The sequence below is a fragment of the Pan paniscus genome, chromosome 6 (assembly GCF_029289425.2).
Source record: "Pan paniscus chromosome 6, NHGRI_mPanPan1-v2.0_pri, whole genome shotgun sequence".
Taxonomy (NCBI): domain Eukaryota; kingdom Metazoa; phylum Chordata; class Mammalia; order Primates; family Hominidae; genus Pan; species Pan paniscus.
In genome coordinates this window covers 124,533,384-124,605,472 of record NC_073255.2, presented here as the reverse complement: position 1 = coordinate 124,605,472, position 72,089 = coordinate 124,533,384, and positions in this window count along the sequence as shown.

Genomic DNA, 72,089 nt, shown 5'->3' with positions numbered 1-72,089 from the left:
ACAGATAGCGATGTAGGTATTTCCATGTTTATAGACATAGCGGTGTAGATATTTCCATGTTTATGTAGATGGCGTTGTAGATATTTCCATGTTTATACCAATAGCGGTGTTGGTATTTACACGTTTATACAGATAGCGATGTAGATATTTCCATGTTTATGCAGCTCGCGGTGCAGATATTTATATCTTTATACAGATGGCATTGTAGATATTTCCTTATTCACATGTTGGCGGGGTAGATGTTTCCATGTTTATACAGATGGCGGATTAGTTAGTTCCATGTTTATGGAGATGGCAGTGTAGATATTTTCATGTTTATAGAGATGGCGGTGAAGATATTTCCATGTTTATAGAGATAGCAGCGTAAATATTTACATGTTTATACAGATGGCTGTGTAGATATTTCCATGTGTATACAGATGGCTTTGTAGATATTTCCATGTTTATACAGATGACTCTATAGGTATTTCCATGTTTTTACAGATGTCAGTGCAGATATTTCCATGTTTATACAGATAGCGGTGTAGATAATTCCATGTTTTCACAGATGGTGGTGTAGATATTTCCGTGTTTATACACATGGCGGAGTAGAAACTTCCATCTTTATGGAGATGGCAGTGTAGATATTTTCATGTTTATAGAGATGGCGGTGTAGATATTTACATATTTGTAGAGATAGCGGTGTAGGTATTTCCATCTTTCTACAGATGGCAGTGTAGATATTTCCATGTTTATACAGATGGCGGTGTAGATATTTCCATATTTATACATATGTCTTGTAGATATTTCCATGTGTATACAGATGATATTGAAGGTATTTCCATCTTTATACAGATGGTAGTGTAGATATTTCCATGTTTATTCAGATGACTGTGTAGATATATCTATGTTTTTACAGATTGCAGTGTAGATATTTCAATGTTCATAGAGATGGCGCTGTAGATATTTCTATGTTTATACAGAAAGCAGTGGAGATATTTCCATGTTTATAGAGACAGCAGTGGAGATATTTCCATGTTTATACACATAGCGGTGCACATATTGCCATGTTTATAGAGACAGCAGTGTAGGTATTTCCATGTTTATTTAGATAGCGGTGCAGATATTTCCATGTTTATACAGATGCCTATGCAGTTATCTCCATATTTATACAGAGGGCTGTGTATATATTTCTATGTTTACACAGATGGCAGTGTAGATATTTCCAGGTTCCTACACATGACTGTGTAGGTATTTCCATGTTTATACAGATGGATTTTTAGATATTTCCATGTCTACAGAGATAGCGGTGCAGATATTTCCATGTTTATACAGATCGTGGTGTAGATATTTCCATGTTTATACAGATTGTGGTGTAGATATTTCCATGTTTATACAGATACCGGTGTAGATATTTCCATGTTTATACAGACCGCAGTGTAGATATTTCCATGTTTATAGAGATAGCAGTGAAGATATTTCCAAGTTTGTACAGATGGCGGTGTTGATGTTTCCATATATACACAGATTTCCGTGTAGGTATTTCCATGTGTATACAGATGGCATTGAAGATATTTCCATGTTTATACAGATGGTGGTGTAGATATTTCCATGTTTACACAGATGTCTATATAGGTATTTCCATGTTTATACAGATGGCGGTGTAGATATTTCCATGCTTATAGAGATAGCGGTGTAGATATTTCCACATTTATACAGATAACGGTGTAGAAATTTCCATGATTATACAGATAGCGGTGTAAATATTTCCATGTTTATACAGATCACGGCGTAGATATTTCCTTGTTTATACAATTAGCGGTGTAGTTATTTCCATGTTTATACAGATCTTGGTGTAGATATTTCCATGTTTATACAGATACCGGTGTAGATATATCCATGTTTATACAGATGGCTGTGTAGATATTTCCATGTTTATACAGATGACTTTGTAGGTATTTCCATGTTTATACAGATGGCCGTGTAGATATTTCAATGTTTATAGAGATAGCTGTGTAGATATTTCCATGTTTATACAGATAGCGGTGTAGATATTTCCATGTTTATACAGATCGCGGTGTAGATATTTCCATGTTTATACAGATCGCGGTATAGATATTTCCATGTTTATACAGATAGAGGTGTAGATATTTCCATGTTTATACAGATAGCGGTGTAGATATTTCCTTGTTTATAGAGATAGCGGTGTAGGTATTTCCATGTTTATAGACATAGCGGTGTAGATATTTCCATGTTTATATAGATGGCGTTGTAGATATTTCCATGTTTATACCAATAGCGGTGTTGGTATTTCCACGTTTATACAGATAGCGATGTAGATATTTCCATGTTTATGCAGCTCGCGGTGCAGATATTTATATCTTTATACAGATGGCATTGTAGATATTTCCTTATTCACATGATGGTGGTGTAGATGTTTCCATGTTTATACAGATGGCGGTGTAGTTAGTTCCATGTTTATGGAGATGGCAGTGTAGATATTTTCATGTTTATAGAGATGGCGGTGAAGATATTTCCATGTTTATAGAGATAGCAGCGTAAATATTTACATGTTTATACAGATGGCTGTGCAGATATTTCCATGTGTATACAGATGGCATTGTAGATATTTCCATGTTTATACAGATGACTGTATAGTTATTTCCATGTTTTTACAGATGGCAGTGCAGATATTTCCATGTTTACAGAGATAGCGGTGTAGATATTTCCATGTTTGTACAGATGGCGGTGTTGATATTTCCATCTATACACAGATGGCCGTGTAGATATCTCCATGTTTATACAGATGACTGTATAGTTATTTCCATGTTTTTACAGATGGCAGTGCAGATATTTCCATGTTTACAGAGATCGCGGTGTAGATATTTCCATGTTTATACAGATAGCGGTGTAGATATTTCCATGTTTACAGAGATAGCGGTGTAGTTATTTCCATGTTCATAGACATAGCAATGTACATATTACCATGTTTATATAGATGGCGTTGTAGATATTTCCATGTTTATACCGATAGCGTTGTTGGTATTTCCACGTTTATACAGATAGGGATGTAGATATTTCCATGTTTATACAGCTCACAGTGCAGATATTTATATCTTTATATAGATGGCATTGTAGATATTTCCTTATTCACACAGATGACGGTGTAGATGTTTCCATGTTTATACAGATGGCGGAGTAGTTAGTTCCATGTTTATGGAGATGGCAGTGTAGATATTTTCATGTTTATAGAGATGACGGTGCAGATATTTCCATGCTTATAGAGATAGCAGTGTGGATATTTACATGTTTATACAGATGACTGTATAGGTATTTCCATGTTTTTACAGATGGCAGTGCAGATATTTCCATGTTTATAGAGATAGCGGTGTAGATATTTCCATGTTTGTACAGATGGCGGTGTTGATATTTCCATCTATACACAGATGGCCGTGTAGATATTTCCATGTTTATACAGATGGCGGCGTAGATATTTCCATGGACATGCAGATGGCGGTGTAGATATTTCCATGTTTATACAGATAGCGGTGTAGATATTTCCATGTTTACACAGATGGTGGTGTAGATATTTCCGTGTTTATACACATGGCGGAGTATATACTTCCATCTTTATGGAGATGGCAGTGTAGATATTTTCATCTTTATGGAGATGGCGGTGTAGATATTTCCATATTTATAGAGATAGCGGTGTAGTTATTTCCATGTATATACAGATGGCCATGTAGATATTTCCATATTTATACAGATGTCTGTGTAGATATTTCCATGAGTATACAGATGGTATTGTAGGTATTTCCATGTTTATACAGATGGTGGTGTAGATATTTCCATGTTTATTCAGATGACTGTGTAGATATTTCCATGTTTTTACAGATGGCACTGTAGATTTGTCAATGTTTATAGAAATGGCACTGTAGATATTTCCATGTTTATACAGATGACTTTGTAGGTATTTCCATGTTTATACAGATGGCGGTGTAGATATTACCATGTTTATAGAGATAGCTGTGTAGATATTTCCATGTTTATAAAGATAGCGGTGTAGATATTTCCATGTTTATACAGATCGCTGTGTAGATATTTCCATGTTAATACAGATCGCGGTGTAGATATTTCCATGTTTATAAAGATAGCGGTGTAGATATTTCCATGTTTGTATAGATAGCGGTGTAGATATTTCCATATTCTTACAGATATCGGTGTAGATATTTCCACGTTTACAGAGACTGCGGTGTAGATATTTCCATCTTTCTACAGATGGCATGGTAGATATTTCCATGTTTATACAGATCGCGGTGAAGGTATTTCCATGTTTATACAGATCACAGTGTAGATATTTCCATGTTTATACAGATCACGGTGAAGATATTTCCATGTTTATACAGATAGCAGTGTAGATATTTCCATGTTTATACAGATAGCGGTGTAGATATTTCCATGTTTATAGAGAGAGCTGTGTAGGTATTTCCATGTTTATAGACATAGCGGTGTAGATATTTCCAGGTTTATATATATTGCGTTGTAGATATTTCCATGTTTATACCGATAGCGGTGTTGGTATTTCCACGTTTATACAGATAGCGGTGTAGATATTTCCATCTTTTTACAGATATCGGAATAGATATTTCCATGTTTACACAGATTGCGGTGTAGATATTTCCATCTTTCTACAGATGGCATTGTAGGTATTTCCAAGTTTATACAGATGGCGGTGTAGATATTTCCATGTTTATATAGATGGAGGTGTAGATATTACCATGTTTATACAGATAGCGGTGTAGATATTTCCATGTTCATACAGATCGCGGTGAAGATATTTCCATGTTTATACAGATTGCGGTGTAGATATTCCATGTTTATACAGATCGCAGTGTAGATATTTCCGTGTTTATACAGATAGCAGTGTAGATATTTCCTTGTTTATACAGATAGCGGTGTAGATATTTCCGTGTTTATAGAGATAGCGATGCAGGTATTTCCATGTTTGTAGACATAGCGGTGTAGATATTTCCATGTTTATATAGATGGTGTTGTAGATATTTCCATGTTTTTACCGATAGCGGTGTTGGTATTTCCACGTTTGTACAGATAGCGATGTAGATATTTCCATGTTTATACACCTCGCGGTGCAGATATTTCTATCTTTATACAGATGGCATTGTAGATATTTCTTTAGTCACACAGATGGCGGTGTAGATGTTTCCATGTTTATACAGATGGCGAAGTAGTTAGTTCCATGTTCATGGAGATGGCAGTGTAGATATTTTAAGGTTTATAGAGATGGCGGTGTAGATATTTCCATGCTTATAGAGATAGCAGTGTAGATATTTACATGTTTATACAGATGGCTGTGTAGATATTTCCATGTGTATACAGATGGCATTGTAGATATTTCCGTGTTTATACAGATGACTGTATAGGTATTTCCATGTTTTTACAAATGGCAGTGCAGATTTTTCCATGTTTATAGAGATACCGATGTAGATATTTCCATGTTTGTACAGATGGCGGTGTTGATATTTCCATCTATACACAGTTGGCCGTGTAGATATTTCCATGTTTATACCGATGGCGGCATAGATATTTCCATGGACATGCAGAAGGCGGTGTAGATATTTCCATGTTTATACAGATAGCGGTGTAGATATTTCCATGTTTACACAGATGGTGGTGTAGATATTTCCGTGTTTATACACATGGCGGAGTAGATATTTCCATCTTTATGGAGATGGCAGTGTATATATTTTCATGTTTATAGAGGTGGCGGTGTAGATATTTCCATATTTATTGAGATAGCCGTGTACATATTTCCATCTTCCTACAGATGGCAGTGTAGATATTTCCATGTTTATACAGATGGCCGTGTAGATATTTCCATATTTATAAAGATGTCTGTGTAGATATTTCCATGTGTATACAGATGCTGTTGTAGATATTTCCATGTATATACAGATGGTGGTGTAGATATTTCCATGTTTATTCAGATGACTGTGTAGATATTTCCATGTTTTTACAGATGGCAGTGTAGATATTTCAATGTTTATAGAGATGGCGCTGTAGATATTTCCATGTTTAAACACATAACGGTGGAGATATTTCCATGTTTATACTGACAGCAGTGGAGATATTTCCATGTTTATACACATAGCGGTGTACATATTTCCATGTTTATAGAGACAGCGGTGTAGGTATTTCCATGTTTATACTGATAGCGGTGCATATATTTCCAGGTTTACACAGATGCCTATGCAGATATGTCCATATTTATACAGAGGGCTGTGTAGATATTTCTATGTTTATACAGATGGCAGTGTAGGTATTTAAAAGTTCTTACACATGACTGTGTAGGTATTTCCATGTTTATACAGATGTCTTTGTACATATTTCCATGTTTATAGAGATAGCGGTGTATATATTTCCATGTTTATACAGATAATGGTGTAGATATTTCCATGTTTATACAGATAACGGTGTAGATATTACCATGTTTATACAGACCGCCGTGTAGATATTTCCATGTTTATAGAGATAGAAGTCTAGATAATTCCATGTTTGTACAGATGGCGGTGTTGATGTTTCCATCTATACACAGATTGCCGTGTAGGTATTTCCATGTGTATACAGATGGCATTGTAGATATTTCCATGTTTATAAAGATGGTGGTGTAGATATTTCCATGTTTACACAGATGATTGTATAGGTATTTCCATGTTTATACAGAAGGCGGTGTATATATTTCCATGTTTATATAGATAGCGGTGTAGATATTTCCATGTATATACACATGGCTGTGTAGATATTTCCGTGTTTATGCAGATGGCGGTGTAGATATTTCCATGTTTATACAGATAATTTAGTAAATATTTCCATGTATATACAGATGGCAGTGTAGATATTCCATGTTTATAGAGATCGCGGTGAAGATATTTCCATGTTTATACAGATTGCGGTGTAGATATTCCATGTTTATACAGATCGCGGTGTAGATATTTCCGTGTTTATACAGATAGCAGTGTAGATATTTCCTTGTTTATACAGATAGCGGTGTAGATATTTCCGTGTTTATAGAGATAGCGGTGTAGGTATTTCCATGTTTGTAGACATAGCGGTGTAGATATTTCCATATTTATATAGATGGTGTTGTAGATATTTCCATGTTTTTACCGATAGCGGTGTTGGTATTTCCACGTTTGTACAGATAGCGATGTAGATATTTCCATGTTTATACAGATCACGGCGTAGATATTTCCTTGTTTATACAATTAGCTGTGTAGTTATTTCCATGTTTATACAGATCTTGGTGTAGATATTTCCATGTTTATACAGATACCGGTGTAGATATATCCATGTTTATACAGATGGCTGTGTAGATATTTCCATGTTTATACAGATGACTTTGTAGGTATTTCCATGTTTATACAGATGGCCGTGTAGATATTTCAATGTTTATAGAGATAGCTGTGTAGATAGTTCCATGTTTATACAGATAGCGGTGTAGATATTTCCATGTTTATACAGATCGCGGTGTAGATATTTCCATGTTTATACAGATCGCGGTATAGATATTTCCATGTTTATACAGATAGCGGTGTAGATATTTCCATGTTTATACAGATAGCGGTGTAGATATTTCCTTGTTTATAGAGATAGCGGTGTAGGTATTTCCATGTTTATAGACATAGCGGTGTAGATATTTCCATGTTTATATAGATGGCGTTGTAGATATTTCCATGTTTATACCAATAGCGGTGTTGGTATTTCCACGTTTATACAGATAGCGATGTAGATATTTCCATGTTTATGCAGCTCGCGGTGCAGATATTTATATCTTTATACAGATGGCATTGTAGATATTTCCTTATTCACATGATGGCGGTGTAGATGTTTCCATGTTTATACAGATGGCGGTGTAGTTAGTTCCATGTTTATGGAGATGGCAGTGTAGATATTTTCATGTTTATAGAGATGGCGGTGAAGATATTTCCATGTTTATAGAGATAGCAGCGTAAATATTTACATGTTTATACAGATGGCTGTGCAGATATTTCCATGTGTATACAGATGGCATTGTAGATATTTCCATGTTTATACAGATGACTGTATAGTTATTTCCATGTTTTTACAGATGGCAGTGCAGATATTTCCATGTTTACAGAGATAGCGGTGTAGATATTTCCATGTTTGTACAGATGGCGGTGTTGATATTTCCATCTATACACAGATGGCCGTGTAGATATCTCCATGTTTATACAGATGACTGTATAGTTATTTCCATGTTTTTACAGATGGCAGTGCAGATATTTCCATGTTTACAGAGATCGCGGTGTAGATATTTCCATGTTTATACAGATAGCGGTGTAGATATTTCCATGTTTACAGAGATAGCGGTGTAGTTATTTCCATGTTCATAGACATAGCAATGTACATATTACCATGTTTATATAGATGGCGTTGTAGATATTTCCATGTTTATACCGATAGCGTTGTTGGTATTTCCACGTTTATACAGATAGGGATGTAGATATTTCCATGTTTATACAGCTCACAGTGCAGATATTTATATCTTTATATAGATGGCATTGTAGATATTTCCTTATTCACACAGATGACGGTGTAGATGTTTCCATGTTTATACAGATGGCGGAGTAGTTAGTTCCATGTTTATGGAGATGGCAGTGTAGATATTTTCATGTTTATAGAGATGACGGTGCAGATATTTCCATGCTTATAGAGATAGCAGTGTGGATATTTACATGTTTATACAGATGACTGTATAGGTATTTCCATGTTTTTACAGATGGCAGTGCAGATATTTCCATGTTTATAGAGATAGCGGTGTAGATATTTCCATGTTTGTACAGATGGCGGTGTTGATATTTCCATCTATACACAGATGGCCGTGTAGATATTTCCATGTTTATACAGATGGCGGCGTAGATATTTCCATGGACATGCAGATGGCGGTGTAGATATTTCCATGTTTATACAGATAGCGGTGTAGATATTTCCATGTTTACACAGATGGTGGTGTAGATATTTCCGTGTTTATACACATGGCGGAGTATATACTTCCATCTTTATGGAGATGGCAGTGTAGATATTTTCATCTTTATGGAGATGGCGGTGTAGATATTTCCATATTTATAGAGATAGCGGTGTAGTTATTTCCATGTATATACAGATGGCCATGTAGATATTTCCATATTTATACAGATGTCTGTGTAGATATTTCCATGAGTATACAGATGGTATTGTAGGTATTTCCATGTTTATACAGATGGTGGTGTAGATATTTCCATGTTTATTCAGATGACTGTGTAGATATTTCCATGTTTTTACAGATGGCACTGTAGATTTGTCAATGTTTATAGAAATGGCACTGTAGATATTTCCATGTTTATACAGATGACTTTGTAGGTATTTCCATGTTTATACAGATGGCGGTGTAGATATTACCATGTTTATAGAGATAGCTGTGTAGATATTTCCATGTTTATAAAGATAGCGGTGTAGATATTTCCATGTTTATACAGATCGCTGTGTAGATATTTCCATGTTAATACAGATCGCGGTGTAGATATTTCCATGTTTATAAAGATAGCGGTGTAGATATTTCCATGTTTGTATAGATAGCGGTGTAGATATTTCCATATTCTTACAGATATCGGTGTAGATATTTCCACGTTTACAGAGACTGCGGTGTAGATATTTCCATCTTTCTACAGATGGCATGGTAGATATTTCCATGTTTATACAGATCGCGGTGAAGGTATTTCCATGTTTATACAGATCACAGTGTAGATATTTCCATGTTTATACAGATCACGGTGAAGATATTTCCATGTTTATACAGATAGCAGTGTAGATATTTCCATGTTTATACAGATAGCGGTGTAGATATTTCCATGTTTATAGAGAGAGCTGTGTAGGTATTTCCATGTTTATAGACATAGCGGTGTAGATATTTCCAGGTTTATATATATTGCGTTGTAGATATTTCCATGTTTATACCGATAGCGGTGTTGGTATTTCCACGTTTATACAGATAGCGGTGTAGATATTTCCATCTTTTTACAGATATCGGAATAGATATTTCCATGTTTACACAGATTGCGGTGTAGATATTTCCATCTTTCTACAGATGGCATTGTAGGTATTTCCAAGTTTATACAGATGGCGGTGTAGATATTTCCATGTTTATATAGATGGAGGTGTAGATATTACCATGTTTATACAGATAGCGGTGTAGATATTTCCATGTTCATACAGATCGCGGTGAAGATATTTCCATGTTTATACAGATTGCGGTGTAGATATTCCATGTTTATACAGATCGCAGTGTAGATATTTCCGTGTTTATACAGATAGCAGTGTAGATATTTCCTTGTTTATACAGATAGCGGTGTAGATATTTCCGTGTTTATAGAGATAGCGATGCAGGTATTTCCATGTTTGTAGACATAGCGGTGTAGATATTTCCATGTTTATATAGATGGTGTTGTAGATATTTCCATGTTTTTACCGATAGCGGTGTTGGTATTTCCACGTTTGTACAGATAGCGATGTAGATATTTCCATGTTTATACACCTCGCGGTGCAGATATTTCTATCTTTATACAGATGGCATTGTAGATATTTCTTTAGTCACACAGATGGTGGTGTAGATGTTTCCATGTTTATACAGATGGCGAAGTAGTTAGTTCCATGTTCATGGAGATGGCAGTGTAGATATTTTAAGGTTTATAGAGATGGCGGTGTAGATATTTCCATGCTTATAGAGATAGCAGTGTAGATATTTACATGTTTATACAGATGGCTGTGTAGATATTTCCATGTGTATACAGATGGCATTGTAGATATTTCCATGTTTATACAGATGACTGTATAGGTATTTCCATGTTTTTACAAATGGCAGTGCAGATTTTTCCATGTTTATAGAGATACCGATGTAGATATTTCCATGTTTGTACAGATGGCGGTGTTGATATTTCCATCTATACACAGTTGGCCGTGTAGATATTTCCATGTTTATACCGATGGCGGCATAGATATTTCCATGGACATGCAGAAGGCGGTGTAGATATTTCCATGTTTATACAGATAGCGGTGTAGATATTTCCATGTTTACACAGATGGTGGTGTAGATATTTCCGTGTTTATACACATGGCGGAGTAGATATTTCCATCTTTATGGAGATGGCAGTGTATATATTTTCATGTTTATAGAGGTGGCGGTGTAGATATTTCCATATTTATTGAGATAGCCGTGTACATATTTCCATCTTCCTACAGATGGCAGTGTAGATATTTCCATGTTTATACAGATGGCCGTGTAGTTATTTCCATATTTATAAAGATGTCTGTGTAGATATTTCCATGTGTATACAGATGCTGTTGTAGATATTTCCATGTATATACAGATGGTGGTGTAGATATTTCCATGTTTATTCAGATGACTGTGTAGATATTTCCATGTTTTTACAGATGGCAGTGTAGATATTTCAATGTTTATAGAGATGGCGCTGTAGATATTTCCATGTTTAAACACATAACGGTGGAGATATTTCCATGTTTATACTGACAGCAGTGGAGATATTTCCATGTTTATACACATAGCGGTGTACATATTTCCATGTTTATAGAGACAGCGGTGTAGGTATTTCCATGTTTATACTGATAGCGGTGCATATATTTCCAGGTTTACACAGATGCCTATGCAGATATGTCCATATTTATACAGAGGGCTGTGTAGATATTTCTATGTTTATACAGATGGCAGTGTAGGTATTTAAAAGTTCTTACACATGACTGTGTAGGTATTTCCATGTTTATACAGATGTCTTTGTACATATTTCCATGTTTATAGAGATAGCGGTGTATATATTTCCATGTTTATACAGATAATGGTGTAGATATTTCCATGTTTATACAGATAACGGTGTAGATATTACCATGTTTATACAGACCGCCGTGTAGATATTTCCATGTTTATAGAGATAGAAGTCTAGATAATTCCATGTTTGTACAGATGGCGGTGTTGATGTTTCCATCTATACACAGATTGCCGTGTAGGTATTTCCATGTGTATACAGATGGCATTGTAGATATTTCCATGTTTATAAAGATGGTGGTGTAGATATTTCCATGTTTACACAGATGATTGTATAGGTATTTCCATGTTTATACAGAAGGCGGTGTATATATTTCCATGTTTATATAGATAGCGGTGTAGATATTTCCATGTATATACACATGGCTGTGTAGATATTTCCGTGTTTATGCAGATGGCGGTGTAGATATTTCCATGTTTATACAGATAATTTAGTAAATATTTCCATGTATATACAGATGGCAGTGTAGATATTCCATGTTTATAGAGATCGCGGTGAAGATATTTCCATGTTTATACAGATTGCGGTGTAGATATTCCATGTTTATACAGATCGCGGTGTAGATATTTCCGTGTTTATACAGATAGCAGTGTAGATATTTCCTTGTTTATACAGATAGCGGTGTAGATATTTCCGTGTTTATAGAGATAGCGGTGTAGGTATTTCCATGTTTGTAGACATAGCGGTGTAGATATTTCCATGTTTATATAGATGGTGTTGTAGATATTTCCATGTTTTTACCGATAGCGGTGTTGGTATTTCCACGTTTGTACAGATAGCGATGTAGATATTTCCATGTTTATGCACCTCGCGGTGCAGATATTTATATCTTTACACAGATGGTATTGTAGATATTTCCTTATTCACATGATGGCGGGGTAGATGTTTCCATGTTTATACAGATGGCGGAGTAGTTACTTCCATGTTTATGGAGATGGCAGTGTAGATATTTTCATGTTTATAGAGATGGCAGTGAAGATATTTCCATGTTTATAGAGATAGCAGCGTAAATATTTACATGTTTATACAGATGGCTGTGTAGATATTTCCATGTGTATACAGATGGCATTGTAGATATTTCCATGTTTATACAGATGACTGTATAGGTATTTCCATGTTTTTACAGATGGCAGTGCAGATATTTCCATGTTTATAGAGATAGCGGTGTAGATATTTCCATGTTTGTACAGATGGCGGTGTTGATATTTCCATCTATACACAGATGGCCGTGTAGATATTTCCATGTTTATACAGATGGCGGCGTAGATATTTCCATGGACATGCAGATGGCAGTGTAGATATTTCCATGTTTATACAGATAGCGGTGTAGATATTTCCATGTTTTCACAGATGGTGGTGTAGTTATTTCCGTGTTTATACACATGGCGGAGTAGATACTTCCATCTTTATGGAGATGGCAGTGTAGATATTTTCATGTTTATAGAGATGGCGGTGTAGATATTTACATATCTGTAGAGATAGCGGTGTAGATATTTCCATCTTTCTACAGATGGCAATGTAGATATTTCCATGTTTATACAGATGGCGGTGTAGATATTTCCATATTTATACATATGTCTTGTAGATATTTCCATGTGTATACAGATGATATTGAAGGTATTTCCATGTTTATACAGATGGTGGTGTAGATATTTCCATGTTTATTCAGATGCCTGTGTAGATATTTCTATGTTTTTACAGATTGCAGTGTAGATATTTCAATGTTCATAGAGATGGCGCTGTAGATATTTCTATGTTTATACAGAAAGCGGTGGAGATATTTCCATGTTTATACAGACAGCAGTGGAGATATTTCCATGTTTATACACATAGCGGTGCACATATTGCCGTGTTTATAGAGACAGCAGTGTAGGTATTTCCATGTTTATACAGATAGCGGTGCAGATATTTCCATGTTTATACAGATGCCTATGCAGTTATCTCCATATTTATACAGAGGGCTGTGTAGATATTTCTATGTTTATACAGATGGCAGTGTAGATATTTCCATGTTCCTACACATGACTGTGTAGGAATTTCCATGTTTATACAGATGGCTTTGTAGATATTTCCATGTCTATAGAGATAGCGGTGCAGATATTTCCATGTTTATACAGATCGTGGTGTAGATATTTCCATGTTTATACAGATCGTAGTGCAGATATTTCCATGTTTATACAGATACCGGTGTAGATATTTCCATGTTTATACAGACCGCAGTGTAGATATTTCCATGTTTATAGAGATAGCAGTGTAGATATTTCCAAGTTTGTACAGATGGCGGTGTTGATGTTTCCATCTATACACAGATTGCCGTGTAGGTATTTCCATGTGTATACAGATGGCATTGTAGATATTTCCATGTTTATACAGATGGCGGTGTAGATATTTCCATGTTTATAGAGATAGCGGTGTAGATATTTCCATATTTATACAGATAACGGTGTAGAAATTTCCATGATTATACAGATAGCGGTGTAAATATTTCCATGTTTATACAGATCACGGTGTAGATATTTCCTTGTTTATACAATTAGCGGTGTAGTTATTTCCATGTTTATACAGATAGTGGTGTAGATATTTCCATGTATATACAGATGGCTGTGTAGATATATCCATGTTTATACAGATGGCTGTGTAGATATTTCCATGTTTATACAGATGACTTTGTAGGTATTTCCATTTTAAAAAGATGGACGTGTAGATATTTCAATGTTTATAGAGATAGCTGTGTAGATATTTCCATGTTTATACAGGTAGCGGTGTAGATATTTCCATGTTTATACAGATCGCGGTGTAGATATTTCCATGTTTATAGAGATCGCGGTATAGATATTTCCATGTTTATACAGATAGCGGTGTAGATATTTCCATGTTTATACAGATAGCGGTGAAGATATTTCCATGTTTATACAGATAGCGATGTAGGTATTTCCATGTTTATAGACATAGCGGTGTAGATATTTCCATGTTTATGTAGATGGCGTTGTAGATATTTCCATGTTTATACCAATAGCGGTGTTGGTATTTACACGTTTATACAGATAGCGATGTAGATATTTCCATGTTTATGCAGCTCGCGGTGCAGATATTTATATCTTTATACAGATGGCATTGTAGATATTTCCTTATTCACATGTTGGCGGGGTAGATGTTTCCATGTTTATACAGATGGCGGATTAGTTAGTTCCATGTTTATGGAGATGGCAGTGTAGATATTTTCATGTTTATAGAGATGGCGGTGAAGATATTTCCATGTTTATAGAGATAGCAGCGTAAATATTTACATGTTTATACAGATGGCTGTGTAGATATTTCCATGTGTATACAGATGGCTTTGTAGATATTTCCATGTTTATACAGATGACTGTATAGGTATTTCCATGTTTTTACAGATGTCAGTGCAGATATTTCCATGTTTATACAGATAGCGGTGTAGATAATTCCATGTTTTCACAGATGGTGGTGTAGATATTTCCGTGTTTATACACATGGCGGAGTAGAAACTTCCATCTTTATGGAGATGGCAGTGTAGTTATTTTCATGTTTATAGAGATGGCGGTGTAGATATTTACATATTTGTAGAGATAGCGGTGTAGGTATTTCCATCTTTCTACAGATGGCAGTGTAGATATTTCCATGTTTATACAGATGGCGGTGTAGATATTTCCATATTTATACATATGTCTTGTAGATATTTCCATGTGTATACAGATGATATTGAAGGTATTTCCATCTTTATACAGATGGTAGTGTAGATATTTCCATGTTTATTCAGATGACTGTGTAGATATATCTATGTTTTTACAGATTGCAGTGTAGATATTTCAATGTTCATAGAGATGGCGCTGTAGATATTTCTATGTTTATACAGAAAGAAGTGGAGATATTTCCATGTTTATAGAGACAGCAGTGGAGATATTTCCATGTTTATACACATAGCGGTGCACATATTGCCATGTTTATAGAGACAGCAGTGTAGGTATTTCCATGTTTATTTAGATAGCGGTGCAGATATTTCCATGTTTATACAGATGCCTATGCAGTTATCTCCATATTTATACAGAGGGCTGTGTATATATTTCTATGTTTACACAGATGGCAGTGTAGATATTTCCAGGTTCCTACACATGACTGTGTAGGTATTTCCATGTTTATACAGATGGATTTTTAGATATTTCCATGTCTACAGAGATAGCGGTGCAGATATTTCCATGTTTATTCAGATCGTGGTGTAGATATTTCCATGTTTATACAGATCGTGGTGTAGATATTTCCATATTTATACAGATACCGGTGTAGATATTTCCATGTTTATACAGACGCAGTGTAGATATTTCCATGTTTATAGAGATAGCAGTGTAGATATTTCCAAGTTTGTACAGATGGCGGTGTTGATGTTTCCATCTATACACAGATTGCCGTGTAGGTATTTCCATGTGTATACAGATGGCATTGTAGATATTTCCATGTTTATACAGATGGTGGTGTAGATATTTCCATGTTTACACAGATGTCTATACAGGTATTTCCATGTTTATACAGATGGCGGTGTAGATATTTCCATGTTCATAGAGATAGCGGTGTAGATAATTCCATATTTATACAGATAACGGTGGAGAAATTTCCATGATTATACAGAGAGCGGTGTAAATATTTCCATGTTTATACAGATCACGGTGTAGATATTTCCTTGTGTATACAATTAGCGGTGTAGTTATTTCCATGTTTACACAGATCGTGGTGTAGATATTTCCATGTTCATACAGATACCGGTGTAGATATATCCATGTTTATACAGATTGCTGTGTAGATATTTCCATGTTTATACAGATGACTTTGTAGGTATTTCCATGTTTATACAGATGGCCGTGTAGATATTTCAATGTTTATAGAGATAGCTGTGTAGATATTTCCATGTTTATACAGATAGCGGTGTAGATATTTCCATGTTTATACAGATCGCGGTGTAGATATTTCCATGTTTATACAGATCGCGGTATAGATATTTCCATGTTTATACTGATAGCGGTGTAGATATTTCCATGTTTATACAGATAGCGGTGTAGATATTTCCATGTTTATAGAGATAGCGGTGTAGGTATTTCCATGTTTATAGACATAGCGGTGTGGATATTTCCATGTTTATATAGATGGCGTTGTAGATATTTCCATGTTTATGCAGCTCGCGGTGCAGATATTTATATCTTTATACAGATGGCATTGTAGATATTTCCTAATTCACATGATGGCGGTGTAGATGTTTCCATGTTTATACAGATGGCGGAGTAGTTAGTTCCATGTTTATGGAGATGGCAGTGTAGATATTTTCATGTTTATAGAGATGGCGGTGAAGATATTTCCATGTTTATAGAGACAGCAGCATAAATATTTACATGTTTATACAGATGGCTGTGTAGATATTTCCATGTGTATACAGATGGCATTGTAGATATTTCCATGTTTATACAGATGACTGTATAGGTATTTCCATGTTTTTACAGATGGCAGTGCAGATATTTCCATGTTTATAGAGATAGCGGTGTAGATATTTCCATGTTTGTACAGATGGCGGTGTTGATATTTCCATCTATACACAGATGGCCGTGTGGATATTTCCATGTTTATACAGATGGCGGCGTAGATATTTCCATGTTTATACAGATAGCGGTGTAGATATTTCCATGTTTTCACAGATGGTGGTGTAGATATTTCCGTGTTTATACACATGGCGGGGTAGATACTTCCATCTTTATGGAGATGGCAGTGTAGATATTTTCATGTTTATAGAGATGGCGGTGTAGATATTTACATATTTGTAGAGATAGCGGTGTAGATATTTCCATCTTTCTACAGATGGCAGTGTAGATATTTCCATGTTTATACAGATGGCGGTGTAGATATTTCCATATTTATACATATGTCTTGTAGATATTTCCATGTGTATACAGATGATATTGAAGGTATTTCCATCTTTATACAGATGGTAGTGTAGATATTTCCATGTTTATTCAGATGACTGTGTAGATATTTCTATGTTTTTACAGATTGCAGTGTAGATATTTCAATGTTCATAGAGATGGCGCTGTAGATATTTCTATGTTTATACAGAAAGCGGTGGAGATATTTCCATGTTTATACAGACAGCAGTGGAGATATTTCCATGTTTATACACATAGCGGTGCACATATTGCCATGTTTATAGAGACAGCAGTGTAGGTATTTCCATCTTTATGTAGATAGCGGTGCAGATATTTCCATGTTTATACAGATGCCTATGCAGTTATCCCCATATTTATACAGAGGGCTGTGTAGATATTTCTATGTTTATACAGATGGCAGTGTAGATATTTCCATGTTCCTACACATGACTGTGTAGGTATTTCCATGTTTATACAGATGGATTTTTAGATATTTCCATGTCTACAGAGATAGCGGTGCAGATATTTCCATGTTTATACAGATCGTGGTGTAGATATTTCCATGTTTATACAGATTGTGGTGTAGATATTTCCATGTTTATACAGATACCGGTGTAGATATTTCCATGTTTATACAGACCGCAGTGTAGATATTTCCATGTTTATAGAGATAGCAGTGTAGATATTTCCAAGTTTGTACAGATGGCGGTGTTTACGTTTCCATCTATACACAGATTGCCGTGTAGGTATTTCCATGTGTATACAGATGGCATTGAAGATATTTCCATGTTTATACAGATGGTGATGTAGATGTTTCCATGTTTACACAGATGTCTATATAGGTATTTCCATGTTTATACAGATGGCGGTGTAGATATTTCCATGTTTATAGAGATAGCGGTGTAGATACTTCCACATTTATACAGATAACGGTGTAGAAATTTCCATGATTATACAGATAGCGGTGTAAATATTTCCATGTTTATACAGATCACGGTGTAGACATTTCCTTGTTTATACAATTAGCGGTGTAGTTATTTCCATGTTTATACAGATCTTGGTGTAGATATTTCCATGTTTATGCAGATACCGGTGTAGATATTTCCATGTTTATACAGATCGCGGTGTTGATATTTCCATGTTTATACAGATCGCGGTATAGATATTTCCATGTTTATACAGATAGCGGTGTAGATATTTCCATGTTTATACAGATAGCGGTGTAGATATTTCCATGTATATAGAGATAGCGGTGTAGGTATTTCCATGTTTATAGACATAGCGGTGTAGATATTTCCATGTTTATGTAGATGGCTTTGTAGATATTTCCATGTTTATACCGATAGCGGTGTTGGTATTTCCACGTTTATACAGATAGCGATGCAGATATTTCCATGTTTATGCAGCTCGCGGTGCAAATATTTATATCTTTATACAGATGGTATTGTAGATATTTCCTTATTCACATGATGGCGGGGTAGATGTTTCCATGTTTATACAGATGGCGGAGTAGTTACTTCCATGTTTATGGAGATGGCAGTGTAGATATTTTCATGTTTATAGAGATGGCAGTGAAGATATTTCCATGTTTATAGAGATAGCAGCGTAAATATTTACATGTTTATACAGATGGCTGTGTAGATATTTCCATGTGTATACAGATGGCATTGTAGATATTTCCATGTTTACACAGATGTCTATATAGGTATTTCCATGTTTATACAGATGGCGGTGTAAATATTTCCATGTTCATAGAGATAGCGGTGTAGATAATTCCATATTTATACAGATAACGGTGTAGAAATTTCCATGATTATACAGAGAGCGGTGTAAATATTTCCATGTTTATACAGATCACGGTGTAGATATTTCCTTGTGTATACAATTAGCGGTGTAGTTATTTCCATGTTTACACAGATCGTGGTGTAGATATTTCCATGTTCATATAGATACCGGTGTAGATATATCCATGTTTATACAGATTGCTGTGTAGATATTTCCATGTTTATACAGATGACTTTGTAGGTATTTCCATGTTTATACAGATGGCCGTGTAGATATTTCAATGTTTATAGAGATAGCTGTGTAGATATTTCCATGTTTATACAGATAGCGGTGTAGATATTTCCATGTTTATACACATCGCGGTGTAGATATTTCCATGTTTATACAGATCGCGGTATAGATATTTCCATGTTTATACAGATAGCGGTGTAGATATTTCCATGTTTATACAGATAGCGGTGTAGATATTTCCATGTTTATAGAGATAGCGGTGTAGGTATTTCCATGTTTATAGACATAGCGGTGTAGATATTTCCATGTTTATATAGATGGCGTTGTAGATATTTCCATGTTTATGCAGCTCGCGGGGCAGATATTTATATCTTTATATAGATGGCATTGTAGATATTTCCTAATTCACATGATGGCTGTGTAGATGTTTCCATGTTTATACAGATGGCGGAGTAGTTAGTTCCATGTTTATGGAGATGGCAGTGTAGATATTTTCATGTTTATAGAGATGGCGGTGAAGATATTTCCATGTTTATAGAGACAGCAGCATAAATATTTACATGTTTATACAGATGGCTGTGTAGATATTTCCATGTGTATACAGATGGCATTGTGGATATTTCCATGTTTATACAGATGACTGTATAGGTATTTCCATGTTTTTACAGATGGCAGTGCAGATATTTCCATGTTTATAGAGATAGCGGTGTAGATATTTCCATGTTTGTACAGATGGCGGTGTTGATATTTCCATCTATACACAGATGGCCGTGTGGATATTTCCATGTTTATACAGATGGCGGCGTAGATATTTCCATGTTTATACAGATAGCGGTGTAGATATTTCCATGTTTTCACAGATGGTGGTGTAGATATTTCCGTGTTTATACACATGGCGGAGTAGATACTTCCATCTTTATGGAGATGGCAGTGTAGATATTTTCATGTTTATAGAGATGGCGGTGTAGATATTTACATATTTGTAGAGATAGCGGTGTAGATATTTCCATCTTTCTACAGATGGCAGTGTAGATATTTCCATGTTTATACAGATGGCGGTGTAGGTATTTCCATATTTATACATATGTCTTGTAGATATTTCCATGTGTATACAGATGATATTGAAGGTATTTCCATCTTTATACAGATGGTAGTGTAGATATTTCCATGTTTATTCAGATGACTGTGTAGATATTTCTATGTTTTTACAGATTGCAGTGTAGATATTTCAATGTTCATAGAGATGGCGCTGTAGATATTTCTATGTTTATACAGAAAGCGGTGGAGATATTTCCATGTTTATACAGACAGCAGTGGAGATATTTCCATGTTTATACACATAGCGGTGCACATATTGCCATGTTTATAGAGACAGCAGTGTAGGTATTTCCATGTTTATGTAGATAGCGGTGCAGATATTTCCATGTTTATACAGATGCCTATGCAGTTATCTCCATATTTATACAGAGGGCTGTGTAGATATTTCTATGTTTATACAGATGGCAGTGTAGATATTTCCATGTTCCTACACATGACTGTGTAGGTATTTCCATGTTTATACAGATGGATTTTTAGATATTTCCATGTCTACAGAGATAGCGGTGCAGATATTTCCATGTTTATACAGATCGTGGTGTAGATATTTCCATGTTTATACAGATTGTGGTGTAGATATTTCCATGTTTATACAGATACCGGTGTAGATATTTCCATGTTTATACAGACCGCAGTGTAGATATTTCCATGTTTATAGAGATAGCAGTGTAGATATTTCCAAGTTTGTACAGATGGCGGTGTTGACGTTTCCATCTATACACAGATTGCCGTGTAGGTATTTCCATGTGTATACAGATGGCATTGAAGATATTTCCATGTTTATACAGATGGTGATGTAGATATTTCCATGTTTACACAGATGTCTATATAGGTATTTCCATGTTTATACAGATGGCGGTGTAGATATTTCCATGTTTATAGAGATAGCGGTGTAGATATTTCCACATTTATACAGATAACGGTGTAGAAATTTCCATGATTATACAGATAGCGGTGTAAATATTTCCATGTTTATACAGATCACGGTGTAGATATTTCCTTGTTTATACAATTAGCGGTGTAGTTATTTCCATGTTTATACAGATCTTGGTGTAGATATTTCCATGTTTATACAGATACCAGTGTAGATATTTCCATGTTTATACAGATCGCGGTGTTGATATTTCCATGTTTATACACATCGCGGTACAGATATTTCCATGTTTATACAGATAGCGGTGTAGATATTTCCATGTTTATACAGATAGCGGTGTAGATATTTCCATGTTTATAGAGATAGCGGTGTAGGTATTTCCATGTTTATAGACATAGCGGTGTAGATATTTCCATGTTTATGTAGATGGCGTTGTAGATATTTCCATGTTTATACCGATAGCGGTGTTGGTATTTCCACGTTTATACAGATAGCGATGTAGATATTTCCATGTTTATGCAGCTCGCGGTGCAGATATTTATATCTTTATACAGATGGTATTGTAGATATTTCCTTATTCACATGATGGCGGGGTAGATGTTTCCATGATTATACAGATGGCGGAGTAGTTACTTCCATGTTTATGGAGATGGCAGTGTAGATATTTTCATGTTTATAGAGATGGCGGTGAAGATATTTCCATGTTTATAGAGATAGCAGCGTAAATATTTACATGTTTATACAGATGGCTGTGTAGATATTTCCATGTGTATACAGATGGCATTGTAGATATTTCCATGTTTATACAGATGACTGTATAGGTATTTCCATGTTTTCACAGATGGCATTGCAGATATTTCCATGTTTATAGAGATAGCGGTGTAGATATTTCCATGTTTGTACAGATGGCGGTGTTGATATTTCCATCTATACACAGATGGCCGTGTAGATATTTCCATGTTTATACAGATGGCGGCGTAGATATTTCCATGGACATACAGATGGCAGTGTAGTTATTTCCATGTTTATACAGATAGCGGTGTAGATATTTCCAGGTTTTCACAGATGGTGGTGTAGATATTTCCGTGTTTATACACATGGCGGAGTAGATTCTTCCATCTTTATGGAGATGGCAGTGTAGATATTTTCATGTTTATAGAGATGGCGGTGTAGATATTTACATATTTGTAGAGATAGCGGTGTAGATATTTCCATCTTTCTACAGATGGCAATGTAGATATTTCCATGTTTATACAGATGGCAGTGTAGATATTTCCATATTTATACATATGTGTTGTAGATATTTCCATGTGTATACAGATGATATTGAAAGTATTTCCATGTTTATACAGATGATGGTGTAGATATTTCCAAGTTTATTCAGATGACTGTGTAGATATTTCTAAGTTTTTACAGATTGCCGTGTAGATATTTCAATGTTCATAGAGATGGCGCTGTAGATATTTCTATGTTTATACAGAAAGCGGTGGAGATATTTCCATGTTTATACAGACAGCAGTGGAGATATTTCCATGTTTATACACATAGCGGTGCACATATTGCCGTGTTTATAAAGACAGCACTGTAGGTATTTCCATGTTTATACAGATAGCGGTGCAGATATTTCCATGTTTATACAGATGCCTATGCAGTTATCTCCATATTTATACAGAGGGCTGTGTAGATATTTCTATGTTTATACAGATGGCAGTGTAGATATTTCCATGTTCCTACACATGACTGTGTAGGTATTTCCATGTTTATACAGATGGCTTTGTAGATATTTCCATGTCTATAGAGATAGCGGTGCAGATATTTCCATGTTTATACAGATCGTGGTGTAGATATTTCCATGTTTATACAGATCGTGGTGTAGATATTTCCATGTTTATACAGATACCGGTGTAGATATTTCCATGTTTATACAGACCGCAGTGTAGATATTTCCATGTTTATAGAGATAGCAGTGTAGATATTTCCAAGTTTGTACAGATGGCGGTGTTGATGTTTCCATCTATACACAGATTGCCGTGTAGCTATTTCCATGTGTATACAGATGGCTTTGTAGATATTTCCATGTTTATACAGATGGTGGTGTAGATATTTCCATGTTTACACAGATGTCTATATAGGTATTTCCATGTTTATACAGATGGCGGTGTAGATATTTCCATGTTTATAGAGATAGCGGTGTAGATATTTCCATATTTATACAGATAACGGTGTAGAAATTTCCATGATTATACAGATAGCGGTGTAAATATTTCCATGTTTATACAGATCACGGTGTAGATATTTCCTTGTTTATACAATTAGCGGTGTAGTTATTTCCATGTTTATACAGATAGTGGTGTAGATATTTCCATGTATATACAGATGGCTGTGTAGATATATCCATGTTTATACAGATGGCTGTGTAGATATTTCCATGTTTATACAGATGACTTTGTAGGTATTTCCATTTTAAAAAGATGGCCGTGTAGATATTTCAATGTTTATAGAGATAGCTGTGTAGATATTTCCATGTTTATACAGGTAGCGGTGTAGATATTTCCATGTTTATACAGATCGCGGTGTAGATATTTCCATGTTTATACGGATCGCGGTATAGATATTTCCATGTTTATACAGATAGCGGTGTAGATATTTCCATCTTTATACACATAGCGGTGTAGATATTTCCATGTTTATAGAGATAGCGGTGTAGGTATTTCCATGTTTATAGACATAGCGGTGTAGATATTTCCATGTTTATGTAGATGGCATTGTAGATATTTCCATGTTTATACCGATAGCGGTGTTGGTATTTCCACGTTTATACAGATAGCGATGTAGATATTTCCATGTTTATGCAGCTCGCGGTGCAGATATTTATATCTTTATACAGATGGCATTGTAGATATTTCCTTATTCACATGTTGGCGGGGTAGATGTTTCCATGTTTATACAGATGGCGGATTAGTTAGTTCCATGTTTATGGAGATGGCAGTGTAGATATTTTCATGTTTATAGAGATGGCGGTGAAGATATTTCCATGTTTATAGAGATAGCAGCGTAAATATTTACATGTTTATACAGATGGCTGTGTAGATATTTCCATGTGTATACAGATGGCTTTGTAGATATTTCCATGTTTATACAGATGATTGTAAAGGTATTTCCATGTTTTTACAGATGGCAGTGCAAATATTTCCATGTTTATACAGATAGCGGTGTAGATATTTCCATGTTTTCACAGATGGTGGTGTAGATATTTCCGTGTTTATACACATTGCGGAGTAGATACTTCCATCTTTATGGAGATGGCAGTGTAGATATTTTCATGTTTATAGAGATGGCGGTGTAGATATTTACATATTTGTAGAGATAGCGGTGTAGGTATTTCCATCTTTCTACAGATGGCAGTATAGATATTTCCATGTTTATACAGGTGGCGGTGTAGATATTTCCATATTTATACATAAGTCTTGTAGATATTTCCATGTGTATACAGATGATATTGAAGGTATTTCCATCTTTATACAGATGGTAGTGTAGATATTTCCATGTTTATTCAGATGACTGTGTAGATATTTCTATGTTTTTACAGATTGCAGTGTAGATATTTCAATGTTCATAGAGATGGCGCTGTAGATATTTCTATGTTTATACAGAAAGCGGTGCAGATATTTCCATGTTTATACAGACAGCAGTGGAGATATTTCCATGTTTATACACATAGCGGTGCACATATTGCCATGTTTATAGAGACAGCAGTGTAGGTATTTCCATGTTTATGTAGATAGCGGTGCAGATATTTCCATGTTTATACAGATGCCTATGCAGTTATCTCCATATTTATACAGAGGGCTGAGTATATATTTCTATGTTTATACAGATGGCAGTGTAGATATTTCCATGTTCCTACACATGACTGTGTAGGTATTTCCATGTTTATACAGATGGATTTTTAGATATTTCCATGTCTACAGAGATAGCGGTGCAGATATTTCCATGTTTATACAGATCGTGGTGTAGATATTTCCATGTTTATACAGATTGTGGTGTAGATATTTCCATGTTTATGCAGATACCAGTGTAGATATTTCCATGTTTATACAGACCGCAGTATAGATATTTCCATGTTTATAGAGATAGCAGTGTAGATATTTCCAAGTTTGTACAGATGGCGGTGTTGATGTTTCCATCTATACACAGATTGCCGGGTAGGTATTTCCATGTGTATACAGATGGCATTGAAGTTATTTCCATGTTTATACAGATGGTGGTGTAGATATTTCCATGTTTACACAGATGTCTATATAGGTATTTCCATGTTTATACAGATGGCGGTGTAGATATTTCCATGTTTATAGAGATAGCGGTGTAGATATTTCCACATTTATACAGATAACGGTGTAGAAATTTCCATGATTATACAGATAGCGGTGTAAATATTTCCATGTTTATACAGATCACGGTGTAGATATTTCCTTGTTTATACAATTAGCGGTGTAGTTATTTCCATGTTTATACAGATCTTGGTGTAGATATTTCCATGTTTATACAGATACCGGTGTAGATATATCCATGTTTATACAGATGGCTGTGTAGATATTTCCATGTTTATACAGATGACTTTGTAGGTATTTCCATGTTTATACAGAGGGCCGTGTAGATATTTCAATGTTTATAGAGATAGCTGTGTAGATATTTCCATGTTTATACAGATAGCGGTGTAGATATTTCCATGTTTATACAGATCACGGTGTAGATATTTCCATGTTTATACAGATCACGGTATAGATATTTCCATGTTTATACAGATAGCGGTGTAGATATTTCCATGTTTATACAGATAGCGGTGTAGATATTTCCATGTTTTCACAGACGGTGTTGTAGATATTTCCGTGCTTATACACATGGCGGAGCAGATACTTCCATCTTTATGGAAATGGCAGTGTAGATATTTTCATGTTTATAGAGATGGCGTTGTAGATATTTCCATATTTATAGAGATAGCTGTGTAGATATTTCCATGTTTCTACAGATGGCAGTGTAGATATTTCCATGTTTATACAGATAGCGGAGTAGATATTTCCATATTTATACAGATGTCTTGTAGATATTTCCATGTGTATACAGATGATATTGAAGGTATTTCCATGTTTATACAGATGGTGGTGTAGATATTTCCATGTTTATTCAGATGACTGTGTAGATATTTCTATGTTTTTACAGATTGCAGTGTAGATATTTCAATGTTCATAGCGATGGCGCTGTAGATATTTCTATGTTTATACAGAAAGCGGTGGAGTTATTTCCATGTTTATACAGACAGCAGTGGAGATATTTCCATGTTTATACACATAGCGGTGCACATATTGCCATGTTTATAGAGACAGCAGTGTAGGTATTTCCATGTTTATACAGATAGCGGTGCAGATATTTCCATGTTTATACAGATGCCTATGCAGTTATCTCCATATTTATACAGAGGGCTGTGTAGATATTTCTATGTTTATACAGATGGCAGTGTAGATATTTCCATGTTCCTACACATGACTGTGTAGGTATTTCCATGTTTCTACAGATGGCTTTGTAGATATTTCCATGTCTATAGAGATAACGGTGCAGATATTTCCATGTTTATACAGATCCTGGTGTAGATATTTCCATGTTTATACAGATCGTGGTGTAGATATTTCCATGTTTATACAGATCGTGGTGTAGATATTTCCATGTTTATACAGATACCGGTGTAGATATTTCCATGTTTATAGAGATAGCAGTGTAGATATTTCCAAGTTTGTAGAGATGGCGGTGTTGATGTTTCCATCTATACACAGATTGCCGTGCAGGTATTTCCATGTGTATACAAATGGCATTGTAGATATTTCCATGTTTATTCAGATGGTGGTGTAGATATTTCCATGTTTACACAGATGTCTATATAGGTATTTCCATGTTTATACAGATGGCGGTGTAGATATTTCCGTGTTTATAGAGATAGCGGTGTAGATATTTCCATATTTATACAGATAACGGTGTAGAAATTTCCATGATTATACAGATAGCGGTGTAAATATTTCCATGTTTATACAGATCACGGTGTAGATATTTCCTTGTTTATACAATTAGCGGTGTAGATATTTCCATTTTTGTACAGATAGTGGTGTAGATATTTCCATGTATATACAGATGGCTGTGTAGATATATCCATGTTTATACAGATGGCTCTGTAGATATTTCCATGTTTATACAGATGACTTTGTAGGTATTTCCATGTTTATACAGATGGCCGTGTTGATATTTCAATGTTTAAAGAGATAGCTGTGTAGATATTTCCATGTTTATACAGATAGCGGTGTAGATATTTCCATGTTTATACAGATCGCTTTTAGATATTTCCATGTTTATACACATCGCGGTATAGATATTTCCATGTTTATACAGATAGCGGTGTAGATATTTCCATGTTTATACAGATAGCGGTGTAGATATTTCCATGTTTATAGAGATAGCGGTGTAGGTATTTCCATGTTTATAGACATAGCGGTGTAGATATTTCCATGTTTATGTAGATGGCGTTGTAGATATTTCCATGTTTATACCGATAGCGGTGTTGGTATTTCCACGTTTATACAGATAGCGATGCAGATATTTCCATGTTTATGCAGCTCGCGGTGCAGATATTTATATCTTTATACAGATGGTATTGTAGATATTTCCTTATACACATGATGGCGGGGTAGATGTTTCCATGTTCATACAGATGGCGGAGTAGTTACTTCCATGTTTATGGAGATGGCAGTGTAGATATTTTCATGTTTATAGAGATGGCGGTGAAGATATTTCCATGTTTATAGAGATAGCAGCGTAAATATTTACATGTTTATACAGATGGCTGTGTAGATATTTCCATGTGTATACAGATGGCATTGTAGATATTTCCATGTTTATACAGATGACTGTATAGGTATTTCCATGTTTTTACAGATGGCAGTGCAGATATTTCCATGTTTATAGAGATAGCGGTGTAGATATTTCCATGTTTGTACAGATGGCGGTGTTGATATTTCCATCTATACACAGATGGCCGTGTAGATATTTCCATGTTTATACAGATGGCGGCGTAGATATTTCCATGGACATGCAGATGGCGGTGTAGATATTTCCATGTTTATACAGATAGCGGTGTAGATATTTCCATGTTTTCACAGATGGTGGTGTAGATATTTCCGTGTTTATACACATGGCGGAGTAGATACTTCCATCTTTATGGAGATGGCAGTGTAGATATTTTCATGTTTATAGAGACGGCGGTGTAGATATTTACATATCTGTGGAGATAGCGGTGTAGATATTTCCATCTTTCTACAGATGGCAGTGTAGATATTTCCATGTTTATACAGATGGCGGTGTAGGTATTTCCATATTTATACATATGTCTTGTAGATATTTCCATGTGTATACAGATGATATTGAAGGTATTTCCATGTTTATACAGATGGTGGTGTAGATATTTCCATGTTTATTCAGATGACTGTGTAGATATTTCTATGTTTTTACAGATTGCAGTGTATATATTTCAATGTTCATAGAGATGGCGCTGTAGATATTTCTATGTTTATACAGAAAGCGGTGGAGGTATTTCCATGTTTATACAGACAGAAGTGGAGATATTTCCATGTTTATACACATAGCGGTGCACATATTGCCGTGTTTATAGAGACAGCAGTGTAGGTATTTCCATGTTTATACAGATAGCGGTGCAGATATTTCCATGTTTGTACAGATGCCTATGCAGTTATCTCCATATTTATACAGAGGGCTGTGTAGATATTTCTATGTTTATACAGATGGCAGTGTAGATATTTCCATGTTCCTACACATGACTGTGTAGGTATTTCCATGTTTATACAGATGGCTTTGTAGATATTTCCATGTCTATAGAGATAGCGGTGCAGATATTTCCATGTTTATACAGATCCTGGTGTAGATATTTCCATGTTTATACAGATCATAGTGTAGATATTTCCATGTTTATACAGATACCGGTGTAGATATTTCCATGTTTATACAGACCGCAGTGTAGATATTTCCATGTTTATAGAGATAGCAGTGTAGATATTTCCAAGTTTGTACAGATGGCGGTGTTGATGTTTCCATCTATACACAGATTGCCGTGTAGGTATTTCCATGTGTATACAGATGGCATTGTAGATATTTCCATGTTTATACAGATGATGGTGTAGATATTTCCATGTTTATAGAGATAGCGGTGTAGATATTTCCATATTTATACAGATAACGGTGTAGAAATTTCCATGATTATACAGATAGCGGTGTAAATATTTCCATGTTTATACAGATCACGGTGTAGATATTTCCTTGTTTATACAATTAGCGGTGTAGTTATTTCCATGTTTATACAGATAGTGGTGTAGATATTTCCATGTATATACAGATGGCTGTGTAGATATATCCATGTTTATACAGATGGCTGTGTAGATATTTCCATGTTTATACAGATGACTTTGTAGGTATTTCCATTTTAAAAAGATGGCCGTGTAGATATTTCAATGTTTATAGAGATAGCTGTGTAGATATTTCCATGTTTATACAGGTAGCGGTGTAGATATTTCCATGTTTATACAGATCGCGGTGTAGATATTTCCATGTTTATACGGATCGCGGTATAGATATTTCCATGTTTATACAGATAGCGGTGTAGATATTTCCATGTTTATACACATAGCGGTGTAGATATTTCCATGTTTATAGAGATAGCGGTGTAGGTATTTCCATGTTTATAGACATAGCGGTGTAGATATTTCCATGTTTATGTAGATGGCATTGTAGATATTTCCATGTTTATACCGATAGCGGTGTTGGTATTTCCACGTTTATACAGATAGCGATGTAGATATTTCCATGTTTATGCAGCTCGCGGTGCAGATATTTATATCTTTATACAGATGGCATTGTAGATATTTCCTTATTCACATGTTGGCGGGGTAGATGTTTCCATGTTTATACAGATGGCGGATTAGTTAGTTCCATGTTTATGGAGATGGCAGTGTAGATATTTTCATGTTTATAGAGATGGCGGTGAAGATATTTCCATGTTTATAGAGATAGCAGCGTAAATATTTACATGTTTATACAGATGGCTGTGTAGATATTTCCATGTGTATACAGATGGCTTTGTAGATATTTCCATGTTTATACAGATGATTGTAAAGGTATTTCCATGTTTTTACAGATGGCAGTGCAGATATTTCCATGTTTATACAGATAGCGGTGTAGATATTTCCATGTTTTCACAGATGGTGGTGTAGATATTTCCGTGTTTATACACATGGCGGAGTAGATACTTCCATCTTTATGGAGATGGCAGTGTAGATATTTTCATGTTTATAGAGATGGCGGTGTAGATATTTACATATTTGTAGAGATAGCGGTGTAGGTATTTCCATCTTTCTACAGATGGCAGTGTAGATATTTCCATGTTTATACAGGTGGCGGTGTAGATATTTCCATATTTATACATATGTCTTGTAGATATTTCCATGTGTATACAGATGATATTGAAGGTATTTCCATCTTTATACAGATGGTAGTGTAGATATTTCCATGTTTATTCAGATGACTGTGTAGATATTTCTATGTTTTTACAGATTGCAGTGTAGATATTTCAATGTTCATAGAGATGGCGCTGTAGATATTTCTATGTTTATACAGAAAGCGGTGGAGATATTTCCATGTTTATACAGACAGCAGTGGAGATATTTCCATGTTTATACACATAGCGGTGCACATATTGCCATGTTTATAGAGACAGCAGTGTAGGTATTTCCATGTTTATGTAGATAGCGGTGCAGATATTTCCATGTTTATACAGATGCCTATGCAGTTATCTCCATATTTATACAGAGGGCTGAGTATATATTTCTATGTTTATACAGATGGCAGTGTAGATATTTCCATGTTCCTACACATGACTGTGTAGGTATTTCCATGTTTATACAGATGGATTTTTAGATATTTCCATGTCTACAGAGATAGCGGTGCAGATATTTTCATGTTTATACAGATCGTGGTGTAGATATTTCCATGTTTATACAGATTGTGGTGTAGATATTTCCATGTTTATGCAGATACCGGTGTAGATATTTCCATGTTTATACAGACCGCAGTATAGATATTTCCATGTTTATAGAGATAGCAGTGTAGATATTTCCAAGTTTGTACAGATGGCGGTGTTGATGTTTCCATCTATACACAGATTGCCGGGTAGGTATTTCCATGTGTATACAGATGGCATTGAAGTTATTTCCATGTTTATACAGATGGTGGTGTAGATATTTCCATGTTTACACAGATGTCTATATAGGTATTTCCATGTTTATACAGATGGCGGTGTAGATATTTCCATGTTTATAGAGATAGCGGTGTAGATATTTCCACATTTATACAGATAACGGTGTAGAAATTTCCATGATTATACAGATAGCGGTGTAAATATTTCCATGTTTATACAGATCACGGTGTAGATATTTCCTTGTTTATACAATTAGCGGTGTAGTTATTTCCATGTTTATACAGATCTTGGTGTAGATATTTCCATGTTTATACAGATACCGGTGTAGATATATCCATGTTTATACAGATGGCTGTGTAGATATTTCCATGTTTATACAGATGACTTTGTAGGTATTTCCATGTTTATACAGAGGGCCGTGTAGATATTTCAATGTTTATAGAGATAGCTGTGTAGATATTTCCATGTTTATACAGATAGCGGTGTAGATATTTCCATGTTTATACAGATCACGGTGTAGATATTTCCATGTTTATACAGATCACGGTATAGATATTTCCATGTTTATACAGATAGCGGTGTAGATATTTCCATGTTTATACAGATAGCGGTGTAGATATTTCCATGTTTTCACAGACGGTGTTGTAGATATTTCCGTGCTTATACACATGGCGGAGCAGATACTTCCATCTTTATGGAAATGGCAGTGTAGATATTTTCATGTTTATAGAGATGGCGTTGTAGATATTTCCATATTTATAGAGATAGCTGTGTAGATATTTCCATGTTTCTACAGATGGCAGTGTAGATATTTCCATGTTTTTACAGATAGCGGAGTAGATATTTCCATATTTATACAGATGTCTTGTAGATATTTCCATGTGTATACAGATGATATTGAAGGTATTTCCATGTTTATACAGATGGTGGTGTAGATATTTCCATGTTTATTCAGATGACTGTGTAGATATTTCTATGTTTTTACAGATTGCAGTGTAGATATTTCAATGTTCATAGAGATGGCGCTGTAGATATTTCTATGTTTATACAGAAAGCGGTGGAGTTATTTCCATGTTTATACAGACAGCAGTGGAGATATTTCCATGTTTATACACATAGCGGTGCACATATTGCCATGTTTATAGAGACAGCAGTGTAGGTATTTCCATGTTTATACAGATAGCGGTGCAGATATTTCCATGTTTATACAGATGCCTATGCAGTTATCTCCATATTTATACAGAGGGCTGTGTAGATATTTCTATGTTTATACAGATGGCAGTGTAGATATTTCCATGTTCCTACACATGACTGTGTAGGTATTTCCATGTTTCTACAGATGGCTTTGTAGATATTTCCATGTCTATAGAGATAACGGTGCAGATATTTCCATGTTTGTACAGATCCTGGTGTAGATATTTCCATGTTTATACAGATCGTGGTGTAGATATTTCCATGTTTATACAGATCGTGGTGTAGATATTTCCATGTTTATACAGATACCGGTGTAGATATTTCCATGTTTATAGAGATAGCAGTGTAGATATTTCCAAGTTTGTAGAGATGGCGGTGTTGATGTTTCCATCTATACACAGATTGCCGTGCAGGTATTTCCATGTGTATACAAATGGCATTGTAGATATTTCCATGTTTATTCAGATGGTGGTGTAGATATTTCCATGTTTACACAGATGTCTATATAGGTATTTCCATGTTTATACAGATGGCGGTGTAGATATTTCCGTGTTTATAGAGATAGCGGTGTAGATATTTCCATATTTATACAGATAACGGTGTAGAAATTTCCATGATTATACAGATAGCGGTGTAAATATTTCCATGTTTATACAGATCACGGTGTAGATATTTCCTTGTTTATACAATTAGCGGTGTAGATATTTCCATTTTTGTACAGATAGTGGTGTAGATATTTCCATGTATATACAGATGGCTGTGTAGATATATCCATGTTTATACAGATGGCTCTGTAGATATTTCCATGTTTATACAGATGACTTTGTAGGTATTTCCATGTTTATACAGATGGCCGTGTTGATATTTCAATGTTTAAAGAGATAGCTGTGTAGATATTTCCATGTTTATACAGATAGCGGTGTAGATATTTCCATGTTTATACAGATCGCTTTTAGATATTTCCATGTTTATACACATCGCGGTATAGATATTTCCATGTTTATACAGATAGCGGTGTAGATATTTCCATGTTTATACAGATAGCGGTGTAGATATTTCCATGTTTATAGAGATAGCGGTGTAGGTATTTCCATGTTTATAGACATAGCGGTGTAGATATTTCCATGTTTATGTAGATGGCGTTGTAGATATTTCCATGTTTATACCGATAGCGGTGTTGGTATTTCCACGTTTATACAGATAGCGATGCAGATATTTCCATGTTTATGCAGCTCGCGGTGCAGATATTTATATCTTTATACAGATGGTATTGTAGATATTTCCTTATACACATGATGGCGGGGTAGATGTTTCCATGTTCATACAGATGGCGGAGTAGTTACTTCCATGTTTATGGAGATGGCAGTGTAGATATTTTCATGTTTATAGAGATGGCGGTGAAGATATTTCCATGTTTATAGAGATAGCAGCGTAAATATTTACATGTTTATACAGATGGCTGTGTAGATATTTCCATGTGTATACAGATGGCATTGTAGATATTTCCATGTTTATACAGATGACTGTATAGGTATTTCCATGTTTTTACAGATGGCAGTGCAGATATTTCCATGTTTATAGAGATAGCGGTGTAGATATTTCCATGTTTGTACAGATGGCGGTGTTGATATTTCCATCTATACACAGATGGCCGTGTAGATATTTCCATGTTTATACAGATGGCGGCGTAGATATTTCCATGGACATGCAGATGGCGGTGTAGATATTTCCATGTTTATACAGATAGCGGTGTAGATATTTCCATGTTTTCACAGATGGTGGTGTAGATATTTCCGTGTTTATACACATGGCGGAGTAGATACTTCCATCTTTATGGAGATGGCAGTGTAGATATTTTCATGTTTATAGAGACGGCGGTGTAGATATTTACATATCTGTGGAGATAGCGGTGTAGATATTTCCATCTTTCTACAGATGGCAGTGTAGATATTTCCATGTTTATACAGATGGCGGTGTAGATATTTCCATATTTATACATATGTCTTGTAGATATTTCCATGTGTATACAGATGATATTGAAGGTATTTCCATGTTTATACAGATGGTGGTGTAGATATTTCCATGTTTATTCAGATGACTGTGTAGATATTTCTATGTTTTTACAGATTGCAGTGTATATATTTCAATGTTCATAGAGATGGCGCTGTAGATATTTCTATGTTTATACAGAAAGCGGTGGAGGTATTTCCATGTTTATACAGACAGAAGTGGAGATATTTCCATGTTTATACACATAGCGGTGCACATATTGCCGTGTTTATAGAGACAGCAGTGTAGGTATTTCCATGTTTATACAGATAGCGGTGCAGATATTTCCATGTTTGTACAGATGCCTATGCAGTTATCTCCATATTTATACAGAGGGCTGTGTAGATATTTCTATGTTTATACAGATGGCAGTGTAGATATTTCCATGTTCCTACACATGACTGTGTAGGTATTTCCATGTTTATACAGATGGCTTTGTAGATATTTCCATGTCTATAGAGATAGCGGTGCAGATATTTCCATGTTTATACAGATCCTGGTGTAGATATTTCCATGTTTATACAGATCATAGTGTAGATATTTCCATGTTTATACAGATACCGGTGTAGATATTTCCATGTTTATACAGACCGCAGTGTAGATATTTCCATGTTTATAGAGATAGCAGTGTAGATATTTCCAAGTTTGTACAGATGGCGGTGTTGATGTTTCCATCTATACACAGATTGCCGTGTAGGTATTTCCATGTGTATACAGATGGCATTGTAGATATTTCCATGTTTATACAGATGATGGTGTAGATATTTCCATGTTTATAGAGATAGCGGTGTAGATATTTCCATATTTATACAGATAACGGTGTAGAAATTTCCATGATTATACAGATAGCGGTGTAAATATTTCCATGTTTATACAGATCACGGTGTAGATATTTCCTTGTTTATACAATTAGCGGTGTAGTTATTTCCATGTTTATACAGATAGTGGTGTAGATATTTCCATGTATATACAGATGGCTGTGTAGATATATCCATGTTTATACAGATGGCTGTGTAGATATTTCCATGTTTATACAGATGACTTTGTAGGTATTTCCATTTTAAAAAGATGGCCGTGTAGATATTTCAATGTTTATAGAGATAGCTGTGTAGATATTTCCATGTTTATACAGGTAGCGGTGTAGATATTTCCATGTTTATACAGATCGCGGTGTAGATATTTCCATGTTTATACGGATCGCGGTATAGATATTTCCATGTTTATACAGATAGCGGTGTAGATATTTCCATGTTTATACACATAGCGGTGTAGATATTTCCATGTTTATAGAGATAGCGGTGTAGGTATTTCCATGTTTATAGACATAGCGGTGTAGATATTTCCATGTTTATGTAGATGGCATTGTAGATATTTCCATGTTTATACCGATAGCGGTGTTGGTATTTCCACGTTTATACAGATAGCGATGTAGATATTTCCATGTTTATGCAGCTCGCGGTGCAGATATTTATATCTTTATACAGATGGCATTGTAGATATTTCCTTATTCACATGTTGGCGGGGTAGATGTTTCCATGTTTATACAGATGGCGGATTAGTTAGTTCCATGTTTATGGAGATGGCAGTGTAGATATTTTCATGTTTATAGAGATGGCGGTGAAGATATTTCCATGTTTATAGAGATAGCAGCGTAAATATTTACATGTTTATACAGATGGCTGTGTAGATATTTCCATGTGTATACAGACGGCTTTGTAGATATTTCCATGTTTATACAGATGATTGTAAAGGTATTTCCATGTTTTTACAGATGGCAGTGCAGATATTTCCATGTTTATACAGATAGCGGTGTAGATATTTCCATGTTTTCACAGATGGTGGTGTAGATATTTCCGTGTTTATACACATGGCGGAGTAGATACTTCCATCTTTATGGAGATGGCAGTGTAGATATTTTCATGTTTATAGAGATGGCGGTGTAGATATTTACATATTTGTAGAGATAGCGGTGTAGGTATTTCCATCTTTCTACAGATGGCAGTGTAGATATTTCCATGTTTATACAGGTGGCGGTGTAGATATTTCCATATTTATACATATGTCTTGTAGATATTTCCATGTGTATACAGATGATATTGAAGGTATTTCCATCTTTATACAGATGGTAGTGTAGATATTTCCATGTTTATTCAGATGACTGTGTAGATATTTCTATGTTTTTACAGATTGCAGTGTAGATATTTCAATGTTCATAGAGATGGCGCTGTAGATATTTCTATGTTTATACAGAAAGCGGTGGAGATATTTCCATGTTTATACAGACAGCAGTGGAGATATTTCCATGTTTATACACATAGCGGTGCACATATTGCCATGTTTATAGAGACAGCAGTGTAGGTATTTCCATGTTTATGTAGATAGCGGTGCAGATATTTCCATGTTTATACAGATGCCTATGCAGTTATCTCCATATTTATACAGAGGGCTGAGTATATATTTCTATGTTTATACAGATGGCAGTGTAGATATTTCCATGTTCCTACACATGACTGTGTAGGTATTTCCATGTTTATACAGATGGATTTTTAGATATTTCCATGTCTACAGAGATAGCGGTGCAGATATTTTCATGTTTATACAGATCGTGGTGTAGATATTTCCATGTTTATACAGATTGTGGTGTAGATATTTCCATGTTTATGCAGATACCGGTGTAGATATTTCCATGTTTATACAGACCGCAGTATAGATATTTCCATGTTTATAGAGATAGCAGTGTAGATATTTCCAAGTTTGTACAGATGGCGGTGTTGATGTTTCCATCTATACACAGATTGCCGGGTAGGTATTTCCATGTGTATACAGATGGCATTGAAGTTATTTCCATGTTTATACAGATGGTGGTGTAGATATTTCCATGTTTACACAGATGTCTATATAGGTATTTCCATGTTTATACAGATGGCGGTGTAGATATTTCCATGTTTATAGAGATAGCGGTGTAGATATTTCCACATTTATACAGATAACGGTGTAGAAATTTCCATGATTATACAGATAGCGGTGTAAATATTTCCATGTTTATACAGATCACGGTGTAGATATTTCCTTGTTTATACAATTAGCGGTGTAGTTATTTCCATGTTTATACAGATCTTGGTGTAGATATTTCCATGTTTATACAGATACCGGTGTAGATATATCCATGTTTATACAGATGGCTGTGTAGATATTTCCATGTTTATACAGATGACTTTGTAGGTATTTCCATGTTTATACAGAGGGCCGTGTAGATATTTCAATGTCTATAGAGATAGCTGTGTAGATATTTCCATGTTTATACAGATAGCGGTGTAGATATTTCCATGTTTATACAGATCACGGTGTAGATATTTCCATGTTTATACAGATCACGGTATAGATATTTCCATGTTTATACAGATAGCGGTGTAGATATTTCCATGTTTATACAGATAGCGGTGTAGATATTTCCATGTTTTCACAGACGGTGTTGTAGATATTTCCGTGCTTATACACATGGCGGAGCAGATACTTCCATCTTTATGGAAATGGCAGTGTAGATATTTTCATGTTTATAGAGATGGCGTTGTAGATATTTCCATATTTATAGAGATAGCTGTGTAGATATTTCCATGTTTCTACAGATGGCAGTGTAGATATTTCCATGTTTTTACAGATAGCGGAGTAGATATTTCCATATTTATACAGATGTCTTGTAGATATTTCCATGTGTATACAGATGATATTGAAGGTATTTCCATGTTTATACAGATGGTGGTGTAGATATTTCCATGTTTATTCAGATGACTGTGTAGATATTTCTATGTTTTTACAGATTGCAGTGTAGATATTTCAATGTTCATAGAGATGGCGCTGTAGATATTTCTATGTTTATACAGAAAGCGGTGGAGTTATTTCCATGTTTATACAGACAGCAGTGGAGATATTTCCATGTTTATACACATAGCGGTGCACATATTGCCATGTTTATAGAGACAGCAGTGTAGGTATTTCCATGTTTATACAGATAGCGGTGCAGATATTTCCATGTTTATACAGATGCCTATGCAGTTATCTCCATATTTATACAGAGGGCTGTGTAGATATTTCTATGTTTATACAGATGGCAGTGTAGATATTTCCATGTTCCTACACATGACTGTGTAGGTATTTCCATGTTTCTACAGATGGCTTTGTAGATATTTCCATGTCTATAGAGATAGCGGTGCAGATATTTCCATGTTTATACAGATCCTGGTGTAGATATTTCCATGTTTATACAGATCGTGGTGTAGATATTTCCATGTTTATACAGATCGTGGGAAGATATTTCCATGTTTATACAGATACCGGTGTAGATATTTCCATGTTTATAGAGATATCAGTGTAGATATTTCCAAGTTTGTAGAGATGGCGGTGTTGATGTTTCCATCTATACACAGATTGCCGTGCAGGTATTTCCATGTGTATACAAATGGCATTGTAGATATTTCCATGTTTATTCAGATGGTGGTGTAGATATTTCCATGTTTACACAGATGTCTATATAGGTATTTCCATGTTTATACAGATGGCGGTGTAGATATTTCCGTGTTTATAGAGATAGCGGTGTAGATATTTCCATATTTATACAGATAACGGTGTAGAAATTTCCATGATTATACAGATAGCGGTGTAAATATTTCCATGTTTATACAGATCGTGGTGTAGATATTTCCATGTTTATACAGATCGTGGTGTAGATATTTCCATATTTATACAGATACCGGTGTAGATATTTCCATGTTTATACAGACGCAGTGTAGATATTTCCATGTTTATAGAGACAGCAGTGTAGATATTTCCAAGTTTGTACAGATGGCGGTGTTGATGTTTCCATCTATACACAGATTGCCGTGTAGGTATTTCCATGTGTATACAGATGGCATTGTAGATATTTCCATGTTTATACAGATGGTGGTGTAGATATTTCCATGTTTACACAGATGTCTATATAGGTATTTCCATGTTTATACAGATGGCGGTGTAGATATTTCCATGTTCATAGAGATAGCGGTGTAGATAATTCCATATTTATACAAATAACGGTGTAGAAATTTCCATGATTATACAGATACGGTGTAAATATTTCCATGATTAGACAGATCACGGTGTAGATATTTCCTTGTGTATACAATTAGTGGTGTAGTTATTTCCATGTTTACACAGATCGTGGTGTAGATATTTCCATGTTCATACAGATACCGGTGTAGATATATCCATGTTTATACAGATTGCTGTGTAGATATTTCCATGTTTATACAGATGACTTTGTAGGTATTTCCATGTTTATACAGATGGCCGTGTAGATATTTCAATGTTTATAGAGATAGCTGTGTAGATATTTCCATGTTTATACAGATAGCGGTGTAGATATTTCCATGTTTATACAGATCGCGGTGTAGATATTTCCATGTTTATACAGATCGCGGTATAGATATTACCATGTTTATACAGATAGCGGCGTAGATATTTCCATGTTTATACAGATAGCGGTGTAGATATTTCCATGTTTATAGAGATAGCGGTGTAGGTATTTCCATGTTTATAGACATAGCGGTGTAGATATTTCCATGTTTATATAGATGGCGTTGTAGATATTTCCATGTTTATGCAGCTCGCGGTGCATATATTTATATCTTCATACAGATGGCATTGTAGATATTTCCTAATTCACATGATGGAGGTGTAGATGTTTCCATGTTTATACAGATGGCGGAGTAGTTAGTTCCATGTTTATGGAGATGGCAGTGTAGATATTTTCATGTTTATAGAGATGGCGGTGAAGATATTTCCATGTTTATAGAGACAGCAGCATAAATATTTACATGTTTATACAGATGGCTGTGTAGATATTTCCATGTGTATACAGATGGCATTGTAGATATTTCCATGTTTATACAGATGACTGTATAGGTATTTCCATGTTTTTACAGATGGCAGTGCAGATATTTCAATGTTTATAGAGATAGCGGTGTAGATATTTCCATGTTTGTACAGATGGCGGTGTTGATATTTCCATCTATACACAGATGGCCGTGTGGATATTTCCATGTTTATACAGATGGCGGCGTAGATATTTCCATGTTTATACAGATAGCGGTGTAGATATTTCCATGTTTTCACAGATGGTGGTGTAGATATTTCCGTGTTTATACACATTGCGGAGTAGATACTTCCATCTTTATGGAGATGGCAGTGTAGATATTTTCATGTTTATAGAGATGGCGGTGTAGATATTTACATATTTGCAGAGATAGCGGTGTAGATATTTCCATCTTTCTACAGATGGCAGTGTAGATATTTCCATGTTTATACAGATGGCGGTGTAGATATTTCCATATTTATACATATGTCTTGTAGATATTTCCATGTGTATACAGATGATATTGAAGGTATTTCCATCTTTATACAGATGGTAGTGTAGATATTTCCATGTTTATTCAGATGACTGTGTAGATATTTCTATGTTTTTACAGATTGCAGTGTAGATATTTCAATGTTCATAGAGATGGCGCTGTAGATATTTCTATGTTTATACAGAAAGCGGTGGAGATATTTCCATGTTTATACAGACAGCAGTGGAGATATTTCCATGTTTATACACATAGCGGTGCACATATTGCCATGTTTATAGAGACAGCAGTGTAGGTATTTCCATGTTTATGTAGATAGCGGTGCAGATATTTCCATGTTTATACAGATGCCTATGCAGTTATCTCCATATTTATACAGAGGGCTGTGTAGATATTTCTATGTTTATACAGATGGCAGTGTAGATATTTCCATGTTCCTACACATGACTGTGTAGGTATTTCCATGTTTATACAGATGGATTTTTAGATATTTCCATGTCTATAGAGATAGCGGTGCAGATATTTCCATGTTTATACAGATCGTGGTGTAGATATTTCCATGTTTATACAGATTGTGGTGTAGATATTTCGATGTTTATACAGATACCGGTGTAGATATTTCCATGTTTCTACAGACCGCAGTGTAGATATTTCCATGTTTATAGAGATAGCAGTGTAGATATTTCCAAGTTTGTACAGATGGCGGTGTTGATGTTTCCATCTATACACAGATTGCCGTGTAGGTATTTCCATGTGTATACAGATGGCATTGAAGATATTTCCATGTTTATACAGATGGTGGTGTAGATATTTCCATGTTTACACAGATGTCTATATAGGTATTTCCATGTTTATACAGATGGCGGTGTAGATATTTCCATGTTTATAGAGATAGCGGTGTAGATATTTCCACATTTATACAGATAACGGTGTAGAAATTTCCATGATTATACAGATAGCGGTGTAAATATTTCCATGTTTATACAGATCACGGTGTAGATATTTCCATGTTTATACAGATCGCGGTGTAGATATTTCCATGTTTATACAGATCGCGGTATAGATATTTCCCTGTTTATACAGATAGCGGCGTAGATATTTCCATGTTTATACAGATAGCGGTGTAGATATTTCCATGTTTATAGCGATAGCGGTGTAGGTATTTCCATGTTTATAGACATAGCGGTGTAGATATTTCCATGTTTATATAGATGGCGTTGTAGATATTTCCATGTTTATGCAGCTCGCGGTGCAGATATTTATATCTTTATACAGATGGCATTGTAGATATTTCCTAATTCACATGATGGCGGTGTAGATGTTTCCATGTTTATACAGATGGCGGAGTAGTTAGTTCCATGTTTATGGAGATGGCAGTGTAGATATTTTCATGTTTATAGAGATGGCGGTGAAGATATTTCCATGTTTATAGAGACAGCAGCATAAATATTTACATGTTTATACAGATGGCTGTGTAGATATTTCCATGTGTATACAGATGGCATTGTAGATATTTCCATGTTTATACAGATGACTGTATAGGTATTTCCATGTTTTTACAGATGGCAGTGCAGATATTTCCATGTTTATAGAGATAGCGGTGTAGATATTTCCATGTTTGTACAGATGGCGGTGTTGATATTTCCATCTATACACAGATGGCCGTGTGGATATTTCCATGTTTATACAGATGGCGGCGTAGATATTTCCATGTTTATACAGATAGCGGTGTAGATATTTCCATGTTTTCACAGATGGTGGTGTAGATATTTCCGTGTTTATACACATGGCGGAGTAGATACTTCCATCTTTATGGAGATGGCAGTGTAGATATTTTCATGTTTACAGAGATGGCGGTGTAGATATTTACATATTTGTAGAGATAGCGGTGTAGATATTTCCATCTTTCTACAGATGGCAGTGTAGATATTTCCATGTTTATACAGATGGCGGTGTAGATATTTCCATATTTATACATATGTCTTGTAGATATTTCCATGTGTATACAGATGATATTGAAGGTATTTCCATGTTTATACAGATAGCGGTGCAGATATTTCCATGTTTATACAGATGCCTATGCAGTTATCTCCATATTTATACAGAGGGCTGTGTAGATATTTCTATGTTTATACAGAGGGCAGTGTAGATATTTCCATGTTCCTACACATGACTGTGTAGGTTTTTCCATGTTTATACAGATAGCTTTGTAGATATTTCCATGTCTATAGAGATAGCGGTGCAGATATTTCCATGTTTATACAGATCGTGGTGTAGATATTTCCATGTTTACACAGAACGTGGTGTAGATATTTCCATATTTATACAGATACCGGTGTAGATATTTCCATGTTTATACAGACGCAGTGGAGATATTTCCATGTTTATAGAGATAGCAGTGTAGATATTTCCAAGTTTGTACAGATGGCGGTGTTGATGTTTCCATCTATACACAGATTGCCGTGTAGGTATTTCCATGTGTATACAGATGGCATTGTAGATATTTCCATGTTTATACAGATGGTGGTGTAGATATTTCCATGTTTACACAGATGTCTATATAGGTATTTCCATGTTTATACAAATGGCGGTGTAGATATTTCCATGTTCATAGAGATAGCGGTGTAGATAATTCCATATTTATACAGATAACGGTGTAGAAATTTCCATGATTATACAGATAGCGGTGTAAATATTTCCATGTTTATACAGATCACGGTGTAGATATTTCCTTGTGTATACAATTAGCGGTGTAGTTATTTCCATGTTTACACAGATCGTGGTGTAGATATTTCCATGTTCATACAGATACCGGTGTAGATATATCCATGTTTATACAGATTGCTGTGTAGATATTTCCATGTTTATACAGATGACTTTGTAGGTATTTCCATGTTTATACAGATGGCCGTGTAGATATTTCAATGAATATAGAGATAGCTGTGTAGATATTTCCATGTTTATACAGATAGCGGTGTAGATATTTCCATGTTTATACAGATCGCGGTGTAGATATTTCCATGTTTATACAGATCGCGGTATAGATATTTCCATGTTTATACAGATAGCGGCGTAGATATTTCCATGTTTATACAGATAGCGGTGTAGATAATTCCATGTTTATAGAGATAGCGGTGTAGGTATTTCCATGTTTATAGACATAGCGGTGTAGATATTTCCATGTTTATATAGATGGCGTTGTAGATATTTCCATGTTTATGCAGCTCGCGGTGCAGATATTTATATCTTTATACAGATGGCATTGTAGATATTTCCTAATTCACATGATGGCGGTGTGGATGTTTCCATGTTTATACAGATGGCGGAGTAGTTAGTTCCATGTTTATGGAGATGGCAGTGTAGATATTTTCATGTTTATAGAGATGGCGGTGAAGATATTTCCATGTTTATAGAGACAGCAGCATAAATATTTACATTTTTATACAGATGGCTGTGTAGATATTTCCATGTGTATACAGATGGCATTGTAGATATTTCCATGTTTATACAGATGACTGTATAGGTATTTCCATGTTTTTACAGATGGCAGTGCAGATATTTCCATGTTTATAGAGATAGCGGTGTAGATATTTCCATGTTTGTACAGATGGCGGTGTTGATATTTCCATCTATACACAGATGGCCGTGTGGATATTTCCATGTTTATACAGATGGCGGCATAGATATTTCCATGTTTATACAGATAGCGGTGTAGATATTTCCATGTTTTCACAGATGGTGGTGTAGATATTTCCGTGTTTATACACATGGCGGAGTAGATACTTCCATCTTTATGGAGATGGCAGTGTAGATATTTTCATGTTTATAGAGATGGCGGTGTAGATATTTACATATTTGTAGAGATAGCGGTGTAGATATTTCCATCTTTCTACAGATGGCAGTGTAGATATTTCCATGTTTATACAGATGGCGGTGTAGATATTTCCATATTTATACATATGTCTTGTAGATATTTCCATGTGTATACAGATGATATTGAAGGTATTTCCATCTTTATACAGATGGTAGTGTAGATATTTCCATGTTTATTCAGATGACTGTGTAGATATTTCTATGTTTTTACAGATTGCAGTGTAGATATTTCAATGTTCATAGAGATGGCGCTGTAGATATTTCTATGTTTATACAGAAAGCGGTGGAGATATTTCCATGTTTATACAGACAGCAGTGGAGATATTTCCATGTTTATACACATAGCGGTGCACATATTGCCATGTTTATAGAGACAGCAGTGTAGGTATTTCCATGTTTATGTAGATAGCGGTGCAGATATTTCCATGTATATACAGATGCCTATGCAGTTATCTCCATATTTATACAGAGGGCTGTGTAGATATTTCTATGTTTATACAGATGGCAGTGTAGATATTTCCATGTTCCTACACATGACTGTGTAGGTATTTCCATGTTTATACAGATGGATTTTTAGATATTTCCATGTCTATAGAGATAGCGGTGCAGATATTTCCATGTTTATACAGATCGTGGTGTAGATATTTCCATGTTTATACAGATTGTGGTGTAGATATTTCCATGTTTATACAGATACCGGTGTAGATATTTCCATGTTTATACAGACCGCAGTGTAGATATTTCCATGTTTATAGAGATAGCAGTGTAGATATTTCCAAGTTTGTACAGATGGCGGTGTTGATGTTTCCATCTATACACAGATTGCCGTGTAGGTATTTCCATGTGTATACAGATGGCATTGAAGATATTTCCATGTTTATACAGATGGTGGTGTAGATATTTCCATGTTTACACAGATGTCTATATAGGTATTTCCATGTTCATACAGATGGCGGTGTAGATATTTCCATGTTTATAGAGATAGCGGTGTAGATATTTCCACATTTATACAGATAACGGTGTAGAAATTTCCATGATTATACAGATAGCGGTGTAAATATTTCCATGTTTATACAGATCACGGTGTAGATATTTCCTTGTTTATACAATTAGCGGTGTAGTTATTTCCATGTTTATACAGATCGTGGTGTAGATATTTCCATGTTTATACAGATCGTGGTGTAGATATTTCCATGTTTATACAGATACCGGTGTAGATATATCCATGTTTATACAGATGGCTGTGTAGATATTTCCATGTTTATACAGATGACTTTGTAGGTATTTCCATGTTTATACAGATGGCCGTGTAGATATTTCAATGTTTATAGAGATAGCGGTGTAGATATTTCCATGTTTATACAGATAGCGGTGTAGATATTTCCATGTTTATACAGATAGCGGTGTAGATATTTCCATGTTTATAGAGATAGCGGTGTAGGTATTTCCATGTTTATAGACATAGCGGTGTAGATATTTCCATGTTATTATAGTTGGCGTTGTAGATATTTCCATGTTTATACCGATAGCGGTGTTGGTATTTCCAAGTTTATACAGATAGCGATGTAGATATTTCCATGTTTATGCAGCTCGCGGTGCAGATATTTATATCTTTATACAGATGGCATTGTAGATATTTCCTTATTCACATGAAGGCGGTGTAGATGTTTCCATGTTTATACAGATGGCGGTGTAGTTAGTTCCATGTTTATGGAGATGGCAGTGTAGATATTTTCATGTATATAGAGATGGCGGTGAAGATATTTCCATGTTTATACAGATAGCAGCGTAAATATTTACATGTTTATACAGATGGCTGTGTAGATATTTCCATGTGTATACAGATGGCATTGTTGAGATTTCCATGTGTATAGAGATGACTGTATAGTTATTTCCATGTTTTTACAGATGGCAGTGCAGATATTTCCATGTTTATAGATATAGCGGTGTAGATATTTCCATGTTTGTACAGATGGCGGTGTTGATATTTCCATCTATACACAGATGGCCGTGTAGATATTTCCATGTTTATACAGATGGCGGTGTAGATATTTCCATGGACATGCAGATGGCAGTGTAGATATTTCCATGTTTATACAGATAGCGGTGTAGATATTTCCATGTTTTCACAGATGGTGGTGTAGATATTTCCGTGTTTATACACATGGCGGAGTAGATACTTCCATCTTTATGGAGATGGCAGTGTAGATATTTTCATGTTTATAGAGATGGCGGTGGAGATATTTCCATATTTGTAGAGATAGCGGTGTAGATATTTCCATCTTTCTACAGATGGCAGTGTAGATATTTCCATGTTTATACAGATGGCGGTGTAGATATTTCCATATTTATACATATGTCTTGTAGATATTTCCATGTGTATACTGATGATATTGAAGGTATTTCCATGTTTATACAGATGGTGGTGTAGATATTTCCATGTTTATTCAGATAACTGTGTAGATATTTCTATGTTTTTACAGATTGCAGTGTAGATATTTCAATGTTCATAGAGATGGCGCTGTAGATATTTCTATGTTTATACTGAAAGCGGTGGAGATATTTCCATGTTTATACAGACAGCAGTGGAGATATTTCCATGTTTATACACATAGCGGTGCACATATTGCCATGTTTATAGAGACAGCAGTGTAGGTATTTCCATGTTTATACAGATAGCGGTGCAGATATTTCCATGTTTATACAGATGCCTATGCAGTTATCTCCATATTTATACAGAGGGCTGTGTAGATATTTCTATGTTTATACAGAGGGCAGTGTAGATATTTCCATGTTCCTACACATGACTGTGTAGGTATTTCCATGTTTATACAGATGGCTTTGTAGATATTTCCATATCTATAGAGATAGCGGTGCAGATATTTCCATGTTTATACAGATCGTGATGTAGATATTTCCATGTGTATACAGATGGCATTGTAGATATTTCCATGTTTATACAGATGACTGTATAGGTATTTCCATGTTTTTACAGATGGCAGTGCAGATATTTCCATGTTTATAGAGATAGCGGTGTAGATATTTCCATGTTTGTACAGATGGCGGAGTTGATATTTCCATCTATACACAGATGGCCGTGTAGATATTTCCATGTTTATACAGATGGCGGCGTAGATATTTCCATGGACATGCAGATGGCAGTGTAGATATTTCCATGTTTATACAGATAGCGGTGTAGATATTTCCATGTTTTCACAGATGGTGGTGTAGATATTTCCGTGTTTATACACATGGCGGAGTAGATACTTCCATCTTTATGGAGATGGCAGTGTAGATATTTTCATGTATATAGAGATGGCGGTGTAGATATTTACATATTTGTAGAGATAGCGGTGTAGATATTTCCATCTTTCTACAGATGGCAGTGTAGATATTTCCATGTTTATACAGATGGTGGTGTAGATATTTCCATATTTATACATATGTCTTGTAGATATTTCCACGTGTATACAGATGATATTAAAGGTATTTCCATGTTTATTCACATGGTGGTGTAGATATTTCCATGTTTATTCAGATGACTGTGTAGATATTTCTATGTTTTTACAGATTGCAGTGTAGATATTTCAATGTTCATAGAGATGGCGCTGTAGATATTTCTATGTTTATACAGAAAGCGGTGGAGATATTTCCATGTTTATACAGACAGCTGTGGAGATATTTCCATGTTTATACACATAGCGGTGCACATATTGCCATGTTTATAGAGACAGCAGTGTAGGTATTTCCATGTTTATACAGATAGCGGTGCAGATATTTCCATGTTTATACAGATGCCTATGCAGTTATCTCCATATTTATACAGAGGGCTGTGTAGATATTTCTATGTTTATACAGATGGCAGTGTAGATATTTCCATGTTCCTACACATGACTGTGTAGGTATTTCCATGTTTATACAGATGGCTTTGTAGATATTTCCATGTCTATAGAGATAGCGGTGCAGATATTTCCATGTTTATACAGATCCTGGTGTAGATATTTCCATGTTTATACAGATCATAGTGTAGATATTTCCATGTTTATACAGATACCGGTGTAGATATTTCCATGTTTATACAGACCACAGTGTAGATATTTCCATGTTTATAGAGATAGCAGTGTAGATATTTCCAAGTTTGTACAGATGGCGGTGTTGATGTTTCCATCTATACACAGATTGCCGTGTAGGTATTTCCATGTGTATACAGATGGCATTGTAGATATTTCCATGTTTATACAGATGATGGTGTAGATATTTCCATGTTTATAGAGATAGCGGTGTAGATATTTCCATATTTATACAGATAACGGTGTAGAAATTTCCATGATTATACAGATAGCGGTGTAAATATTTCCATGTTTATACAGATCACGGTGTAGATATTTCCTTGTTTATACAATTAGCGGTGTAGTTATTTCCATGTTTATACAGATAGTGGTGTAGATATTTCCATGTATATACAGATGGCTGTGTAGATATATCCATGTTTATACAGATGGCTGTGTAGATATTTCCATGTTTATACAGATGACTTTGTAGGTATTTCCATTTTAAAAAGATGGCCGTGTAGATATTTCAATGTTTATAGAGATAGCTGTGTAGATATTTCCATGTTTATACAGGTAGCGGTGTAGATATTTCCATGTTTATACAGATCGCGGTGTAGATATTTCCATGTTTATACGGATCGCGGTATAGATATTTCCATGTTTATACAGATAGCGGTGTAGATATTTCCATGTTTATACACATAGCGGTGTAGATATTTCCATGTTTATAGAGATAGCGGTGTAGGTATTTCCATGTTTATAGACATAGCGGTGTAGATATTTCCATGTTTATGTAGATGGCATTGTAGATATTTCCATGTTTATACCGATAGCGGTGTTGGTATTTCCACGTTTATACAGATAGCGATGTAGATATTTCCATGTTTATGCAGCTCGCGGTGCAGATATTTATATCTTTATACAGATGGCATTGTAGATATTTCCTTATTCACATGTTGGCGGGGTAGATGTTTCCATGTTTATACAGATGGCGGATTAGTTAGTTCCATGTTTATGGAGATGGCAGTGTAGATATTTTCATGTTTATAGAGATGGCGGTGAAGATATTTCCATGTTTATAGAGATAGCAGCGTAAATATTTACATGTTTATACAGATGGCTGTGTAGATATTTCCATGTGTATACAGATGGCTTTGTAGATATTTCCATGTTTATACAGATGATTGTAAAGGTATTTCCATGTTTTTACAGATGGCAGTGCAGATATTTCCATGTTTATACAGATAGCGGTGTAGATATTTCCATGTTTTCACAGATGGTGGTGTAGATATTTCCGTGTTTATACACATGGCGGAGTAGATACTTCCATCTTTATGGAGATGGCAGTGTAGATATTTTCATGTTTATAGAGATGGCGGTGTAGATATTTACATATTTGTAGAGATAGCGGTGTAGGTATTTCCATCTTTCTACAGATGGCAGTGTAGATATTTCCATGTTTATACAGGTGGCGGTGTAGATATTTCCATATTTATACATATGTCTTGTAGATATTTCCATGTGTATACAGATGATATTGAAGGTATTTCCATCTTTATACAGATGGTAGTGTAGATATTTCCATGTTTATTCAGATGACTGTGTAGATATTTCTATGTTTTTACAGATTGCAGTGTAGATATTTCAATGTTCATAGAGATGGCGCTGTAGATATTTCTATGTTTATACAGAAAGCGGTGGAGATATTTCCATGTTTATACAGACAGCAGTGGAGATATTTCCATGTTTATACACATAGCGGTGCACATATTGCCATGTTTATAGAGACAGCAGTGTAGGTATTTCCATGTTTATGTAGATAGCGGTGCAGATATTTCCATGTTTATACAGATGCCTATGCAGTTATCTCCATATTTATACAGAGGGCTGAGTATATATTTCTATGTTTATACAGATGGCAGTGTAGATATTTCCATGTTCCTACACATGACTGTGTAGGTATTTCCATGTTTATACAGATGGATTTTTAGATATTTCCATGTCTACAGAGATAGCGGTGCAGATATTTTCATGTTTATACAGATCGTGGTGTAGATATTTCCATGTTTATACAGATTGTGGTGTAGATATTTCCATGTTTATGCAGATACCGGTGTAGATATTTCCATGTTTATACAGACCGCAGTATAGATATTTCCATGTTTATAGAGATAGCAGTGTAGATATTTCCAAGTTTGTACAGATGGCGGTGTTGATGTTTCCATCTATACACAGATTGCCGGGTAGGTATTTCCATGTGTATACAGATGGCATTGAAGTTATTTCCATGTTTATACAGATGGTGGTGTAGATATTTCCATGTTTACACAGATGTCTATATAGGTATTTCCATGTTTATACAGATGGCGGTGTAGATATTTCCATGTTTATAGAGATAGCGGTGTAGATATTTCCACATTTATACAGATAACGGTGTAGAAATTTCCATGATTATACAGATAGCGGTGTAAATATTTCCATGTTTATACAGATCACGGTGTAGATATTTCCTTGTTTATACAATTAGCGGTGTAGTTATTTCCATGTTTATACAGATCTTGGTGTAGATATTTCCATGTTTATACAGATACCGGTGTAGATATATCCATGTTTATACAGATGGCTGTGTAGATATTTCCATGTTTATACAGATGACTTTGTAGGTATTTCCATGTTTATACAGAGGGCCGTGTAGATATTTCAATGTCTATAGAGATAGCTGTGTAGATATTTCCATGTTTATACAGATAGCGGTGTAGATATTTCCATGTTTATACAGATCACGGTGTAGATATTTCCATGTTTATACAGATCACGGTATAGATATTTCCATGTTTATACAGATAGCGGTGTAGATATTTCCATGTTTATACAGATAGCGGTGTAGATATTTCCATGTTTTCACAGACGGTGTTGTAGATATTTCCGTGCTTATACACATGGCGGAGCAGATACTTCCATCTTTATGGAAATGGCAGTGTAGATATTTTCATGTTTATAGAGATGGCGTTGTAGATATTTCCATATTTATAGAGATAGCTGTGTAGATATTTCCATGTTTCTACAGATGGCAGTGTAGATATTTCCATGTTTTTACAGATAGCGGAGTAGATATTTCCATATTTATACAGATGTCTTGTAGATATTTCCATGTGTATACAGATGATATTGAAGGTATTTCCATGTTTATACAGATGGTGGTGTAGATATTTCCATGTTTATTCAGATGACTGTGTAGATATTTCTATGTTTTTACAGATTGCAGTGTAGATATTTCAATGTTCATAGAGATGGCGCTGTAGATATTTCTATGTTTATACAGAAAGCGGTGGAGTTATTTCCATGTTTATACAGACAGCAGTGGAGATATTTCCATGTTTATACACATAGCGGTGCACATATTGCCATGTTTATAGAGACAGCAGTGTAGGTATTTCCATGTTTATACAGATAGCGGTGCAGATATTTCCATGTTTATACAGATGCCTATGCAGTTATCTCCATATTTATACAGAGGGCTGTGTAGATATTTCTATGTTTATACAGATGGCAGTGTAGATATTTCCATGTTCCTACACATGACTGTGTAGGTATTTCCATGTTTCTACAGATGGCTTTGTAGATATTTCCATGTCTATAGAGATAGCGGTGCAGATATTTCCATGTTTATACAGATCCTGGTGTAGATATTTCCATGTTTATACAGATCGTGGTGTAGATATTTCCATGTTTATACAGATCGTGGGAAGATATTTCCATGTTTATACAGATACCGGTGTAGATATTTCCATGTTTATAGAGATAGCAGTGTAGATATTTCCAAGTTTGTAGAGATGGCGGTGTTGATGTTTCCATCTATACACAGATTGCCGTGCAGGTATTTCCATGTGTATACAAATGGCATTGTAGATATTTCCATGTTTATTCAGATGGTGGTGTAGATATTTCCATGTTTACACAGATGTCTATATAGGTATTTCCATGTTTATACAGATGGCGGTGTAGATATTTCCGTGTTTATAGAGATAGCGGTGTAGATATTTCCATATTTATACAGATAACGGTGTAGAAATTTCCATGATTATACAGATAGCGGTGTAAATATTTCCATGTTTATACAGATCGTGGTGTAGATATTTCCATGTTTATACAGATCGTGGTGTAGATATTTCCATATTTATACAGATACCGGTGTAGATATTTCCATGTTTATACAGACGCAGTGTAGATATTTCCATGTTTATAGAGATAGCAGTGTAGATATTTCCAAGTTTGTACAGATGGCGGTGTTGATGTTTCCATCTATACACAGATTGCCGTGTAGGTATTTCCATGTGTATACAGATGGCATTGTAGATATTTCCATGTTTATACAGATGGTGGTGTAGATATTTCCATGTTTACACAGATGTCTATATAGGTATTTCCATGTTTATACAGATGGCGGTGTAGATATTTCCATGTTCATAGAGATAGCGGTGTAGATAATTCCATATTTATACAAATAACGGTGTAGAAATTTCCATGATTATACAGATACGGTGTAAATATTTCCATGATTAGACAGATCACGGTGTAGATATTTCCTTGTGTATACAATTAGTGGTGTAGTTATTTCCATGTTTACACAGATCGTGGTGTAGATATTTCCATGTTCATACAGATACCGGTGTAGATATATCCATGTTTATACAGATTGCTGTGTAGATATTTCCATGTTTATACAGATGACTTTGTAGGTATTTCCATGTTTATACAGATGGCCGTGTAGATATTTCAATGTTTATAGAGATAGCTGTGTAGATATTTCCATGTTTATACAGATAGCGGTGTAGATATTTCCATGTTTATACAGATCGCGGTGTAGATATTTCCATGTTTATACAGATCGCGGTATAGATATTACCATGTTTATACAGATAGCGGCGTAGATATTTCCATGTTTATACAGATAGCGGTGTAGATATTTCCATGTTTATAGAGATAGCGGTGTAGGTATTTCCATGTTTATAGACATAGCGGTGTAGATATTTCCATGTTTATATAGATGGCGTTGTAGATATTTCCATGTTTATGCAGCTCGCGGTGCATATATTTATATCTTTATACAGATGGCATTGTAGATATTTCCTAATTCACATGATGGAGGTGTAGATGTTTCCATGTTTATACAGATGGCGGAGTAGTTAGTTCCATGTTTATGGAGATGGCAGTGTAGATATTTTCATGTTTATAGAGATGGCGGTGAAGATATTTCCATGTTTATAGAGACAGCAGCATAAATATTTACATGTTTATACAGATGGCTGTGTAGATATTTCCATGTGTATACAGATGGCATTGTAGATATTTCCATGTTTATACAGATGACTGTATAGGTATTTCCATGTTTTTACAGATGGCAGTGCAGATATTTCAATGTTTATAGAGATAGCGGTGTAGATATTTCCATGTTTGTACAGATGGCGGTGTTGATATTTCCATCTATACACAGATGGCCGTGTGGATATTTCCATGTTTATACAGATGGCGGCGTAGATATTTCCATGTTTATACAGATAGCGGTGTAGATATTTCCATGTTTTCACAGATGGTGGTGTAGATATTTCCGTGTTTATACACATGGCGGAGTAGATACTTCCATCTTTATGGAGATGGCAGTGTAGATATTTTCATGTTTATAGAGATGGCGGTGTAGATATTTACATATTTGCAGAGATAGCGGTGTAGATATTTCCATCTTTCTACAGATGGCAGTGTAGATATTTCCATGTTTATACAGATGGCGGTGTAGATATTTCCATATTTATACATATGTCTTGTAGATATTTCCATGTGTATACAGATGATATTGAAGGTATTTCCATCTTTATACAGATGGTAGTGTAGATATTTCCATGTTTATTCAGATGACTGTGTAGATATTTCTATGTTTTTACAGATTGCAGTGTAGATATTTCAATGTTCATAGAGATGGCGCTGTAGATATTTCTATGTTTATACAGAAAGCGGTGGAGATATTTCCATGTTTATACAGACAGCAGTGGAGATATTTCCATGTTTATACACATAGCGGTGCACATATTGCCATGTTTATAGAGACAGCAGTGTAGGTATTTCCATGTTTATGTAGATAGCGGTGCAGATATTTCCATGTTTATACAGATGCCTATGCAGTTATCTCCATATTTATACAGAGGGCTGTGTAGATATTTCTATGTTTATACAGATGGCAGTGTAGATATTTCCATGTTCCTACACATGACTGTGTAGGTATTTCCATGTTTATACAGATGGATTTTTAGATATTTCCATGTCTATAGAGATAGCGGTGCAGATATTTCCATGTTTATACAGATCGTGGTGTAGATATTTCCATGTTTATACAGATTGTGGTGTAGATATTTCGATGTTTATACAGATACCGGTGTAGATATTTCCATGTTTCTACAGACCGCAGTGTAGATATTTCCATGTTTATAGAGATAGCAGTGTAGATATTTCCAAGTTTGTACAGATGGCGGTGTTGATGTTTCCATCTATACACAGATTGCCGTGTAGGTATTTCCATGTGTATACAGATGGCATTGAAGATATTTCCATGTTTATACAGATGGTGGTGTAGATATTTCCATGTTTACACAGATGTCTATATAGGTATTTCCATGTTTATACAGATGGCGGTGTAGATATTTCCATGTTTATAGAGATAGCGGTGTAGATATTTCCACATTTATACAGATAACGGTGTAGAAATTTCCATGATTATACAGATAGCGGTGTAAATATTTCCATGTTTATACAGATCACGGTGTAGATATTTCCATGTTTATACAGATCGCGGTGTAGATATTTCCATGTTTATACAGATCGCGGTATAGATATTTCCCTGTTTATACAGATAGCGGCGTAGATATTTCCATGTTTATACAGATAGCGGTGTAGATATTTCCATGTTTATAGCGATAGCGGTGTAGGTATTTCCATGTTTATAGACATAGCGGTGTAGATATTTCCATGTTTATATAGATGGCGTTGTAGATATTTCCATGTTTATGCAGCTCGCGGTGCAGATATTTATATCTTTATACAGATGGCATTGTAGATATTTCCTAATTCACATGATGGCGGTGTAGATGTTTCCATGTTTATACAGATGGCGGAGTAGTTAGTTCCATGTTTATGGAGATGGCAGTGTAGATATTTTCATGTTTATAGAGATGGCGGTGAAGATATTTCCATGTTTATAGAGACAGCAGCATAAATATTTACATGTTTATACAGATGGCTGTGTAGATATTTCCATGTGTATACAGATGGCATTGTAGATATTTCCATGTTTATACAGATGACTGTATAGGTATTTCCATGTTTTTACAGATGGCAGTGCAGATATTTCCATGTTTATAGAGATAGCGGTGTAGATATTTCCATGTTTGTACAGATGGCGGTGTTGATATTTCCATCTATACACAGATGGCCGTGTGGATATTTCCATGTTTATACAGATGGCGGCGTAGATATTTCCATGTTTATACAGATAGCGGTGTAGATATTTCCATGTTTTCACAGATGGTGGTGTAGATATTTCCGTGTTTATACACATGGCGGAGTAGATACTTCCATCTTTATGGAGATGGCAGTGTAGATATTTTCATGTTTACAGAGATGGCGGTGTAGATATTTACATATTTGTAGAGATAGCGGTGTAGATATTTCCATCTTTCTACAGATGGCAGTGTAGATATTTCCATGTTTATACAGATGGCGGTGTAGATATTTCCATATTTATACATATGTCTTGTAGATATTTCCATGTGTATACAGATGATATTGAAGGTATTTCCATGTTTATACAGATAGCGGTGCAGATATTTCCATGTTTATACAGATGCCTATGCAGTTATCTCCATATTTATACAGAGGGCTGTGTAGATATTTCTATGTTTATACAGAGGGCAGTGTAGATATTTCCATGTTCCTACACATGACTGTGTAGGTTTTTCCATGTTTATACAGATAGCTTTGTAGATATTTCCATGTCTATAGAGATAGCGGTGCAGATATTTCCATGTTTATACAGATCGTGGTGTAGATATTTCCATGTTTACACAGAACGTGGTGTAGATATTTCCATATTTATACAGATACCGGTGTAGATATTTCCATGTTTATACAGACGCAGTGGAGATATTTCCATGTTTATAGAGATAGCAGTGTAGATATTTCCAAGTTTGTACAGATGGCGGTGTTGATGTTTCCATCTATACACAGATTGCCGTGTAGGTATTTCCATGTGTATACAGATGGCATTGTAGATATTTCCATGTTTATACAGATGGTGGTGTAGATATTTCCATGTTTACACAGATGTCTATATAGGTATTTCCATGTTTATACAAATGGCGGTGTAGATATTTCCATGTTCATAGAGATAGCGGTGTAGATAATTCCATATTTATACAGATAACGGTGTAGAAATTTCCATGATTATACAGATAGCGGTGTAAATATTTCCATGTTTATACAGATCACGGTGTAGATATTTCCTTGTGTATACAATTAGCGGTGTAGTTATTTCCATGTTTACACAGATCGTGGTGTAGATATTTCCATGTTCATACAGATACCGGTGTAGATATATCCATGTTTATACAGATTGCTGTGTAGATATTTCCATGTTTATACAGATGACTTTGTAGGTATTTCCATGTTTATACAGATGGCCGTGTAGATATTTCAATGAATATAGAGATAGCTGTGTAGATATTTCCATGTTTATACAGATAGCGGTGTAGATATTTCCATGTTTATACAGATCGCAGTGTAGATATTTCCATGTTTATACAGATCGCGGTATAGATATTTCCATGTTTATACAGATAGCGGCGTAGATATTTCCATGTTTATACAGATAGCGGTGTAGATAATTCCATGTTTATAGAGATAGCGGTGTAGGTATTTCCATGTTTATAGACATAGCGGTGTAGATATTTCCATGTTTATATAGATGGCGTTGTAGATATTTCCATGTTTATGCAGCTCGCGGTGCAGATATTTATATCTTTATACAGATGGCATTGTAGATATTTCCTAATTCACATGATGGCGGTGTGGATGTTTCCATGTTTATACAGATGGCGGAGTGGTTAGTTCCATGTTTATGGAGATGGCAGTGTAGATATTTTCATGTTTATAGAGATGGCGGTGTAGATATTTCCATGTTTATAGAGACAGCAGCATAAATATTTACATTTTTATACAGATGGCTGTGTAGATATTTCCATGTGTATACAGATGGCATTGTAGATATTTCCATGTTTATACAGATGACTGTATAGGTATTTCCATGTTTTTACAGATGGCAGTGCAGATATTTCCATGTTTATAGAGATAGCGGTGTAGATATTTCCATGTTTGTACAGATGGCGGTGTTGATATTTCCATCTATACACAGATGGCCGTGTGGATATTTCCATGTTTATACAGATGGCGGCATAGATATTTCCATGTTTATACAGATAGCGGTGTAGATATTTCCATGTTTTCACAGATGGTGGTGTAGATATTTCCGTGTTTATACACATGGCGGAGTAGATACTTCCATCTTTATGGAGATGGCAGTGTAGATATTTTCATGTTTATAGAGATGGCGGTGTAGATATTTACATATTTGTAGAGATAGCGGTGTAGATATTTCCATCTTTCTACAGATGGCAGTGTAGATATTTCCATGTTTATACAGATGGCGGTGTAGATATTTCCATATTTATACATATGTCTTGTAGATATTTCCATGTGTATACAGATGATATTGAAGGTATTTCCATCTTTATACAGATGGTAGTGTAGATATTTCCATGTTTATTCAGATGACTGTGTAGATATTTCTATGTTTTTACAGATTGCAGTGTAGATATTTCAATGTTCATAGAGATGGCGCTGTAGATATTTCTATGTTTATACAGAAAGCGGTGGAGATATTTCCATGTTTATACAGACAGCAGTGGAGATATTTCCATGTTTATACACATAGCGGTGCACATATTGCCATGTTTATAGAGACAGCAGTGTAGGTATTTCCATGTTTATGTAGATAGCGGTGCAGATATTTCCATGTATATACAGATGCCTATGCAGTTATCTCCATATTTATACAGAGGGCTGTGTAGATATTTCTATGTTTATACAGATGGCAGTGTAGATATTTCCATGTTCCTACACATGACTGTGTAGGTATTTCCATGTTTATACAGATGGATTTTTAGATATTTCCATGTCTATAGAGATAGCGGTGCAGATATTTCCATGTTTATACAGATCGTGGTGTAGATATTTCCATGTTTATACAGATTGTGGTGTAGATATTTCCATGTTTATACAGATACCGGTGTAGATATTTCCATGTTTATACAGACCGCAGTGTAGATATTTCCATGTTTATAGAGATAGCAGTGTAGATATTTCCAAGTTTGTACAGATGGCGGTGTTGATGTTTCCATCTATACACAGATTGCCGTGTAGGTATTTCCATGTGTATACAGATGGCATTGAAGATATTTCCATGTTTATACAGATGGTGGTGTAGATATTTCCATGTTTACACAGATGTCTATATAGGTATTTCCATGTTCATACAGATGGCGGTGTAGATATTTCCATGTTTATAGAGATAGCGGTGTAGATATTTCCACATTTATACAGATAACGGTGTAGAAATTTCCATGATTATACAGATAGCGGTGTAAATATTTCCATGTTTATACAGATCACGGTGTAGATATTTCCTTGTTTATACAATTAGCGGTGTAGTTATTTCCATGTTTATACAGATCGTGGTGTAGATATTTCCATGTTTATACAGATCGTGGTGTAGATATTTCCATGTTTATACAGATACCGGTGTAGATATATCCATGTTTATACAGATGGCTGTGTAGATATTTCCATGTTTATACAGATGACTTTGTAGGTATTTCCATGTTTATACAGATGGCCGTGTAGATATTTCAATGTTTATAGAGATAGCGGTGTAGATATTTCCATGTTTATACAGATAGCGGTGTAGATATTTCCATGTTTATACAGATAGCGGTGTAGATATTTCCATGTTTATAGAGATAGCGGTGTAGGTATTTCCATGTTTATAGACATAGCGGTGTAGATATTTCCATGTTATTATAGTTGGCGTTGTAGATATTTCCATGTTTATACCGATAGCGGTGTTGGTATTTCCAAGTTTATACAGATAGCGATGTAGATATTTCCATGTTTATGCAGCTCGCGGTGCAGATATTTATATCTTTATACAGATGGCATTGTAGATATTTCCTTATTCACATGAAGGCGGTGTAGATGTTTCCATGTTTATACAGATGGCGGTGTAGTTAGTTCCATGTTTATGGAGATGGCAGTGTAGATATTTTCATGTATATAGAGATGGCGGTGAAGATATTTCCATGTTTATACAGATAGCAGCGTAAATATTTACATGTTTATACAGATGGCTGTGTAGATATTTCCATGTGTATACAGATGGCATTGTTGAGATTTCCATGTGTATAGAGATGACTGTATAGTTATTTCCATGTTTTTACAGATGGCAGTGCAGATATTTCCATGTTTATAGATATAGCGGTGTAGATATTTCCATGTTTGTACAGATGGCGGTGTTGATATTTCCATCTATACACAGATGGCCGTGTAGATATTTCCATGTTTATACAGATGGCGGTGTAGATATTTCCATGGACATGCAGATGGCAGTGTAGATATTTCCATGTTTATACAGATAGCGGTGTAGATATTTCCATGTTTTCACAGATGGTGGTGTAGATATTTCCGTGTTTATACACATGGCGGAGTAGATACTTCCATCTTTATGGAGATGGCAGTGTAGATATTTTCATGTTTATAGAGATGGCGGTGGAGATATTTCCATATTTGTAGAGATAGCGGTGTAGATATTTCCATCTTTCTACAGATGGCAGTGTAGATATTTCCATGTTTATACAGATGGCGGTGTAGATATTTCCATATTTATACATATGTCTTGTAGATATTTCCATGTGTATACTGATGATATTGAAGGTATTTCCATGTTTATACAGATGGTGGTGTAGATATTTCCATGTTTATTCAGATAACTGTGTAGATATTTCTATGTTTTTACAGATTGCAGTGTAGATATTTCAATGTTCATAGAGATGGCGCTGTAGATATTTCTATGTTTATACTGAAAGCGGTGGAGATATTTCCATGTTTATACAGACAGCAGTGGAGATATTTCCATGTTTATACACATAGCGGTGCACATATTGCCATGTTTATAGAGACAGCAGTGTAGGTATTTCCATGTTTATACAGATAGCGGTGCAGATATTTCCATGTTTATACAGATGCCTATGCAGTTATCTCCATATTTATACAGAGGGCTGTGTAGATATTTCTATGTTTATACAGAGGGCAGTGTAGATATTTCCATGTTCCTACACATGACTGTGTAGGTATTTCCATGTTTATACAGATGGCTTTGTAGATATTTCCATATCTATAGAGATAGCGGTGCAGATATTTCCATGTTTATACAGATCGTGATGTAGATATTTCCATGTGTATACAGATGGCATTGTAGATATTTCCATGTTTATACAGATGACTGTATAGGTATTTCCATGTTTTTACAGATGGCAGTGCAGATATTTCCATGTTTATAGAGATAGCGGTGTAGATATTTCCATGTTTGTACAGATGGCGGTGTTGATATTTCCATCTATACACAGATGGCCGTGTAGATATTTCCATGTTTATACAGATGGCGGCGTAGATATTTCCATGGACATGCAGATGGCAGTGTAGATATTTCCATGTTTATACAGATAGCGGTGTAGATATTTCCATGTTTTCACAGATGGTGGTGTAGATATTTCCGTGTTTATACACATGGCGGAGTAGATACTTCCATCTTTATGGAGATGGCAGTGTAGATATTTTCATGTTTATAGAGATGGCGGTGTAGATATTTACATATTTGTAGAGATAGCGGTGTAGATATTTCCATCTTTCTACAGATGACAGTGTAGATATTTCCATGTTTATACAGATGGTGGTGTAGATATTTCCATATTTATACATATGTCTTGTAGATATTTCCACGTGTATACAGATGATATTAAAGGTATTTCCATGTTTATTCACATGGTGGTGTAGATATTTCCATGTTTATTCAGATGACTGTGTAGATATTTCTATGTTTTTACAGATTGCAGTGTAGATATTTCAATGTTCATAGAGATGGCGCTGTAGATATTTCTATGTTTATACAGAAAGCGGTGGAGATATTTCCATGTTTATACAGACAGCTGTGGAGATATTTCCATGTTTATACACATAGCGGTGCACATATTGCCATGTTTATAGAGACAGCAGTGTAGGTATTTCCATGTTTATACAGATAGCGGTGCAGATATTTCCATGTTTATACAGATGCCTATGCAGTTATCTCCATATTTATACAGAGGGCTGTGTAGATATTTCTATGTTTATACAGATGGCAGTGTAGATATTTCCATGTTCCTACACATGACTGTGTAGGTATTTCCATGTTTATACAGATGGCTTTGTAGATATTTCCATGTCTATAGAGATAGCGGTGCAGATATTTCCATGTTTATACAGATCCTGGTGTAGATATTTCCATGTTTATACAGATCATAGTGTAGATATTTCCATGTTTATACAGATACCGGTGTAGATATTTCCATGTTTATACAGACCGCAGTGTAGATATTTCCATGTTTATAGAGATAGCAGTGTAGATATTTCCAAGTTTGTACAGATGGCGGTGTTGATGTTTCCATCTATACACAGATTGCCGTGTAGGTATTTCCATGTGTATACAGATGGCATTGTAGATATTTCCATGTTTATACAGATGATGGTGTAGATATTTCCATGTTTATAGAGATAGCGGTGTAGATATTTCCATATTTATACAGATAACGGTGTAGAAATTTCCATGATTATACAGATAGCGGTGTAAATATTTCCATGTTTATACAGATCACGGTGTAGATATTTCCTTGTTTATACAATTAGCGGTGTAGTTATTTCCATGTTTATACAGATAGTGGTGTAGATATTTCCATGTATATACAGATGGCTGTGTAGATATATCCATGTTTATACAGATGGCTGTGTAGATATTTCCATGTTTATACAGATGACTTTGTAGGTATTTCCATTTTAAAAAGATGGCCGTGTAGATATTTCAATGTTTATAGAGATAGCTGTGTAGATATTTCCATGTTTATACAGGTAGCGGTGTAGATATTTCCATGTTTATACAGATCGCGGTGTAGATATTTCCATGTTTATACGGATCGCGGTATAGATATTTCCATGTTTATACAGATAGCGGTGTAGATATTTCCATGTTTATACACATAGCGGTGTAGATATTTCCATGTTTATAGAGATAGCGGTGTAGGTATTTCCATGTTTATAGACATAGCGGTGTAGATATTTCCATGTTTATGTAGATGGCATTGTAGATATTTCCATGTTTATACCGATAGCGGTGTTGGTATTTCCACGTTTATACAGATAGCGATGTAGATATTTCCATGTTTATGCAGCTCGCGGTGCAGATATTTATATCTTTATACAGATGGCATTGTAGATATTTCCTTATTCACATGTTGGCGGGGTAGATGTTTCCATGTTTATACAGATGGCGGATTAGTTAGTTCCATGTTTATGGAGATGGCAGTGTAGATATTTTCATGTTTATAGAGATGGCGGTGAAGATATTTCCATGTTTATAGAGATAGCAGCGTAAATATTTACATGTTTATACAGATGGCTGTGTAGATATTTCCATGTGTATACAGATGGCTTTGTAGATATTTCCATGTTTATACAGATGATTGTAAAGGTATTTCCATGTTTTTACAGATGGCAGTGCAGATATTTCCATGTTTATACAGATAGCGGTGTAGATATTTCCATGTTTTCACAGATGGTGGTGTAGATATTTCCGTGTTTATACACATGGCGGAGTAGATACTTCCATCTTTATGGAGATGGCAGTGTAGATATTTTCATGTTTATAGAGATGGCGGTGTAGATATTTACATATTTGTAGAGATAGCGGTGTAGGTATTTCCATCTTTCTACAGATGGCAGTGTAGATATTTCCATGTTTATACAGGTGGCGGTGTAGATATTTCCATATTTATACATATGTCTTGTAGATATTTCCATGTGTATACAGATGATATTGAAGGTATTTCCATCTTTATACAGATGGTAGTGTAGATATTTCCATGTTTATTCAGATGACTGTGTAGATATTTCTATGTTTTTACAGATTGCAGTGTAGATATTTCAATGTTCATAGAGATGGCGCTGTAGATATTTCTATGTTTATACAGAAAGCGGTGGAGATATTTCCATGTTTATACAGACAGCAGTGGAGATATTTCCATGTTTATACACATAGCGGTGCACATATTGCCATGTTTATAGAGACAGCAGTGTAGGTATTTCCATGTTTATGTAGATAGCGGTGCAGATATTTCCATGTTTATACAGATGCCTATGCAGTTATCTCCATATTTATACAGAGGGCTGAGTATATATTTCTATGTTTATACAGATGGCAGTGTAGATATTTCCATGTTCCTGCACATGACTGTGTAGGTATTTCCATGTTTATACAGATGGATTTTTAGATATTTCCATGTCTACAGAGATAGCGGTGCAGATATTTTCATGTTTATACAGATCGTGGTGTAGATATTTCCATGTTTATACAGATTGTGGTGTAGATATTTCCATGTTTATGCAGATACCGGTGTAGATATTTCCATGTTTATACAGACCGCAGTATAGATATTTCCATGTTTATAGAGATAGCAGTGTAGATATTTCCAAGTTTGTACAGATGGCGGTGTTGATGTTTCCATCTATACACAGATTGCCGGGTAGGTATTTCCATGTGTATACAGATGGCATTGAAGTTATTTCCATGTTTATACAGATGGTGGTGTAGATATTTCCATGTTTACACAGATGTCTATATAGGTATTTCCATGTTTATACAGATGGCGGTGTAGATATTTCCATGTTTATAGAGATAGCGGTGTAGATATTTCCACATTTATACAGATAACGGTGTAGAAATTTCCATGATTATACAGATAGCGGTGTAAATATTTCCATGTTTATACAGATCACGGTGTAGATATTTCCTTGTTTATACAATTAGCGGTGTAGTTATTTCCATGTTTATACAGATCTTGGTGTAGATATTTCCATGTTTATACAGATACCGGTGTAGATATATCCATGTTTATACAGATGGCTGTGTAGATATTTCCATGTTTATACAGATGACTTTGTAGGTATTTCCATGTTTATACAGAGGGCCGTGTAGATATTTCAATGTCTATAGAGATAGCTGTGTAGATATTTCCATGTTTATACAGATAGCGGTGTAGATATTTCCATGTTTATACAGATCACGGTGTAGATATTTCCATGTTTATACAGATCACGGTATAGATATTTCCATGTTTATACAGATAGCGGTGTAGATATTTCCATGTTTATACAGATAGCGGTGTAGATATTTCCATGTTTTCACAGACGGTGTTGTAGATATTTCCGTGCTTATACACATGGCGGAGCAGATACTTCCATCTTTATGGAAATGGCAGTGTAGATATTTTCATGTTTATAGAGATGGCGTTGTAGATATTTCCATATTTATAGAGATAGCTGTGTAGATATTTCCATGTTTCTACAGATGGCAGTGTAGATATTTCCATGTTTTTACAGATAGCGGAGTAGATATTTCCATATTTATACAGATGTCTTGTAGATATTTCCATGTGTATACAGATGATATTGAAGGTATTTCCATGTTTATACAGATGGTGGTGTAGATATTTCCATGTTTATTCAGATGACTGTGTAGATATTTCTATGTTTTTACAGATTGCAGTGTAGATATTTCAATGTTCATAGAGATGGCGCTGTAGATATTTCTATGTTTATACAGAAAGCGGTGGAGTTATTTCCATGTTTATACAGACAGCAGTGGAGATATTTCCATGTTTATACACATAGCGGTGCACATATTGCCATGTTTATAGAGACAGCAGTGTAGGTATTTCCATGTTTATACAGATAGCGGTGCAGATATTTCCATGTTTATACAGATGCCTATGCAGTTATCTCCACATTTATACAGAGGGCTGTGTAGATATTTCTATGTTTATACAGATGGCAGTGTAGATATTTCCATGTTCCTACACATGACTGTGTAGGTATTTCCATGTTTCTACAGATGGCTTTGTAGATATTTCCATGTCTATAGAGATAGCGGTGCAGATATTTCCATGTTTATACAGATCCTGGTGTAGATATTTCCATGTTTATACAGATCGTGGTGTAGATATTTCCATGTTTATACAGATCGTGGGAAGATATTTCCATGTTTATACAGATACCGGTGTAGATATTTCCATGTTTATAGAGATAGCAGTGTAGATATTTCCAAGTTTGTAGAGATGGCGGTGTTGATGTTTCCATCTATACACAGATTGCCGTGCAGGTATTTCCATGTGTATACAAATGGCATTGTAGATATTTCCATGTTTATTCAGATGGTGGTGTAGATATTTCCATGTTTACACAGATGTCTATATAGGTATTTCCATGTTTATACAGATGGCGGTGTAGATATTTCCGTGTTTATAGAGATAGCGGTGTAGATATTTCCATATTTATACAGATAACGGTGTAGAAATTTCCATGATTATACAGATAGCGGTGTAAATATTTCCATGTTTATACAGATCGTGGTGTAGATATTTCCATGTTTATACAGATCGTGGTGTAGATATTTCCATATTTATACAGATACCGGTGTAGATATTTCCATGTTTATACAGACGCAGTGTAGATATTTCCATGTTTATAGAGATAGCAGTGTAGATATTTCCAAGTTTGTACAGATGGCGGTGTTGATGTTTCCATCTATACACAGATTGCCGTGTAGGTATTTCCATGTGTATACAGATGGCATTGTAGATATTTCCATGTTTATACAGATGGTGGTGTAGATATTTCCATGTTTACACAGATGTCTATATAGGTATTTCCATGTTTATACAGATGGCGGTGTAGATATTTCCATGTTCATAGAGATAGCGGTGTAGATAATTCCATATTTATACAAATAACGGTGTAGAAATTTCCATGATTATACAGATACGGTGTAAATATTTCCATGATTAGACAGATCACGGTGTAGATATTTCCTTGTGTATACAATTAGTGGTGTAGTTATTTCCATGTTTACACAGATCGTGGTGTAGATATTTCCATGTTCATACAGATACCGGTGTAGATATATCCATGTTTATACAGATTGCTGTGTAGATATTTCCATGTTTATACAGATGACTTTGTAGGTATTTCCATGTTTATACAGATGGCCGTGTAGATATTTCAATGAATATAGAGATAGCTGTGTAGATATTTCCATGTTTATACAGATAGCGGTGTAGATATTTCCATGTTTATACAGATCGCGGTGTAGATATTTCCATGTTTATACAGATCGCGGTATAGATATTTCCATGTTTATACAGATAGCGGCGTAGATATTTCCATGTTTATACAGATAGCGGTGTAGATAATTCCATGTTTATAGAGATAGCGGTGTAGGTATTTCCATGTTTATAGACATAGCGGTGTAGATATTTCCATGTTTATATAGATGGCGTTGTAGATATTTCCATGTTTATGCAGCTCGCGGTGCAGATATTTATATCTTTATACAGATGGCATTGTAGATATTTCCTAATTCACATGATGGCGGTGTGGATGTTTCCATGTTTATACAGATGGCGGAGTGGTTAGTTCCATGTTTATGGAGATGGCAGTGTAGATATTTTCATGTTTATAGAGATGGCGGTGAAGATATTTCCATGTTTATAGAGACAGCAGCATAAATATTTACATTTTTATACAGATGGCTGTGTAGATATTTCCATGTGTATACAGATGGCATTGTAGATATTTCCATGTTTATACAGATGACCGTATAGGTATTTCCATGTTTTTACAGATGGCAGTGCAGATATTTCCATGTTTATAGAGATAGCGGTGTAGATATTTCCATGTTTGTACAGATGGCGGTGTTGATATTTCCATCTATACACAGATGGCCGTGTGGATATTTCCATGTTTATACAGATGGCGGCATAGATATTTCCATGTTTATACAGATAGCGGTGTAGATATTTCCATGTTTTCACAGATGGTGGTGTAGATATTTCCGTGTTTATACACATGGCGGAGTAGATACTTCCATCTTTATGGAGATGGCAGTGTAGATATTTTCATGTTTATAGAGATGGCGGTGTAGATATTTACATATTTGTAGAGATAGCGGTGTAGATATTTCCATCTTTCTACAGATGGCAGTGTAGATATTTCCATGTTTATACAGATGGCGGTGTAGATATTTCCATATTTATACATATGTCTTGTAGATATTTCCATGTGTATACAGATGATATTGAAGGTATTTCCATCTTTATACAGATGGTAGTGTAGATATTTCCATGTTTATTCAGATGACTGTGTAGATATTTCTATGTTTTTACAGATTGCAGTGTAGATATTTCAATGTTCATAGAGATGGCGCTGTAGATATTTCTATGTTTATACAGAAAGCGGTGGAGATATTTCCATGTTTATACAGACAGCAGTGGAGATATTTCCATGTTTATACACATAGCGGTGCACATATTGCCATGTTTATAGAGACAGCAGTGTAGGTATTTCCATGTTTATGTAGATAGCGGTGCAGATATTTCCATGTATATACAGATGCCTATGCAGTTATCTCCATATTTATACAGAGGGCTGTGTAGATATTTCTATGTTTATACAGATGGCAGTGTAGATATTTCCATGTTCCTACACATGACTGTGTAGGTATTTCCATGTTTATACAGATGGATTTTTAGATATTTCCATGTCTATAGAGATAGCGGTGCAGATATTTCCATGTTTATACAGATCGTGGTGTAGATATTTCCATGTTTATACAGATTGTGGTGTAGATATTTCCATGTTTATACAGATACCGGTGTAGATATTTCCATGTTTATACAGACCGCAGTGTAGATATTTCCATGTTTATAGAGATAGCAGTGTAGATATTTCCAAGTTTGTACAGATGGCGGTGTTGATGTTTCCATCTATACACAGATTGCCGTGTAGGTATTTCCATGTGTATACAGATGGCATTGAAGATATTTCCATGTTTATACAGATGGTGGTGTAGATATTTCCATGTTTACACAGATGTCTATATAGGTATTTCCATGTTCATACAGATGGCGGTGTAGATATTTCCATGTTTATAGAGATAGCGGTGTAGATATTTCCACATTTATACAGATAACGGTGTAGAAATTTCCATGATTATACAGATAGCGGTGTAAATATTTCCATGTTTATACAGATCACGGTGTAGATATTTCCTTGTTTATACAATTAGCGGTGTAGTTATTTCCATGTTTATACAGATCGTGGTGTAGATATTTCCATGTTTATACAGATCGTGGTGTAGATATTTCCATGTTTATACAGATACCGGTGTAGATATATCCATGTTTATACAGATGGCTGTGTAGATATTTCCATGTTTATACAGATGACTTTGTAGGTATTTCCATGTTTATACAGATGGCCGTGTAGATATTTCAATGTTTATAGAGATAGCGGTGTAGATATTTCCATGTTTATACAGATAGCGGTGTAGATATTTCCATGTTTATACAGATAGCGGTGTAGATATTTCCATGTTTATAGAGATAGCGGTGTAGGTATTTCCATGTTTATAGACATAGCGGTGTAGATATTTCCATGTTATTATAGTTGGCGTTGTAGATATTTCCATGTTTATACCGATAGCGGTGTTGGTATTTCCAAGTTTATACAGATAGCGATGTAGATATTTCCATGTTTATGCAGCTCGCGGTGCAGATATTTATATCTTTATACAGATGGCATTGTAGATATTTCCTTATTCACATGAAGGCGGTGTAGATGTTTCCATCTTTATACAGATGGCGGTGTAGTTAGTTCCATGTTTATGGAGATGGCAGTGTAGATATTTTCATGTATATAGAGATGGCGGTGAAGATATTTCCATGTTTATACAGATAGCAGCGTAAATATTTACATGTTTATACAGATGGCTGTGTAGATATTTCCATGTGTATACAGATGGCATTGTTGAGATTTCCATGTGTATAGAGATGACTGTATAGTTATTTCCATGTTTTTACAGATGGCAGTGCAGATATTTCCATGTTTATAGATATAGCGGTGTAGATATTTCCATGTTTGTACAGATGGCGGTGTTGATATTTCCATCTATACACAGATGGCCGTGTAGATATTTCCATGTTTATACAGATGGCGGTGTAGATATTTCCATGGACATGCAGATGGCAGTGTAGATATTTCCATGTTTATACAGATAGCGGTGTAGATATTTCCATGTTTTCACAGATGGTGGTGTAGATATTTCCGTGTTTATACACATGGCGGAGTAGATACTTCCATCTTTATGGAGATGGCAGTGTAGATATTTTCATGTTTATAGAGATGGCGGTGGAGATATTTCCATATTTGTAGAGATAGCGGTGTAGATATTTCCATCTTTCTACAGATGGCAGTGTAGATATTTCCATGTTTATACAGATGGCGGTGTAGATATTTCCATATTTATACATATGTCTTGTAGATATTTCCATGTGTATACTGATGATATTGAAGGTATTTCCATGTTTATACAGATGGTGGTGTAGATATTTCCATGTTTATTCAGATAACTGTGTAGATATTTCTATGTTTTTACAGATTGCAGTGTAGATATTTCAATGTTCATAGAGATGGCGCTGTAGATATTTCTATGTTTATACTGAAAGCGGTGGAGATATTTCCATGTTTATACAGACAGCAGTGGAGATATTTCCATGTTTATACACATAGCGGTGCACATATTGCCATGTTTATAGAGACAGCAGTGTAGGTATTTCCATGTTTATACAGATAGCGGTGCAGATATTTCCATGTTTATACAGATGCCTATGCAGTTATCTCCATATTTATACAGAGGGCTGTGTAGATATTTCTATGTTTATACAGAGGGCAGTGTAGATATTTCCATGTTCCTACACATGACTGTGTAGGTATTTCCATGTTTATACAGATGGCTTTGTAGATATTTCCATATCTATAGAGATAGCGGTGCAGATATTTCCATGTTTATACAGATCGTGATGTAGATATTTCCATGTGTATACAGATGGCATTGTAGATATTTCCATGTTTATACAGATGACTG